Source organism: Henckelia pumila, chromosome 3 (assembly GCF_033568475.1).
Source record: "Henckelia pumila isolate YLH828 chromosome 3, ASM3356847v2, whole genome shotgun sequence".
In the NCBI taxonomy this organism is placed as follows: domain Eukaryota; kingdom Viridiplantae; phylum Streptophyta; class Magnoliopsida; order Lamiales; family Gesneriaceae; genus Henckelia; species Henckelia pumila.
The window spans coordinates 195,003,233-195,064,180 of NC_133122.1; the positions used below are offsets into that span (position 1 = coordinate 195,003,233).

The 60,948-nt window shown below is 34.6% G+C and overlaps 7 protein-coding genes and 4 non-coding genes across 16 annotated transcripts; 8 read left to right on the top strand and 3 right to left on the bottom strand.

The window, feature by feature from the left end:
• The first annotated feature begins 16,131 nt into the window (after positions 1 to 16,131).
• LOC140886760 (metal tolerance protein 9) lies at positions 16,132 to 19,697 on the top strand. Its single transcript, XM_073293565.1, has 6 exons — positions 16,132 to 16,410; positions 16,942 to 17,051; positions 17,769 to 18,014; positions 18,480 to 18,560; positions 18,703 to 18,933; positions 19,147 to 19,697. Exons 1-6 carry the CDS (start codon positions 16,230 to 16,232, stop codon positions 19,489 to 19,491), a joined length of 1,194 nt encoding a protein of 397 aa, XP_073149666.1. The 5' UTR covers positions 16,132 to 16,229; the 3' UTR covers positions 19,492 to 19,697.
• A 1,972-nt stretch (positions 19,698 to 21,669) lies between these two features.
• On the top strand, positions 21,670 to 21,760 carry LOC140893689 (small nucleolar RNA snoR117). The gene has a single exon (XR_012153281.1). It is a non-coding gene; the product is annotated as a small nucleolar RNA snoR117 (small nucleolar RNA).
• A 49-nt stretch (positions 21,761 to 21,809) lies between these two features.
• LOC140893688 (small nucleolar RNA snoR116) lies at positions 21,810 to 21,897 on the top strand. The gene has a single exon (XR_012153280.1). It is a non-coding gene; the product is annotated as a small nucleolar RNA snoR116 (small nucleolar RNA).
• Positions 21,898 to 22,718: 821 nt separating this feature from the next.
• On the top strand, positions 22,719 to 22,828 carry LOC140893677 (small nucleolar RNA snoR69Y). Its single transcript, XR_012153270.1, has one exon. It is a non-coding gene; the product is annotated as a small nucleolar RNA snoR69Y (small nucleolar RNA).
• Positions 22,829 to 22,912: 84 nt separating this feature from the next.
• On the top strand, positions 22,913 to 22,996 carry LOC140893684 (small nucleolar RNA snoR53Y). Its single transcript, XR_012153275.1, has one exon. It is a non-coding gene; the product is annotated as a small nucleolar RNA snoR53Y (small nucleolar RNA).
• Positions 22,997 to 24,892: 1,896 nt separating this feature from the next.
• LOC140890938 (inosine-5'-monophosphate dehydrogenase 2-like) lies at positions 24,893 to 27,643 on the top strand. The gene is made up of 4 exons (XM_073299115.1): positions 24,893 to 26,002; positions 26,374 to 26,553; positions 26,898 to 27,155; positions 27,324 to 27,643. The coding sequence occupies exons 1-4, from the start codon at positions 24,995 to 24,997 to the stop codon at positions 27,393 to 27,395; spliced, it is 1,518 nt and encodes a 505-aa protein (XP_073155216.1). The 5' UTR covers positions 24,893 to 24,994; the 3' UTR covers positions 27,396 to 27,643.
• Positions 27,644 to 27,823: 180 nt separating this feature from the next.
• LOC140890462 (ent-kaurene synthase TSP4, chloroplastic) lies at positions 27,824 to 33,160 on the bottom strand. Its single transcript, XM_073298258.1, has 14 exons — positions 32,880 to 33,160; positions 32,580 to 32,632; positions 32,215 to 32,497; positions 31,958 to 32,138; positions 31,385 to 31,602; positions 31,189 to 31,309; positions 30,940 to 31,037; positions 30,601 to 30,827; positions 30,424 to 30,536; positions 30,190 to 30,288; positions 29,743 to 29,958; positions 29,525 to 29,666; positions 28,741 to 28,986; positions 27,824 to 28,365 (listed from the first exon to the last, which is right to left on the bottom strand). The coding sequence occupies exons 1-14, from the start codon at positions 32,962 to 32,964 to the stop codon at positions 28,057 to 28,059; spliced, it is 2,391 nt and encodes a 796-aa protein (XP_073154359.1). The 5' UTR covers positions 32,965 to 33,160; the 3' UTR covers positions 27,824 to 28,056.
• Positions 33,161 to 36,266: 3,106 nt separating this feature from the next.
• On the top strand, positions 36,267 to 40,012 carry LOC140891164 (uncharacterized). 2 transcript variants are annotated; one of them, XM_073299505.1, is made up of 8 exons: positions 36,267 to 36,574; positions 37,208 to 37,433; positions 37,523 to 37,657; positions 38,163 to 38,385; positions 38,495 to 38,681; positions 38,894 to 39,078; positions 39,372 to 39,509; positions 39,665 to 40,011. In XM_073299505.1, exons 1-8 carry the CDS (start codon positions 36,460 to 36,462, stop codon positions 39,791 to 39,793), a joined length of 1,338 nt encoding a protein of 445 aa, XP_073155606.1. In that variant the 5' UTR covers positions 36,267 to 36,459; the 3' UTR covers positions 39,794 to 40,011. The 2 variants fall into 2 exon arrangements, with proteins under 2 accessions (XP_073155606.1, XP_073155607.1); XM_073299506.1 differs by lacking the exon at positions 36,267 to 36,574 and having other exon boundaries at positions 37,212 to 37,428; positions 39,665 to 40,012.
• A 364-nt stretch (positions 40,013 to 40,376) lies between these two features.
• LOC140893593 (ALA-interacting subunit 3-like) lies at positions 40,377 to 44,352 on the bottom strand. 3 transcript variants are annotated; one of them, XM_073302677.1, is made up of 9 exons: positions 43,982 to 44,352; positions 42,611 to 42,669; positions 42,452 to 42,535; positions 42,117 to 42,191; positions 41,914 to 42,027; positions 41,772 to 41,842; positions 41,330 to 41,627; positions 40,846 to 41,135; positions 40,377 to 40,622 (listed from the first exon to the last, which is right to left on the bottom strand). In XM_073302677.1, exons 1-9 carry the CDS (start codon positions 44,067 to 44,069, stop codon positions 40,568 to 40,570), a joined length of 1,134 nt encoding a protein of 377 aa, XP_073158778.1. In that variant the 5' UTR covers positions 44,070 to 44,352; the 3' UTR covers positions 40,377 to 40,567. The 3 variants fall into 3 exon arrangements, with proteins under 3 accessions (XP_073158778.1, XP_073158781.1, XP_073158779.1); XM_073302680.1 differs by having other exon boundaries at positions 42,611 to 42,701; XM_073302678.1 differs by lacking the exon at positions 42,452 to 42,535.
• Positions 44,353 to 50,596: 6,244 nt separating this feature from the next.
• On the top strand, positions 50,597 to 52,735 carry LOC140890791 (myb family transcription factor IPN2-like). 2 transcript variants are annotated; one of them, XM_073298843.1, is made up of 6 exons: positions 50,597 to 50,944; positions 51,093 to 51,169; positions 51,276 to 51,333; positions 51,438 to 51,507; positions 51,639 to 51,681; positions 51,816 to 52,735. In XM_073298843.1, exons 1-6 carry the CDS (start codon positions 50,773 to 50,775, stop codon positions 52,500 to 52,502), a joined length of 1,107 nt encoding a protein of 368 aa, XP_073154944.1. In that variant the 5' UTR covers positions 50,597 to 50,772; the 3' UTR covers positions 52,503 to 52,735. The 2 variants fall into 2 exon arrangements, with proteins under 2 accessions (XP_073154944.1, XP_073154942.1); XM_073298841.1 differs by having other exon boundaries at positions 50,598 to 50,944; positions 51,798 to 52,724.
• Positions 52,736 to 56,411: 3,676 nt separating this feature from the next.
• On the bottom strand, positions 56,412 to 60,711 carry LOC140887084 (E3 ubiquitin-protein ligase RGLG4-like). Of its 2 annotated transcripts, none has more exons than XM_073294112.1 (11): positions 60,263 to 60,711; positions 59,508 to 59,592; positions 59,292 to 59,432; positions 59,074 to 59,187; positions 58,821 to 58,918; positions 58,144 to 58,223; positions 57,777 to 57,882; positions 57,505 to 57,632; positions 57,087 to 57,213; positions 56,909 to 56,965; positions 56,412 to 56,823 (listed from the first exon to the last, which is right to left on the bottom strand). In XM_073294112.1, the coding sequence occupies exons 1-11, from the start codon at positions 60,395 to 60,397 to the stop codon at positions 56,740 to 56,742; spliced, it is 1,155 nt and encodes a 384-aa protein (XP_073150213.1). In that variant the 5' UTR covers positions 60,398 to 60,711; the 3' UTR covers positions 56,412 to 56,739. The 2 variants fall into 2 exon arrangements, with proteins under 2 accessions (XP_073150213.1, XP_073150214.1); XM_073294113.1 differs by lacking the exon at positions 60,263 to 60,711 and adding an exon at positions 59,758 to 60,228.
• Positions 60,712 to 60,948: the final 237 nt, after the last annotated feature.

Consider the following 60,948-nt stretch of genomic DNA (forward strand, 5'->3'; position numbering starts at 1 on the left):
GCAAGGAAAAGATTGAAATATATATTTCAAAACATAGAGTGCTACTTTCAAATTTTAATTTTTATGTAGTGGTTGGAGTTTCATTTGTCGGTTTTGATTGGTTTAGACATTTTGATAATTTCAAGAATTTTAATTATGTTGGTATTGTTCGAATAATTTTATTAATAAAGTTTAATAGCTGATTTATAATTTTTTTAGTCCATGTATTTTTTATTTTTGGTATTACATAATCTCTATAAAAATATAAACATCTATGTTAAATTAATGCAACTTCAAATAAACAATTAATGATATACAAAAATTTAAATATTGGGTACTTAAACAATAATTATTTATCACAAGATAGTCATAATGATGGAAAATATCACAAGTCTTGGATTTAATCCCATAATATTTGATTTCTTAATATAGAACATATTAATTAAAGATTCAAAACATCTATAATAAAACTGATTTCTTAGTTTAATTTAAAACTCTACTTAAATACTTTAGTTTTAATCAAATACATGCAAATATGACACCTTATATAACAAATTAAAAATATATATTATAAAATTCATGCAATAATTACAACAAAGTATGATCAATCACATCAAATTTTCGAACATATTTTTTTTCTTAATATACAGTATCAACTAAAGATTCAAAACATCAATTAATATAATTTCTTTAATTTAATTTAAAATTCAACTTTTATATTCGATTTATTATGAGATATTCCAATTCCAATTAAAAACATGCAAGTTGAAAATTGATACGAATATTATAATAATTTATTACATGTCAATCAACTTAACCAATCAACTTTTTGAATATTTTTCGTAGTTAAATTTTCAAAATTAAAACCATTCAAAAAAGAAAAATTACATAAGTTAGGGATTCAATCCCATGAATGTAAACACATCTACGTAAAGTTTATGCTTTTACATATTTAATCAAACCACTCCTCTCATATTCTTCTTGGAAAAAAATTTACCACCATATCACAATTTCGAAGAACTCACGGCTCAATCTCAAATCCAAACTCACATATTTTCATAACCAATCATCACATAATCTCAAATATAAAGTGAAACGACCCTAACTCTATAATTAATAAATAAATATGCGGAAATTTTTTTTATATATATACATACTAAATAAAATATGTACATATATGCACAAAATAAAAAGATTTAAAATAAATAAATAAATAAATAAACAATTAAATACTTAAATAAAAATGCATTCTTTAAAATAAAATAAACATCTGAGTCAAACATTTAATTAAAAATACTGCATAAATAAAATGATTAAAATTTGCATGCACTGACAATATTCAATAAAATATTCAAAACCCACAACCACTGAAAAAAATAATATAAAATATATAACGTGCTGACATAATAAAAAACATGCATGTGACTCAGACATCTATCACGGTCACGGGGTCACTGCATGCCTGCTCATACATCCTCGCCTCCGGTGGGTACAACCTCATCCTCAACGTACTCACCTGCACCATACCAGTGTAGTGAGCCTAGAGGCCCAACATGCTAACATAACAAGGGTTTAAAATAATTTAAATCAATTTAATACTAATACATACATATACATGAATGAGCATGCTTAAAAATATCATGACATAAACATAACTTAAATTAACTCAAATATCCTATAAATACATAATACATAAACATTGTTGAGCAATTAATTTTCTAACATCGCATGGTTGTATCCGTAGTGTAACCTTAAATCATACATTAAATACTGATCAGCGTGGAAACCAACGTACGTGGCGGTGACGAATTACCTCTTAAATTGGCAGTAAACTGCCCTTCAATAGTTCACATATGGGGACGAATCCCCCTTAAATTGTCACACTACTTCAACTTCCAACATAAAATATTTTATTATTGCTTAACCTTAAACATTTAATTATACATAAAATTATTTCATGAATGCATGTACTTAATTAAAATGTGTGTCCTTCATATATATTTAATTTAAATTTCTTACTAACATATAAATATTAAAATAACTTCAATGCATAAAAATAATTAAATATATAATCAGGACACATGCAATTTTCTCATGGATGGTCCTGGACTGCTGGCCCTAACACTCAAGCCCAATTACTTAAATCTGGCCCATTAACATACTTAAGCCCAATAAAATTGTTCTAAGCCCAATTAAAATAATTTAAAGCCCATAAAATATTATAGACCCAATAACAACTTAAACTGGCCCAATGGGCCCAAAAACCCAAAGACTGGCCCAATAACTTTTATGGGCTCAAAAGCCCATAAAATTAATGGACTAACTTAATTAAAATTTTAAAAGCCCAAATAAAATTATTTGGGAGTCCAAATAATTTTATTTCAAATTAATAGACCCAAAAACCCATTAATTCATAAAATATTTTGAAAATAAAAAGACTCGAACCCGGCCCACCAAACCCGGACCCGAACCACCTGACCCGATCCTGCTACTGCCCAGACCCGACCCAGACTCCTACCCGACCCAGAACCCGCCCCAAGACCAAAACCCGCACCCTCTCCTCTCTCAAACCCTCTCGGCTGCGTGCAGCAGCCCTTCAAGGGCTGCTGCCGCACCAGTCCGGCCACCACTGGCCGGACCGCCGCCGGCAGGACCTTCCCAAGGTCCTGCCAGTCCTAACCTGGCCATGGGTCGGCTGGTTCTCGGCCCTGCATGCCCCAGCCGACCCCTCTTCCCTCCAACCCTAAACTGCACCTCTAGGGAACCCGACCTGAACAGCAGGCCTCCTGGACTCGTTTGGCTCGAACCACTCGAGCCATTCGAGTCTAGGTCACACACACACACCCACTGGACCCTCGACCAGCAGCTAGTCTACCATGGAAGAAGAAAAAACGTGAGCATGACTTACTAATCCAACCAAAACCGTACGCCTTCATCAAACTCAAACATTTTTCTGAAAAAAAAACTAAAAGTTTTCGATGCACAACACTACACACACTATCATAACTGACATGGCAAGAAAAATCGAAAGGAAACATGCCTTTCACCGATGAATTCAAAGAACAAATTGCGTAGAACGTTTCCCGGGACGACGAACGATGAACACCCCTTCAAAATCGAGCTATGGAGTTCTCGAGGATTGCTAGATGAAGAAGATGAAGATGGAGGAGATGGAGTGACGGCTGAATAAGGTGAGTGATCGGGTGGTTTGGGTAGATTAGGTTTTGGGGTTTTAAATTTTTAATTAAAATAGGTTTTAGGATAATTAAATATTAATAATGATTTTAATACTAAAATATATAACTTAAAAGCTCCAACTAATACTTAAAAAAAATCTGATACTAAAATAAAAATCCCGAAATATTAAATTAAGGGAATTTTAAAAATACTAAAAAGTCAATATTTTGGCTAATTTTGAATAAAATGGACTCCTAAAATTATATAAAATTAAATACTAAAAATTTTGAGATAATAAAACTCAAAATAATATTTTAGGGCTCTAAAAAGGCTCATAAAATAATTTGGGTGGAAAGTTGTCATCTCGTCCGTCCACGGTCCCGTCAACGCGATAAAATAATTAAAATACTAAAAATCATAAAAATCACTAATTATGGGTTAAATGCTTAAAAATAATTTAAATCATGCACAAATAATTCACATAATTATTTAACCCATAAATCTAAAATTTAAATAATTAAATATCCTAATTATGCATGCGGATTTACGTATTGAAAATACCGGGTGTTACAATTCTCCCCCCCTTAAATTGAATTTCGTCCTCGAAATTAAAGTACTTACCCGAACAACTCCGGGTAGCGAGTCCTCATATCTGCCTCGGTCTCCCAAGTAGCTTCCTCCTCCGAGTGATTCAGCCACTGGACTCTGACCATCGGTATGACCCGCGTCCTAAGCCTCCGCTCCTCCCTTGCCAAGATCCGCACTGGCCTCTCCTCATACACTAGATCTGGTGGCAACTGTAAGGGCTCGAAATCCAACACATGCGACGGGTTGGAGACATATCTCCGAAGCATGGATACATGGAAAACGTTGTGCACTGCCGCTAGCCCCGGTGGTAGAGCTAAACGGTAGGCCAACGTGCCAACTCTCTCCAAGATCTCTAATGGCCCTATATACCTCGGATTAAGCTTGCCTCTCCGGCCAAAACGCACTACTCCCTTCATCTGTGACACCTTCAGGAATACGTGATCACCTACAGCGAACTCCAAATCTCGTCGTCTGGCATCTGCGTAACTCTTCTGCCGACTCTGAGCTGTCCTCATCCGATCTCGAATCTGAGTCACTATATCAGCTGTCAGCTGCACAATCTCAGGACCCAGCAAAATCCGCTCACCAACCTCATCCCAATGCACAGGAGATCTACATCTCCTCCCATACAATGCTGCATAAGGAGCCATACCTATAGACGACTGAAAGCTGTTGTTATAGGTAAACTCCACTAATGGCAGTCTAGTCTCCCAAGAGCCCCGAAAATCAATGACACAAGATCTCAGAAGATCCTCGAGAACCTGGATCACTCTCTCAAACTGACCATCTGTCTGGGGATGAAATGCTGTACTGAACAAAAGCCTCGTCCCCAAAGCTGTGTGCAGACTCTTCCAAAACGCAGATGTGAATCTCGGATCTCTGTCTGACACAATAGACACTGGTATGCCATGCAGTCTAACAATCTCTCTGATGTAAAGCTCTGCATACTGTGTCAAAGTATAAGTAGTCCTCACCGGCAAGAAATGAGCTGACTTGATGAGTCTATCCACAATCACCCAAATCGTTGTGCAACCTCTGGCACTCCTCGGTAAGCCAACCACAAAGTCCATCGTAATATTCTCCCATTTCCATTCCGGAATAGGAAGAGGTCTAAGAAGTCCTGCTGAACGCTGATGCTCTGCCTTGACTTGCTGACAAGTCAAGCACTCTGATACCACTCTCTCGATGTCACTCTTCATCCCGGGCCACCAATACAATAGCTGCAAGTTTTTGTACATCTTCGTACTTCCGGGATGAATAGAGTACGGAGATGTGTGAGCCTCTGCTAAAATCTCAGCTCTCAACTGATCGACGTTCGGTACCCACATCCTACCACGGTACTGAACGATACCATCCTCCACTGTATACAAGAGATTACCTCTAGTCTCATCTCTCTGTCTCCATCGCTGCAACTCCTCATCAGTAGACTGTCCCTCTCTAATCCGATCTCGCAGAACTGGCTGCACCGTCAACACTGACAAGCTCGGTGCATGGCCACTCGGATAACACTCCAAGCCAAATCTCTGAATCTCGCTCTGTAGTGGTAACTATACGGTCAAACATGATACCACTGACGACTTCCGACTCAAAGCATCGGCCACTACATTAGCTTTACCCGGATGGTAGCTAATGTCACAATCATAGTCCTTCACCAACTCCAACCATCTGCGCTGTCTCATGTTCAACTCCTTCTGTGTGAAGAAGTACTTGAGACTCTTGTGGTCTGTGAAAATCTTGCACTTCTCACCATACAGATAGTGCCTCCAGATTTTCAAAGCGAAGACCACTGCTGCCAACTCCAAGTCATGCGTCGGGTAGTTCTGCTCATGAATCTTCTGCTGCCTGGACGCATACGCAATAACCTTACCACACTGCATAAGCACTGCGCCTAAACCTTGTTTAGATGCGTCGGTGTACACCACTAACTCCTCGTGTGGTACTGTCATCGCTAACACTGGTGCAGTAGTGAGTGCTTCCTTCAGCTGATCGAAGCTCCTCTGACAGTCTGAACTCCAGATAAACTTCGCATTCTTCTTGGTCAAGGAAGTCAAGGGTACTGCAATAGAGGAAAAACCCTTGATGAACTTCCTATAATATCCTGCCAAACCCAAGAAACTGCGAATCTCTGAAGCATTCTTCGGAATACCCCAATTCTGCACTGCCTCAACCTTAGACTGATCAACTACAATCCCATCTCTCGAAATAATGTGGCCAAGAAATGCCACCTGCTCAAGCCAAAACTCACACTTGCTGAACTTGGCATACAACCGATGCTCCCTCAAAGTCTGCAAGGCTGTCCGAAGATGCTGTCTATGCTCCTCGATGCTCCTAGAATAGATCAAAATATCATCAATAAAGACTATGATGAACTGATCTAAATACGGCTGAAAGACTCGGTTCATGAGATCCATGAAAACCGCTGGAGCATTGGTCATCCCAAAAGGCATCACTAAGAACTCGTAATGCCCATATCGTGTCCTGAAAGCAGTCTTGGACACATCTGCATCTCTAACACGCAACTGATGATAACCAGATCGCAGGTCGATCTTGGAGAACACCGAAGCTCCCTGCAACTGGTCAAATAAATCCTCTATCCTCGGCAATGGATACTTGTTCTTCACTGTGACCCTGTTGAGCTCTCGGTAATCGATGCACAGTCTCATACTGCCATCCTTCTTCTTCACAAATAACACCGGAGCCCCCCACGGAGAAAAGCTAGGACGAACAAAGCCTTTCTCTAACAACTCCTGAATCTGCTCCTTCAACTCTTTCATCTCGGTAGGAGCAAGTCTGTACGGTGCCTTATAGATAGGTACGGTGTCTGGCACTAAGTCGATGCCGAACTCCACATCTCTCACCGGTGGAATTCCTGCAACATCCTCCGGAAAGACATCCGAAAAGTCACGAACCACCTCTATCTCCGATAATGGTCTTCTAGATGGCTCTGAAGTCGTGACGATACTCGCTAGAAACCCCTGGCAACCCCGTCTCAACAACTTCCTCGCCTGAATATGAGATATCACCTGAAGCATATCACTGCTCTGAGATGCATGAAAAGTGAACGGGTCGCCTACTGTAGGTCTCACTGACACTGATCTCCGACGAAAATCAATCGAAGCTCCATTGACTGTCAACCAGTCCATGCCCAAAATCAAATCGAATCCACTCAAAGGCAAAACCACCACATCTGCTCGAATGGAGTGTCCCTGCAGCTCTAACTCCAGTCCTCGAATAACCTTCGAGGTAGAAATAATCTGCCCTGACGGCATAGTAACATCATACCCACTGTCACTACTCTCAGGTGTGATGCCTACCCGCCTGATAAACTCCAGGGAGATAAACGAATGCGTAGCCCCTGAATCTAGCAACGCAAACGTGGAGTTGCCTCCAACTAGAATTCTCCCTGCACGCATAAAATTCCCAACAGTTTCATACCACTACTAAATTTTTCCAACGAGTCACTACAAATTCTTAATTCTAATCACAAGTAAAACATGCTTCCTATTCTAACATGCAGTTAAATAACCCAAATAACAACAAATTCCAAATTAAAGACGAAATTTTTAACCAAAGGAAAATTATTAAAATGCTAGGGATAAGATATACCGGTGATCAAGGAGGTGTCTGGATCTACCTCCTCGGCCTGCATCACAAACACCCTACCAGCGGTGTTCTTCTTCCTTGGGCAGTTAGCTATCTGATGCCCTGGCTCCCTACAGTGGTAGCAAACTCCTGCTCCCAATAGACAAGGTCCCGAATGCATCTTCTGGCACTTCGGGCAAGTAGGATAAGCTATGGCATTAGGGGCCCCGCCCCTCTGCTGCTGCGGCCTCTGCTGCTGTGGCCTCTGCTGTGGATTCGGGCCCTTAGCCGGCCCTGTATACTGCTTCTTCGCAGGAGGCTGCGAAGATGGTCGCTGATACCCAGCCTGAAACTGCCTCTTCCCCTGCTGCTCTCTCTGAATCTCTCTTCGACCCTCCTCTGAACGCAAGACTCTACTGACTGCAGACTCATAAGTAAGGATGTCTGCCATGCGAACATCATGCTTGATATCCGCCTTCAAACCCTCCACAAACTGCCTCAACTTCTCTGTTGGACTATCAGAAATCAGAGGCACAAAGTGACAGCCCCTCTCGAACTGTCTCACATACTCGACCACTGTCTTGTCCCCCTGACGGAGACTCATAAACTCTCGGATCATGCGACTGTGCACATCCTCAGTGAAGTACTTGGCGTAGAAGATACGCCTAAACTCTGCCCAGGTCAGTGTAGGAAGGTGAACTCCCCGGGCTGCACCCTCCCACCAGAGCGCTGCATCACCCCTCAGCATGTACGTCGCACAGTTCACCCGGTCGATGTCTGTGATCCCCATATAAGCAAAGATGGACTCCAGAGAGCGAATCCATCCCTCCGCCACCAAAGGATCGGTGGTACCCACAAACTCCTTGGGTCCCTTCTTCTGGAACCTCTCAGCAACGTCCTCCTCATAGGACAACCTGGGACGAGTAGCCTGCTGCTCTAACAGAGCAGTAATCCCTGCCATCATATTTGCATTGGCCTGCTCCAATGCTGCAATAGGGTTCTGCGGAGGTGGAGGTGGAGGTGGAGGTCCCCCACGTCTGTTAACTGGTCTCGGAGCCATTCTGCATCACCACATATTTCTTTACGTAAATCGCCATGCATAACTAAGTTGTTTCAAATTAATGCTAACTTAAATTCTAAAAATTAAATCATGCTATAAACACTTAAAACTTACAGACCGGTAGCGTGGATTTCTGAGCTCGCATAGCAGTTATGACCCCTCCAAGGACTGTGCTTTGATACCAACTGAAACGACCCTAACTCTATAATTAATAAATAAATATGCGGAATTTTTTTTTATATATATACATACTAAATAAAATATGTACATATATGCACAAAATAAAAAGATTTAAAATAAATAAATAAATAAATAAACAATTAAATACTTAAATAAAAATGCATTCTTTAAAATAAAATAAACATCTGAGTCAAACATTTAATTAAAAATACTGCATAAATAAAATGATTAAAATTTGCATGCACTGACAATATTCAATAAAATATTCAAAACCCACAACCACTGAAAAAAATAATATAAAATATATAACGTGCTGACATAATCAAAAACATGCATGTGACTCAGACATCTATCACGGTCACGGGATCACTGCATGCCTGCTCATACATCCTCGCCTCCGGTGGGTACAACCTCATCCTCAACGTACTCACCTGCACCATACCAGTGTAGTGAGCCTAGAGGCCCAACATGCTAACATAACAAGAGTTTAAAATAATTTAAATCAATTTAATACTAATACATACATATACATGAATGAGCATGCTTAAAAATATCATGACATAAACATAACTTAAATTAACTCAAATATCCTATAAATACATAATACATAAACATTGTTGAGCAATTAATTTTCTAACATCGCATGGTTGTATCCGTAGTGTAACCTTAAATCATACATTAAATACTGATCAGCGTGGAAACCAACGTACGTGGCGGTGACGAATTACCTCTTAAATTGGCAGTAAACTGCCCTTCAATAGTTCACATATGGGGACGAATCCCCCTTAAATTGTCACACTACTTCAACTTCCAACATAAAATATTTTATTATTGCTCAACCTTAAACATTTAATTATGCATAAAATTATTTCATGAATGCATGTACTTAATTAAAATGTGTGTCCTTCATATATATTTAATTTAAATTTCTTACTAACATATAAATATTAAAATAACTTCAATGCATAAAAATAATTAAATATATAATCAGGACACATGCAATTTTCTCATGGATGGTCCTGGACTGCTGGCCCTAACACTCAAGCCCAATTACTTAAATCTGGCCCATTAACATACTTAAACCCAATAAAATTGTTCTAAGCCCAATTAAAATAATTTAAAGCCCATAAAACATTATAGGCCCAATAACAACTTAAACTGGCCCAATGGGCCCAAAAACCCAAAGACTGGCCCAATAACTTTTATGGGCTCAAAAGCCCATAAAATTAATGGACTAACTTAATTAAAATTTTAAAAGCCCAAATAAAATTATTTGGGAGTCCAAATAATTTTATTTCAAATTAATAGACTCAAACCCATTAATTCATAAAATATTTTAAAAATAAAAAGACTCGAACCCGGCCCACCAAACCCGGACCCGAACCACCTGACCCGATCCTGCTACTGCCCAGACCCGACCCAGACTCCTACCCGACCCAGAACCCGCCCCAAGACCAAAACCCGCACCCTCTCCTCTCTCAAACCCTCTCGGCTGCGTGCAGCAGCCCTTCAAGGGCTGCTGCCGCACCAGTCCGGCCACCACTGGCTGGACCGCCACCGGCAAGACCTTCCCAAGGTCCTGTCGGTCCTAACCTGGCCATGGGTCGGCTGGTTCCCGGCCCTGCATGCCCCAGCCGACCCCTCTTCCCTCCAACCCTAAACTGCACCTCTAGGGAACCCGACCTGAACAGCAGGCCTCCTGGACTCGTTTGGCTCGAACCACTCGAGCCATTTGAGTCCAGGTCACACACACACACCCACTGGACCCTCGACCAGCAGCTAGTCTACCATGGAAGAAGAAAAAACGTGAGCATGACTTACTAATCCAACCAAAACCGTACGCCTTCATCAAACTCAAACATTTTTCTGAAAAAAAACTAAAAGTTTTCGATGCACAACACTACACACACTATCATAACTGACATGGCAAGAAAAATCGAAAGGAAACATGCCTTTCACCGATGAATTCAAAGAACGAATTGCGTAGAACGTTTCCCGGGACGACAAACGATGAACACCCCTTCAAAATCGAGCTATGGAGTTCTCGAGGATTGCTAGATGAAGAAGATGAAGATGGAGGAGATGGAGTGACGACTGAATAAGGTGAGTGATCGGGTGGTTTGGGTAGATTAGGTTTTGGGGTTTTAAATTTTTAATTAAAATAGGTTTTAGGATAATTAAATATTAATAATGATTTTAATACTAAAATATATAACTTAAAAGCTCCAACTAATACTTAAAAAAAATCTGATACAAAAATAAAAATCCCGAAATATTAAATTAAGGGAATTTTAAAAATACTAAAAAGTCAATATTTTGGCTAATTTTGAATAAAATGGACTCCTAAAATTATATAAAATTAAATACTAAAAATTTTGAGATAATAAAACTCAAAATAATATTTTAGGGCTCTAAAAAGGCTCATAAAATAATTTGGGTGGAAAGTTGTCATCTCGTCCGTCCACGGTCCCGTCAACGCGATAAAATAATTAAAATACTAAAAATCATAAAAATCATTAATTATGGGTTAAATGCTTAAAAATAATTTAAACCATGTACAAATAATTCACATAATTATTTAACACATAAATCTAAAATGTAAATAATTAAATATCCTAATTATGCATGCAGATTTACGTATTGAAAATACCGGGTGTTACATAAAGCATATTTAAGGAAGTATTTCAAAATGTAAGATAATTTGTTTGTTTTTTAATTTTATGATATATAATCCATATTTCAATTATTCGTTCAAATGTTCATTTTTTAAAATCATTTTTAGAATTAATTGTATAAAATAACATCACGTGCATCGCACGACATATTTTTGTTTAAAGATTTTTTTGTTTCTTTTTAATAGTACTTTTTTAACGTTATTCTTATTACTTATTATAAAATTAAATTTATTTACAATTTAACTTTATAGTCAAATTTTCATTTAATCTAATTTAATTATAATATACACACGATATAATCCTTGCATCGCATGGGTGAAATACTAGTATATATAATAACTGAGTTTTTGCCAAATATAATAAAATCTCGCCAAAACTAATTAGCTAAAAAAGGAAAACAGACACAACTTATTTATATTTGTGTTTTAAATGCAACGAAATTTTCCATTCTTTCCATACATTATATATATATATTTTATATATATTATATATATATATATATATATATATATATAATTTATAAAGATAACTCATATAATTTACGAAAATTACATATTTTTTAGCATTTTGCTAAAAAATTTCACTTTAAAATGTAGATAAATAAATAATACAAATATAATAATAAATAAATTATAATTTTAAAATTTTCTTAATTACTCTACACAAATTCAATAATTTTAGGAATTCTTACATATTAAATAATGCTTTAATATATAAATTTTTAATAATTAATATATTTATTTTATAATACAACTAAATTAGAAGATTTAATAATTATTACATATAAAATGCACCGTAAAGAAAAGAATCACTTAATTTCTTTTTAATATTTAAAATGTCTTTAATTTCGGAGGTTGATTTTTTTTAAATAAAATACAAAGATTATATTTAATAATATGAAAGATGGACAATGAATGGAAATTGAATATTATTAACAGAAAATTTTTTAGTTTGCAATAATTATCATATTTATGAAGGTTCAAATTTTTAAAGAATATATTAAAATGATTTTCCATAATCATTGCATATATAGAGCTGCAAATATTCAATTTGCCATAATAGAATACAAAATAATCTATATATAATATTAAAGATTTCGAAAAAAGATAAAAAAATTATTTAAAAAAAGATGTATAGAGAGCTCCAAAGATTCATTTTGAATTATTATTAACCATATTTATAACAAACTATTTTATTCTAGATATAATAAAATTTATAGATTTATAAAAACCGTATAAATATTTACAGATATTTATCTAAAATAACAATAGATTTATTTATGTAATATCCATAATAAAAAGGAACAAAATAACTAATGATATTCCAATCGGTAATTAAACAATAAAATAAAAAATAATAACAAAAATAGAATACATTTCCAATTTTGATTAGATACCAATTATTATTGTATAAATAAGCATATATTTAAATGCTAAATTTTGAAGAGTTTAACTTCTTCAAATTTTAAGTAAAATTATCAATCAATATACATAATCACCGGTCAATACATTTTTAGTTTGCAATATTTATCATATTTATGAAAGTTCAAATTTTAAAAGAGTATATTAAAACGATTTTCCATGATCATTACATATATAAAATTGTAAATATTCAATTTGCTATAATATAATACATGATATATATATATATATATAATAATAATAATAATAATAATAATAATAATAATAATAATAATAATAATAAAGATTTTGAACAAAGATAAATAGAATATTATTTACAGAAAACATACATATACAAAACTTCAAATATTCAGTTTGAATTATTATTAATCATATTTATAACAAGCTATTTTATTCTAGATATACGAAAATTTATAGATTTATAAACATGTATAAACCGTATAAATATTTACCTATATTTATCTACAATAAAAATAGATTTATTTATGTAATCTCCACAATAAAAAAGAAACAAAATAACTAATAATATTTAAACCAGTAATTAAAACAATAAAATAAAAAATAATAACAAAAATAGATACATTTCTAATTTTGATTAGATCTCAATTATTATTGTATAAATAAGCATAAATAATATTAAAGATTTCTAAAAAAGATAAGTAAAATATTATTTACAGAAAACATACATATACAAAGCTTCAAATATTCATTTTGAATTATTATTAACCATATTTATAACAAACTATTTTATTCTAAATATACCAAAATTTATAGATTTATAAACATGTATAAACCGTATAAATATTTACATATATTTATCTACAATAGAAATAAATTTATTTATGTAATCTCCATAATAAAAAAATGGAACAAAATAACTAATAATATTTCAACCTGTAACTAAAACAATAAAATCAAAAATAATAACAAAAATAGATACATTTCCAATTTTGATTAGATCCCAATTATTATTTTAAAAATAAACATATATTTAACATCTAAATTGTGAAGAATTTAACTTCTTCAAATTGTCACGCAGAATCTCGAATCAGTATACATAATCACTGTTCAATACATACAAAATGACACATTGTTTCAAGTTATTTGTGATATTAATCTTTCAGACTGGCATTGGGCGCTGAAGTTAAGATTAATACACTATTACAATCTACCTCCATACCAAAGCAAGGAAAAACAAAAAATGGAATGTATATTCCAAGATATTGAGGTACATGAACTTTATGAGATTTATATTTAATTTCTATTAAAATTTCAGTTGTTGTGCTTTAATTTTACTAACCTTTTGATATTTATTTTTATCTTCAACCTCACTTAGCTTTTTTTTTTTCCCTCTCAACTTCATGGATTACGCATACATGCAACTATAAAAAATAATGTCATTGACAAATTGAGGCCAATACTCAAAGAAGGTCGTCTTTATGCTATTAAAAATATGATAGTTGTGCAAAATAAAATGAAAATCAAAACCACATCTAACATTTACAAAATTAATCTAATCTATAAGACCAATGTTAGCGAAATAGAAGATCACAAATTTTCATCAAAGATGTTTGAATTCAAGAACTTCAAAGATTTGACGACAACAGAAGTCATCGATGAATCTGAAATTTTTGGTACGTTTATTCTTGAAGTGTATTTTAATGATCTTAAAATTTATTATTATATTTTAATGTGTTAATTTTTTTTTTCTAGATGTGATTGGGACAATGATTTCAAGAGACAAACCTAACAAATCAATGGCCGTCCTACAAAGCTAATTGATTTTGTCATTAAAGATTTAGAGTAAAAAAAATTTTAAATTAATATTTAATTTATGTGGTGATTATAAAGTTTAATTACGATATCTTCCAAGTCTATCAATAAATTTTTAGGCACAACAAATTGTCATGCACTTTGTGGAAAAATTTTGTGGACGAAATGATGACATTTTTAATACAATTGGCGATGAACCAGTGGGTGGTTCTTTAGATGTTTCGTGCAAGAACAAATTGCCATGTATGACTTTTTTTGAAAATTATTCACTGTAAAATTAAATTTGTTTACATTTTACTTTTATAGTCAAAATTTTAATTTAATCCAATTTAATTATATTATACACAAAATATAACCCGTACATCGTACGGGTGAAATACTAGTTTTATATAAAATATAGTTAACAAATAATTTATCGTGTAATTTCATGTAGATTAATCGTCAAACATGCGCTTAATTCCACCAAAACTATGTGGAAATCGTTTTTCTTTGATGCAAAAAGCTCATATGTGTCGTAATCTTGTTAGTTTGGCTGAGTTGCAATTATTATCATCTAAGTTGAACTATAGTTTTCAATTTCTTATATTATAAGTTGATTGATCACCATAATCTCCGATAACATCACGGTTAATACAAGTGGAAATCCTTTTTCTTTTATGCAACTTTCTAATTAAGTGAGTGGACGACCATCTGGTCTCCCACACGTAATTATTTTTCTATTACTTTACATATATAATATACTAGTATTTAGGTGCACCCAAAACATTATGTTATTTTATTTCAGCAAAATTATGTTTCAATTATGTTAAATAAAATAAACTAATCGGGTAATATAGTAAATAGAGAAATTAAGTGAAAAAACGACAAAAAAAGAAATGTAAAAATAACTAAATAAAAAAAATGCCACATCAACATACCAAAGATATAGCTTTAACAGAGAATTAGTAGTGAATTGCACGTATTGCGTGTTTATATAGTTCGTTTTTGCGTACATATACAGTCCATTTTTTTATTAAATAATTATAGAAAATAAAAATATTAAATCATTGTAAAAAAAAAAATAAAAAACAAAGAGGCAACACCAACGTACCAATTTGATATGACCTTACACCTAATATAATAGAATAGATAAATATATATATAATTTTTGTCAAATATTTTTGAAAAAATGTTTTTAAAGTAAGTTTTGAAAACACAATTGAGAAGATTTTTTTTAATGTTTGATTTTAACCAATAGCTGATTAATTAATCAAAAAAATTATTATAAAACTATCTCACGTGTCAATTTTGTAATACCGATATTCAATTCGACCCGACTTATGAAATAATATTTTTTTATATTAAAAATATTTTTTTGCGTCGTAAGTATGGATTATAACGAAGGTTTAGACCTACTCTTAGTTATTTTTTTCACATATAATAAAAATAAACAAGAACAAAAGTTTAGAATTTAGAAAATGAGAAATTGAAACCGCGCGAGCAGCCGAAGAATATGCCGTTTTAATTATGGCGTATAATATTATCAAAAAAAGGAAATTTTATGGTGTGTGTATAAATTATAATAATAATAAAAAAATAGAATTATAACATGGCGAAATTGGGTGGACCCCATTGGGATCCATTCCATCCAATAATTGATCACCACATGAAAATCTCACACGGCATAATTCTTCACTCGTGTCCCGCCCACGCTTATTTCAAGGCTAAAAGTTGTTGAAGGTTCCGGGGAGGTTTACAACTCCCTCACCACATAACCCCCCCGCGCAACCATTCATACATTTATCACTTTCAAATATGGCGAGCGCTACTGGCGGCGGCGGCGGCGAGAGTTGCAAGGCTGAGTTGCTCGGCTCGTCGGAGATCGACGGCCAGCAGTCGTCGTGGAGGCTCGACATTAACGAATTTCGGTTGCCGGAGCGCTGTTCCGATCACCGTCACCAGTCGTTCAGTCTCCGGCGTCTGCTCCGCGGTAAAAGTATGTTTTCCAGGATTTTGTGTTGACGTGTGAACGTGCGTTGATGTACTCATGAGCTCTATAATCCGTTGTTTATGCCGTGGATAAGCGTAACAGAGAGGATATTTCATGTTCTGTGTAGAGTGGATGTTTCAGAGTGAGAATCATTTGTACGGATCTTAATCTTTATGAGCGAATTTCCTCTCTTATGTATGCGCGTGCGTGTGTGGAGGAGAAACACAGGCTAGCACTCCTGGACTAATTTGTTAGGATGCTGTAGCCTGGATGTTTGATTTTTTTTATTTTCGATATTCCAAGCTTTTTAGTTTTTATAGCATCACCTTTTTCAGAACTTTCCATAGTTTGCATTATTTCCTAGATTTAAAATTGGGTGTCTTGTTTGATTCCTTCCTTATGGGTTATCGCTTCTACTTACACTGTTCCCCTCCATGTTTACAATGGTGATTTCACAATTGAAATTTATCTGGTTTTTTTTTTTTTGGAACGAAAACAACGTTGATATTTGATGTCTTCGTTTTTCTTTTTCCCAAGAGAGAGGAAAAGTTGCCGAATATTATAAGAAGCAGGAGAGACTCCTAGAAGGATTCACTGAAATGGAGACGATGCATGAAATAGGTGGTTTACCTGATGCTCCGACAGAGGTTAGTTTTGGAGTCTGGTATGATTCTACATTTCATTTGTAAAGAAACACCGTCAATTATCTCGAGGAAAACTATGATACTTGAGGAAAGGTGTAATCTTGATGTCATGATTTTGAAGCCCAGGCATACTCTGGTAAAGAGAAAGCAGAGGAAAAGAAAGATAGCGAACAAGAGCTTACCAACAAAACTAGCAGATTATATAGTTACTTATTAATAGTAAATGCATTGTAAATTTGTAACATTGTCAGTTAGCTACATGCACTGAGATCTAGTCACGACTAACAACAGTTGTACAAGTGAGGGTATAAGAAGAGGAGAATACCCGGAAAATAAGCCAAACAATAGTAATATTTAATTCTGCAGAAATTCCCGATATCTTCTCTCTTCGACACTCCAACACATTAATTACAAAGCTCATTATCCCGCTTCTTAAAATGTATGGCAATAGTGGAAACACTAAGTACACTTTGGCTAGTCCCTTTCTTATCAATCAATGTAAGTAAAGAATACATCATATAAGCTGGCCTGGGGAGAGAATCTTAGTTGGTCGCAGCAGTCAGCACAACGTTTGACGTGCATCTTGGAGGCAGAGAAGTGTCGAATCATGATTTTGTTTTTATTTTTTATGTAGCATATAGTCTTCTAATGGTGATTAACTACTTTATAATAGATAAAACATACTTGCATCTTTATCTTTTATTCTCCAATTTCTACCAGGATGAAATCAGAGCACTGGCCAGGAGTGAAAGGATGGCTATTCATATCTCCAACATAGCCAATTTATTCCTTTTTCTAGCAAAAGTATATGCTTCAGTTGAGAGCAGATCATTGGCTGTCATCGCCTCAACCATGGATTCTTTCCTAGATCTGTTATCAGGGCTGATTCTGTGGTTTACTTCTCATGCCATGAAAAATCCAAACCAGTATTCCTACCCAATAGGAAAGAAGCGGATGCAACCAGTGGTAAGCCATCACATGGTGTTATTTATAAAAATAAGACAACGGAGCGTATTACGATCCGATTATAAAGATGAGTGATTTTTTTATAGTATTTCCACTTTATTATAGACTTCCAAAAGACAAATCGATGATATGCATACATCTATAGCATGCCATCACACTCCTTATTTTTACTTATTTTATACTTATATTGGCTTGTTGGGAAAACTTATCTACATGTCAATTTTGCATGCGCCGGATGAACTAGGAAAGTGGTTCATTATTGTTTTGGATGAGAATTCACTTTTAGTTACCATATTTCTGATATAAAATTGATGATTATTTTTGGGTTGGTTGTCTCGAGAACTGGTAAAAGAATAGGTTGAAGTTTTTACCCTTTTTTCTGGTCAAGGTGTCCATACTAGTAATACTTTGTGAGGAAGTGCTTTAGCTCAATTTTTCTGAGCTGAACAAGTATATTGTTTGCAGGGAATTATTGTTTTTGCATCCGTAATGGCAACTCTTGGATTGCAAATTATACTGGAATCTGTCCGGCAACTCGTTGCTAAGGTATTTACTTTTGATTTTACTCATTTCTCAGACAGCTTGATCAATTATGCAGCTATCTACAGAAGCATGTAAATATTCAACTGTCAAGTTCCCATTTATGTTGTTGTTTTCCTCTAACAATTTACTTTTCCCGTTTTTGCAGACTGGTCCAAAGATGGACCATAAGAAGGAGATGTGGATGATAGGGATCATGATTTCTGTAACTATTGTGAAGTTTTTTCTTATGCTTTATTGCCGCAGATTCAAGAATGAAATCGTTAGAGCCTACGCGCAAGATCATTTCTTTGATGTCATCACCAACTCAGTCGGACTGGTAACTGCTGTTTTGGCAGTCCGATTCTTCTGGTGGATTGACCCCACTGGTGCCATAATTGTGAGTCTGTCACTTGTAATTCGAGAAATGGAAAGAGTTCCAAATGTCATGTTTTTTAAACAACGGATGTCTCAATTGACTTTGAGAAAATTGTCGACATAATAGGTTTCTTTCATATGATGTTCAATGCAGTTTATAGTGTCCGTTGGATTAAGTGATCCTAAAATGCCCGACATATTCATTTTTGTGAAGACATTTCTTTCTATAATGCAGATAGCAATTTATACAATCAACACATGGGCGAAAACTGTCGTGGAAAACGTTTGGTCTTTGATTGGAAGAACAGCTCCGCCAGATTTTCTTGCAAAACTAACATATCTCATATGGAACCATCACAAAGAGATCAAGCACATTGATACTGTGAGAGCTTACACCTTTGGTTGCCATTACTTTGTGGAGGTCGACATTGTGTTGCCAGAAGACATGCTGTTGAGTCAAGCCCACAATATCGGTGAAACATTGCAAGAAAAGCTCGAGCAACTTCCCGAGGTTGAAAGAGCTTTTGTTCATATAGACTTTGAGTTCACTCATAGACCAGAGCACAAGAGCAAGGTATGATATTGGCAATAACAGCCGGACATTCCTGTTAACCAGAAATCGGTTTGATGCTCCAGGGTCGGTTTGCTTGGGTAACAATAAGGGCACACTGTTTTAAGTAGCTTTTCTGATCATAACTAACTTAATCTGCTGTTTCTTCTGTGTCTTCGTGGCCTTTAGATATATTATCTTCAAATGATGCATTTGCAGTCAAATTACCTATGTTACTGACGGGAACTTTGGTACTATAGGGGTAGTACCCCACAGTAGAATTGCCACCCATCTTTTTCATGCATGTGGGACTCATGTGAAAAAGTGTCAATCCCGACTAGGGATGTTATCGAGCCGAGCCGAGCCGAGCTCGAGTAGACTACTCGAGCTCGAGCTCGACTCATATTTTACTATTTGAGCTCGAGCTCGATCGAGTAGTTAAATATGTGCTCGAGCTCGAGCTCGTTTGTAGTTTGAGTGCTCGAGCTCGAGCTTAAAAATTATATATATATATAAATTAAAAATATATGAATAAATAAATAAATATAAGATTATATATATTATAAATTATAAAATAAATAAATATATAAATAAAATAAATAAATATTATAAAGAAATAAATATAATATTATATTATATATATTATATTTATATATATTTTTATTTATATATTTTTTTTATATATGTGGCTTATCGAGTAGCTCGCGAGCACATAGTTTCAAAGCTCGATTTGAGCTCGATTATATGCTCGAGTTACTCGAGCTCGGTCAAATCAAGCTCGAGTCGAGCTTTGACCGAGCTACTCACGAGTTGCTCCTGAGTAGCTTGACTCGTTTACACCCCTAATCCCGATCTTGAATCCTCTAGAGGGTTTTGTACATGCTGCCCATGGGATAATACCCAATGGTCAACGTGGCTCTCTATGATTGGCCCAAATCGGTGGGCCACATAAAAGCTATCCCATGGGCAACGTGGCCCTCCATGATTGACCCAAATCGGTGTGCCTCACATGCTTTTATGTGGGACCAATTGATTTGGGCCAATCAAAACCCACCATGCTACATATCGGGTAGTGCCCCATGTGTAGCATCGAAACTTCCCTAGGTAGAGGTGTGATGTCCCTCCGTAGGATCGAATCATCCGTTACTGACGTTTGATATGAAATTTAAAATTTTTTCTTTGAAGATGACTCAAATTTTTCCTGGATATATGATTTGGTTCATACAATGTAAGTGGTAATTCACTAATTATTTAATTTATTTCCACTCCACAATTCATTCACGGTTTTTTTTTTTTTTTTTTACATCAATTCATTCACGGTTAAAGTGTAGTTTACATCATTTCAAAAAAAAAAAAAAGGAAAATGAAGTTAGTTCTCGCATTACATTTATTTTATTTCCAAGGGATTATACTTTATAAACTTTTTTATAGGTAATAAATTTGTAGATTTAATTTTACTCCGAACACTTTTATAAACAAATTTACCATTGAAACTGATGTGATGCAGATAAGATTGTTCCCTACAAAAAAAACACCATATTTCTAGCATCCAAATGAGATAAAATCTTGGAAGACAAAAGTGGAAGTAAACAATAACTGAGATTAAAGGAGAATCACAACAAATAAACATTATCAGATAAAGAAAACGGTGATATAATTGAATTAACACGCATATGATAAGTCGTTATATATAATAGCGATAGCAATATTAATCAGAATTCATATCAGCCAAATAATAATTTTAACTTTCTTTTTTCATTAAATGCTTAATTTTATGTTTTTTCTCTCTACTTTGAATTGATTAACACAACTTGTGAACTAAACCAAATTGGTAAAAAAAATATCGAATTACCAGAGTAAAATAAATGCGAGTAACATTAATCAAGCGATTTTTCATTCATATTTAATAAACTAAATAAAGATTAGAAAAGAAAAAAAAAGACAAAAATCATACTTCAAAATTTAGGTGAAAACGAACAACTTTAGAAAATTTCTGCACGTGGGTTTCGCTGCATCAGTCCAACAAGGCTAGCCACAGGCCCACAGCCCACATACTCGTGGGGGCACACCTGTAAATTACTCCACACAGAAAATATTAGGGTTTCGCCGTGTGTATATATTGCCTCCATTGCAACCTTCTTCCCACCATCCTTCTCTCAATCTCATACACACGCACGCACAATTTTCACTTCTCTATACGAGATCGGAGGCCATTGATGCAGAATAATTGTCCGTACCATCTGAAGATCTTTTCAAAAGATTCCTCTGATGTGTCTTCTAAATCTAGTTTCTGAGGTCTCCATCTCCAATTTTCTCAGTTTTTTGTGTTGATTGTGATACAGTAAAAGAGGCGGTGATGCCGAAAATTATACCATCAAACTATGAAAGCTCTTGAATTGGGCTTGTTGATGCTATCAATCATTATTATCTGAGCCTTTGATTTGCTTTGTGTTTCTTTTGTGATTCGATTTCGTTTTGGTTTGTGAGATACAGGCAACAAATTAGAGTCACTGATGCACTCGATTCGTATATGGTGTTTTCAGCGCTTTACGTTGCCGATAAGAATGTTTTTTGTGCTGAGATTCTGGCAGTGGCTTCGTTTAGGTGGAGCCGCTGCATTCAGATGCACCTACATTTAATCCTCGTCGACTTGAGGTTATTATATTCTCTTTTTTCCGATCGATTTCTGGAATCTAATCAGAAGTTCATCGGAGAACTTCGTGGTGCACTTTCGATCTTTTTTCAAAGTTTCGATTTTTTCGAGCTCCAAAATTTGAGAACATTGGGTTAGAATCGTTGTTGATAGTAGCGCAGGAACACATATTTGCAAAGGTTAATAATTAATTTATTCTTCTCAGTGAAAATTTTTGTTTTTATATTATTTAATTCGTTTTCAAGATGTGATCTTTGTTGGTAAAAAAGCGATTTCCTGACAAATTTATTTTAAAAACAATTTTTTGTATCCTTTGAATTTTAATTTTTCTAAATCCAAAAATTGAGTCTCAAGTTTCTATTTCGTTTTTTTAAAAAAATTGAGATGGAATTTCAGCTCAACAATTCTAAAGGTCTAGTATAACAAAACCCTTCCCCTTTATTAACATGACACTTTACCCATCTTTTGGGATTATGTTTCAACCCTTACTGGCAATACGCCTTTTGTTTCCACATTCCGATGCCCAATTTTATCGATCGCAGCCTCCCCTCCCTCCCCTGGATTCTACTTTTCTTTAATTTCCCATTTTGAGAATCCGGAAAAGGGTGTTTGCGGTGATGACATATGATTTGAATCCCAGCTCATTACGAGACCTTCTTTGTGTAAGGTCTGGGAATACACTCTTTTCTCACGTCTTTATCTGAGCTTCACACCTTTTCTCGATCTATTTGTTTTTTGTTATTATTTTTTTGGGGTGAATTTTATCACAAGAAATATGCAATTGATGTGTGTTATTGTGTTCCTGGTGATGTTTTGACTACAGTCAACCATGCTAATTCTGAACTTTCTCAATGATTGAAAATCAGAATCTCTGAAGGAACACTCTTCAAAACTTGCTGTATTTGCTGTAAATAGTTTTTCAATAGTTTTGTGGTATAAACTCAAAAGAATATGCCACTGAGCCCCAAATCATTTTTAAAGACTTAGCCAATGTTCACAAATCTCAATTTAATGGAGTGTGTTGCAGGTGTTATTTTAAAAATGATATTATTTGGAATCTTGCTCTTAAACTTCTGGAAAATATGAGGTACAAGATGGTTCTGCAGAAACATGACTTTTGATTGTGTTGCGGCTCAACATTTGCATGGTATCAGGCGTCAAGGCTAGGCAACAAAAGAAGACTCAAAATTTGTAGATGTAAAAATCCTAGAAACAAGAACTACTACCTCAAAAACCAAAAATAAATTTTTTTTGTTGATATATTTCTATGTTAATTTTAATTATTCTTTTAATTCTATCAATATATTTGAATTTAAGTTAAAAAAATCCATTTCACGTTTCAAATCTAGTGATCAACGAATTTGTATTCCCTATTAACTGAATCGAATGCTATGATTTGTAGAAAGCCCTTTAATTGGAAATTGTACTCAAATCCCTCACCCAACAAAATTCTGACGTGATGCCCGTATTTCATCGTGAAATAATTCTGTCAAACCTCATTATGCATCAAATCGGTTATTTTGCTAAAAAAACATATGCATTTTTACTATAGATTCTGTGCCGAACAGGTGATGTCATATTATAATTACCTACTCAGGTTTCTTTACATTTCGTATGAAAAAATAACAATTAAATGACTTGAAATCATATCTTTTTAGTGATAACTCGAAAAATATGAGGATAATATATTATTATACTCACTCCATTTCCATTATACATGCTTCTGCATTTTTAGGTTGTCTCAAATTGTTCAGTTTCTATATTTAATAATATTTTTTTCTTAATTTTTTCATTTTAACTAAATCTTAGAAAACATATAACTATTTTTTGAAGAAATAAAATAAGAATATGATATTAAATTTCTTGTAAATTCATTTTTCCAACTTATTTTTTAATCTATCTTAAAAACAAAATTTTGGGATGGATGGATTTTTATAAATTTATTTTTCTTTCTTTCCACATTTTTTATTCATATAATATATATATATATATTTATATATATTTATATTATATATAAAGCAAGAGTACCTTAGTGGTCTCTTAGTATGCTTATTCTTTTTTTTTTAAACAAAAAAAACAAAAAAAAACCCACAAAATTATCAAATTGCACAAAAAAAAATTAAATCAAATACTTGATAAAAGTAAATTTATATTATATACACACAAAACATAATATTTATATAAAACGTTACGTGTGTGCGGTGTATAGGGATGCAAACGAATCGAACCTGTTCGTGAGTTTTTCAAGCAGACTCGATAAATATTTAATTCGTATTCGAACTTATCGAACTCGAGCCGAATTCGAAAATGTTCGAACTTTTTTTTAGCCGAGCTCGAGCCAAATTTATTTTTGTTCGATAGTTCGCGAATAGTTCGCGAACCTTAATATTTAATTAACATAATATAATTACATAACAAATATATATACATTTCAAACATTTTCGAATATTTCGAACCTTAATATCCGAGAAATAATTTACGAATATGTTAGAATATTTTGAGCCGAACTCGAACTCAAATTTCATTTCGAGTTGAGTTCGAGCCAAAATATTTAAAATTATCGAACTTCGAATCGAGTTCAAACTCAAATATATTTATATTAAACCAAATTCAAACCTTAAAATTTTACCATTATTCAATTTCATTCGTTTACACAAGCGGTCCGGTTGTATAGATTATGATTCAATGACATTAGATTCTTGGAATATCGGAATCAGCATGTCATCATAGTTTGTATATTTCCCTCCAATATATGTATTGTCTGCTTCCGCCAAATTTGTTATGGTAATGGTACCCTAGTTCTTCTTTATTTATAAGATATAAGATATAATAATAATTATTATCATTAAACATTTCCTCTCTATCGTTACTCGGCGGCGGATGGACGGAACTCAAGTACTCGACGACGGATTCCCGGCGGCGAGGCTTTTCAGCCAGGGCTACTCCTACACATACGACGATGTCATCTTCCTACCGCACTTCATCGACTTCCCCACCGATGCAGTTTCTCTCTCCACCAAGCTCAGCCGCCACGTGGCTCTCGCCACCCCCTGCGTCGCCTCTCCGATGGACACAGTGACCGAGTCATCCATGGCTGCTGCCATGGCTTCTCTTGGAGCCATCGGTTTTATCCATTCCAACAACGCCGCTTCCCACCAAGCATCCCTGGTTCGCCTCGCGAAATCGCACAAAATCCCATTCAATCATGATCTTGTCTTTAAATCGCCGCAAGATTCGGTTCTATCGTCGGAGGAGTTTCTTTCTGCTCCTTGCATCTTCGTGACGGAGTCGGGGGCTCAGAATTCGAAATTGTTAGGAACGGTTCAGAAGTGTGACTGGGATAAATTAGCTGATAAGGAAACAAGGATTTCGGATTACATGAGAAAATTTTCGGTCTCACTTCCAGCTAATTACAGTTTTGAGGATGTTGCTGGATATTTAGCAAAAAATGAGCTTGAATTTGTACCGTTGGTGAGAGGTGATGGAAAAAAGGGAGAAGAAATCGTTAATTTAGTCACCAGTGATGACATCGAGAGGATCAGGGGATTTCCAAAGTTGGGTTTGCCTTCTCTGGGGTCTGATGGAGAGTTTCTTGTTGGTGCTTCAATTGGGACTAGGGAATCGGATAAAGAGAGATTGGAGCATTTAATGAAGGCGGGAGTGGATGTGGTGGTGCTTGATAGTTCTCAAGGGAATTCGATTTATCAAATTGAGATGATAAAGTATGCCAAGAAGATGTACCCCGAGTTGGATTTGATTGGTGGCAATGTGGTGACTACTTACCAAGCGCAAAACTTGATCCAGGCTGGTGTGGATGGCCTGAGAGTTGGGATGGGATCTGGTTCAATTTGTACCACTCAAGAAGTATGCGCTGTTGGTCGTGGACAGGTAATGATACGCATGTGAATTGTGCGCATTGGATATGGTAGTCCTGTTTGAATAAGCTGATACTGCTGGTTGCCAATGCCAATCTGACCCTTTCGTGATATTAATAAGTAATAACACTGAAAGAAACAATTTTTATGTCATAACACTGCTTTTAGAAACCAACATTGGATATGCTGATAAATTAATACGGATTAGCATTGCTAATAAAGCAAATCAGCTGAAAAATATATAATGAATAGAAATTGGCCTCGAACCAACAGTGTAGCATGTAAATTTTAACTGAATTGTGATTTATCTTAGTCGTGGAGTTGGAAAAAATTCAGTGTTTTACTGTTCTTGAGATGTGAACTGGAGTGTAAATATTTTTTCAGGCTACAGCTGTCTACAAGGTTGCATCACTTGCTGCCCAGAATGACGTGCCTGTGATAGCTGATGGCGGCATCTCAAATTCTGGGCATATTGTTAAAGCTTTGACCCTTGGAGCATCTACCGTGATGATGGGGAGCTTTCTGGCCGGGAGCAATGAAGCTCCTGGAACTTATGAGTATCAGGTTGTCATGAACCTTCACATTAATTTTATTTTTTCTTGTTCCTGTAAGTGAACTTTTCTGTGCTCGATTTCTCGTTTGCTTTTTCAATGTTATCTGTCTATCGAAGGTATATCAGGAAATAATGATATCGATACAGGAACAATGTGTGCATAATCGTCTACATGCTCTGCTTACACGAGCTATAACTGTTGGTTTTTCAGGAGTTTACCTTCTTTATGTGGAGCTATCTTGTCATATTTTGTAAATGTGATTCTTTTTTTGCTCTGATTTTGATTGCTCATAGAACATTTGGTTAGCACAAATTCTACGTATATTTGTTAACAATGCAGCATTTTACAAGACAGGGTGGACGTCGAGTCAAAAAGTATCGAGGCATGGGATCCCTAGAAGCAATGACAAAGGGAAGCGATGCGCGATACCTGGGTGATAAAGCTAAGTTGAAGATTGCTCAAGGAGTTGTTGGTGCTGTGGCAGATAAAGGTTCTATATTGAAGTTCATACCCTATACCATGCAGGCGGTGAAGCAGGGTTTCCAGGATCTTGGTGCTTCCTCCCTGCAATCTGCGCATGACCTGCTCAGATCTGGCGTGCTGAGGCTAGAGGTTTGTTTAATCCTTTGAATTGATTTTAATTGTGTCCTGATTCTTATGTCGCAAACTTTGGCCAATTGAGGATTTTCATATGTATGATAAATCCTTTCGTATCATAATGTGTATAACTCCTGGTTCTTGAACCTTGTTAAACTTAATGTTTTGTTTCTACTTGTTCAGGTAAGGACTGGAGCCGCACAAGTTGAAGGTGGAATTCATGGATTGGTCTCTTATGAAAAGAAATCATTCTAAAACGATATTGTTATTTCTGGTTCCATTGAAGCTGTTGGCTAGCGCGCACTGCAGAAATTGACTCTGGCATTGGCATAATCTAACGACGACAAGGCATCTCAGTTGCATTTTGAAACCGGTAGAAAAACCAGTCTACTAGGCGATGGTGGTGTGTTGTTGTCCAGATGCGGTGATCTAGTTTACCTTTGTTTTATTGTCCTGTTTCTTCCAAAATAATATGTTTTTTTGGCTATATTTATTATTAAATCCTTCGACATCGCATTTTCATTTATCTTATGGATCCATGGGCAGATTTGTTTTTCGTATCTAGTCCAAACTCGCATAAATTGAATTGTAAACCAGATATCAATTTGTGCATATTCCTTCGTAAAATTTAACCATTCACTCGACTTTATATTGCATTTGACGTGCAATTAAAGAAGGGAACAAACGCAACCTTGTAATTCATTTAAAGTCAGCAGGGAAAGAAAATGGTCTCTTGACAAAGCCATAGAATACCAAAGAAAACCCAAAATAATTTTTACATACACCAATCCCTGAAATAAACCGAAGATCTAGAGAATGAAATGTATATTTCACATGCCTGTCATCTGATTTGGCCAATATTGAACATACATAACTTTCCAATCAAGAGAACAATTTTTAGCAATTGAATTCATATCTAACGTTCACTCGGTATGATAGGTTCATGCATGATCGAGTTCACAACCTTCATCAAGTCTTGTGAGGTGAATCCGTCGTCTTTGATGTAAAAGAGGTGCAGAACCGTGCTCATGTGCCAGAATAAATTCTTACAAGCTCGCGGAAGAGCACCTTCCTTTCTCTCAAGAACTAATCTCAGAAGTTCTTTCCTAGAGCTGTTGATCAATTTTTTCATTTCTGCAGTAGAATCTTCTCTGGTTACGATGTTACCACCACCATCACATATGTACAATGACAAGGCATTTAATTTACCCTCCTTAGATTCTCTCTGTCCAAGAAACACGAAAGAGTTGGCAGCTTCAGTTAGAAATAACTAGGTTTAGAAGCTTGCGATTATGGGAGCTGAGGCGAATAATAGTTTTATACTACATCGTCCTCACATGTCAGCACAAAATGGAGGAATATAGGCTGGAATTATTTTTCTAAGCATATAACCGAATGGTGAACAAGAATCGGATAGCATTGGTTGAGAAATAAGCAACTAAGAGCACAAGAGTTTGTCCACAAAAAGTTTGAATTTTAAACGTCTCTCTGAGATTTGACTAAAATCACTTGGTTCAGATAACTCGAACTTGGGAGATAAGCTGATACTAGTTTTATAATATGATCTAATAAGTTTACCGAAAAGCACAACATGGCTTACCTCATAACTGTGGATGTCATTGAGAAGGCGTCCGCATGTACTCATCAGTTTGAATAGATTGTGGTACTCGGAATGATGAACCATCTCCTCGGAAAGCTTAGGCCCGACAAGATAAAGAGCTGGCAGGACAATTGGCCCGAGAGCAAATGATATATAGGCATTGCTCATGTATTCACTCATCGATGGCACGTAGTTGTCCATAGTCCATTCAGTTTCTTTCAACATGCTTTTAAGCAAATCTAGCCACTGCAAACGCAAATCAAGGAATCATCTATTGCTGTGGCAAAGATACTAGCTTTTAAACCACCCTCTTAGCTCCAAATGCAGCTTGCATCTGAAACAAGTGATTGATGGAATGCTAGTGAGAGGCAAAAGAGCCAAATCAAGCCGAATGTCACTCGTACTCTCATTGAAGTTCAAATAATGATAAATTCTAGGTTCCAGTCAGGCACTAAAGCTCAACTAGTTTAGTTCAAACTTAATTATCCAATTATAGTGAGCAATGATTCCAATTATAGCTCGAGCTCCTAATCTATTTTGAGTTTAAATATACATGTGTACGATATAGACGAACCTAATAAAACTGCCAAACACAATCATTTAGCATTGAAATTGACTTCAAACATATTCAAACAAGTTCAAATTCGGCTCGAATTCAATAATTTTCACATTAAATCGAATAAAATTCAGCGGTAAGAAAAAGCACATGGAGCATTAGCCTTGAATGAAATGGTAAATGGCGGAACATTGACATTCAAACAAAGAACAAAGGAGGTAATCTCACAATGCCAATTACATGGTGCATCACATTACGTTCTTGTCGAATGAATGTTTTTTCCACGATCTCACAGATAGTGCTCTTTAGTGCAGAAAATATTATCCGAACATTCTCAGAACAGCTTCCTGTGTTAACATTTACATCCCATCTGCAATAAGGGTGAAAATAGCTGATAAAAATATGCACGCAAAACAGCAAGAAAAAACAGATATAAGGGTTCATACTTTTCAACTAACTGAATTAACAATTTCAATTCCTCTATAGAACCTCCAACATCAAAAAAGTCGTCAATTACTGTGGTAAGAACACCATTTTTGGCCCATGATATTCTCGCATCTGATAGTTCAGGATGGAAAAAGGATGCTGCAGCAGAAAAATAACAGTAAGCAGATTTACTCCTCGCAAACTTCAGCTCGTCCAATCCGCTCTCTACAACCCATCTACAGACATGCAATTTAATACTTCAAAATTCAATGTTGGAAGAGATGGGTAAAGTTTTAAGATATAATTTGATTACTTGCTATATGATCGATCATCTTACGATAATTAAGCGCAAAGAAATGAATCTTTTGAAAGAATATTTAAAGTGAAAAGACAAAAGTTCCAAGCCTCAGGCTCCATTTGATTTTTACCAAAGAAACCAATCACATGTGTTATTTTATGATACATACCTCTCGATCTCTTTAAGTTCTTCGAGATGTATTTCTTGACATTTATTGAAGTCTGATACTGACAATGAAAGGAAATCCATGTTGCCAAAATTAGGTGAGCTGAAATTGAAAAGGACTTCATTAGTTAGATATATACTATGTAGATATTACAATGATGGGCCGAGCAATAAATATATACAACAATAGATAGGGAGGGAGGGAGAAAAACTAATAAAACATGGAAATAACTTTTACCTGTATGAAGTTTTCAGCATTCTTAAATTGTCCACATTATAATGCTCAATATTTTTTCGGTTTTCCATTCTTGGTAAGATTGCATAGTACGGATATTGCATGACATGGTTCACCTGAAAGGACTTGATGTAAGCAACTATGTTACACGTGCTCAACAAGTACAAAGAGAAAGATTACCTCTTCGTCAATATTTCTGCCGAGTTTGCTTGAATGAATTGAACCATTGGTCACTTTGTGCCCCAGGAAATGTTTAAGCCTCAAATTTTGTGTCTCAAGAGCTGACTCAGTAGTATACATTGTCATCTCTGATGCCTTATATGCTTCGAGAGCGGTGTGCACATCTCTTATATGTCCACAAAGGGGATTGGAAAGGCTATCTTCTTCAAGAATTTTGATCACTGGATCTGCAAGTCATACAGAATTACAGATACTATTAAGGGTATTTCGATTTCTTAACTATTTCCTTCCTCTTAGAAAGATGGAAAAGAGATGAAATAGTTTATCATCTTAGTTAACCTGAAGTTACATCATATCCATTCATTCTCAATATCCGAAAAGCTATAGCACAAGTAGAAGCATCCATGAATATCTCTTCCTCTCCTTGTAGCCAGCATCTTTTACAGGCTCAAGTCAAGAGAAAATAACTTTGTAAAGGTAAAATAATCTAGAATGCTTTAGATAATTGCAACATAAAACTGATAGTTGTAAAAGCCTTATTACAAAACACTCAAGAAGTGACACAAATGAATTTAAACTATAACTTACCTGTATATTTCATCCAACACACTTTGAATTTCATTCCTGAAATGCCGGCTAATCCCCAATCTTTCAAGATCATCAATTGTGGATAACTGTGCATACATACTCATAGGGTAAAGTGCGGGAACTGAGAAGAAGAAGATGGAGGTTGTAAGTTTCCATAACACAAAAAATTAGCATATATAAAATGCAATGAGCTTACCAGCATTCCCATTCTTTTTCAAGGCTGATTGAAGGTAATCAAGACAGCCAGGATTCTGATGGCTCATATAAGCAGCGGCTGTTGTCGAGGGGGAGTTGAAAAGGGAGCCGTTTCTTCTTTGATATTTCATGACAGATTCCCAGTTCTGTAAATTTCGTATTCCTTCAGAAAAATAGGCCAGATAAGCTTCCATCTCCACTGAGTAACTTTGGTAGCATCTAAATAGGAGGGAGATTATATCAACATGAATAAGTAGCCAAATTCGAACCAAAGTTCTTATATTTAACAACTCAATGCTGTTGCAATTGCTTAAAGTGCACAAAATAACCAAGGGATTGAAAAATCCATTGTTCATTCTACAATAATGATTTTTCCAGCCTCTCGCATTGTAGTCCATTCATCTACATTCCAAGTCAATAAGATTGTAGTCCATTCATCTACATTCCAAGTCAATAAGATCGCAGAACGCACAGCTTAGGAATAGTATAATGCAATTTTTCTGAATTTAAAAAAGAAGTCGTGGTGGACACATTTTCTCAGGGAAACAAGTGAAGAATCCTGGAAAGACTTTACCTTTCCAGCTTCAAATCCCTGGTTTGAAACAAATTTTTCAATGTCTTTGGTTCTAGATTGAGGTTCAAAGACAAGTCTTCAGCATATTGAAGCATTCCAGGGAATATAATATCAAATCCAAGGGGAGAAATCTGAATTTCCTCCATAGCTGAAGTAAAATTTGACTCAATAAAATGGACACCTGCAATAACCATTTGCTATTGATGCGTCAAACTTATTTGTATGCGAAAACTAAATAATCATAAAAGGAATCACACCTTTGTTAATCTGTTGTTCACCGACTCCCCATCTTTTGAGCGCAAGAACACATGCTAACGTAGAGGAAAGGACGTCTTTTTGTAACAAATGATGATGATGTGGATGAGCCCATGAGCCGTCATCACACTGATTTTCCATCAACCAATTTACACAATCTGGGAAACAAGGTTCCATCGGCGAATGCGGTGAAGGGACCATAGCAACCCATGCAGTATCATAAGTTGAAGCAGAAATCTTGGGCTTGAGAAGCAACACTGTTATTCTTTCTTTGGCCTCCTCAAACTACAATAAATATCAATTAATTCATCCTCAAACATGAAAAGAAAGAATTTCAGGAACCAAAGATGGATAAAAGTATTGATACCATGGAAGCTGTTTTTAGACACTTTACTGTTTTAACTCCAATGTCCAAAGATGCTGCTTTAAACAAACAAAATGCAAAGGTAAAAGATAATGAAAGCACACTTGAAAAAAATCCTTTTATACCACATTCAATAAAAGAAAAGACAAAATCTTGTAATCAAGAAAAGGTGACGGCATTCTTAAACCCTTTCCCACAATTTCCCCGTATTTTCCAGAATTCATAATCTAAAAAATAAAAAAAAATAAACCCAGTAAAGTTTCAATCCAAAGCCAAACTCATTAAAAAAAATGAAAACTTTACCTGAAATTTGAGGTGGTCCCGGGTTTTTCATACGAAGGTTCTTCTGCCGATACGAAAACAAATAATTGGAATACCGGAGAGACATGGCTTTGAGAATGCTTATGCTCAAATCTTCCACAGTGCTTCACTCCAGTGAATGAAAATCAAGAACACGAATATATTGAATCGAATCCAATAATATAAATAAAAATAAATAAAAATACTGCACTTGAGACAAAGATTGGAAAATCGACCATTGAAGGAATCAAGTAAACCAGATACGCATTCGCATTTGCTGAGTAGAAAATATATATATATATATATAACGCCCGCTTTGTGCTTTGTATATTGTGTTGTATTGTTACATTTAAATTTTACGGTATTGCGTAATTTATTGCAAGCCGCCATTAATCTTTTCGATATAAATTAGATGAAAATTTTTAAAATAACATTAAATATATCGTACATCGATATCGGTTTCATAAATAAATAATCTTAACGATAATTGCATATATTACCCCTAAGAAATTTCGAAATTTCGAAATTGCTAAAAATTTCATGTAAAAAAAGAATGATTTATTAGTTTTCTGTGTTTTTTAATATCGAGTACATATTTTCCCATGTTTTCAAATTTGAGCACATAACATCTTGTCCGTATGTTTTTTCAGGGATATTTACGCTCAAAATTTCAAAATACAAAGGGTTAATAACAACAGGTTTTTGAGCAATCTCATGATTTCACATGTGTAATATATACAATTATCCCTAATCTTAAAGACATGTCAAATATGTCGTACATTTATATTATATCAACATTAATGTTCAATTTTGTTATTATATCGTAAAATTTTGTATAAATTTTGATAAATAGATTTTTTATATTTAACTTTACATTTTTGTAAAGTAACAATTGATATACGAATTTCGACTTACATGTAATTACATCACTTCGTGGTAAAACAAGTTGGCTAGTTGTGAGTTAAATTTACAAAGACGAATCTGTAGGAGTGGTCGGGAAAAAAAATTGGGGTTGGTCATATTGCTTTCTCTCTTAGGTATCTGTCGCTCGTGCATATCCCTCGATTTAACTTTCCGCATGAGTCAATGGACATATCCCTCGATTTAACTTCCCGCATGAGTCAATGGACCTCTGACTCATGTGGGATGGAATCATTTTCGAGGTCAACTCTTTTTCAAAAAAAAAAAGGGAAAAAAATTGGGAAGAGAGGTGGATGACGGCTAGGTTTGGCTAGGGTTAGTGTTAGTGGTATAGCTCTTGAACTCTAGATACCATGTAAAGATGTAACAAGAGAATAAATAATTTTCGAATATCATAAAACAATGATACACTATGTCAAAAATATTAGTTTTTATGTTAAAAGTATTATTTTATAATACATTTATTTGACATAAAAATATTAGTTTTTTTGGTTAATGATATTATTAATTTTTATGTCAAAAGTATTATGTTTTTGGACAAAAAGTACCACTTTTTATGTTAAAAGCACTAGTTTTTATGTCAAAAATATTTTTTGAAACGTATGTTTATTTGACTTGAAAAATATTATATTTCGAGTCAAAAGTATTACTGTTTATACTAAAATATTATTTTGTGTCAAGAGTATTACTTTGAAATATATGTTTATTTGACAAAAAAATATTATTTTTTTGGTCAATAATATCGAGTATTAAGATCATTTGAACCTTTTATTTAAAAATGTTTTATGAAAGTATTGTTTCATTTTTTTTATAAAACGTTTTAAATTTTTTTTTAAGAATAAAATGTATTTGGACAACAATTATATAAAAACATTTTAACATTTCCAAAGTAACATGTTTTGATTTATATCATTGTCTTCTATTCTAAAACCATCTAAAAAAAAATCTCAATTGTTTTTAAAAACTATATTTGTAGAAAACTTTCAAAAAAACTATTTTTCAAAAACGTTTTACGAAAATCTTGTCCAAACAATACTTTAAGTTTTTTCCACTTATAAAACAGTACAAAAGTTTTTTAAGTATTTGTTCAAACAAAACCTTAGTTTTTATGAAACACGTTTACATTTTTGGTCAAAAATATTATTTTATGTCAAAATATTACTTTTAATGCATGTTTATTTGATATAAGAATTATTACTTTTTGGGTCAACAAATATTTAATTTTTATGTCACAAGTGTTACTTTTATCGTATGCTTATTTGACATAAAAAAATATTATTTTTTAGTAAAAAATATTTGTTTTTATGATGAAAGTATTAGTTTTTATACCAAAAATATTACTTTGTAATATATGCTTATTTGATATTAAAAAAATAAATTTTTTTTGTCAGTAGTATTATATTAGTTGTTTTGTCAAAAATATTACCTTTACAATAAAAAATATTACTTAATATGACAAGATTATTATATTTTATGTCAAATATATTATTTTTACCGTATGCTTATTTGACATAAAAAACAATATTTTTGGGTAAAAAATATTAGTTTTTATGCTAAAAATTAGGACCTGTCCATTCAAACCGGCCCGACCGATCTGAATTGATGGCGGGTTAGGAATATCCCAGCCCAACCCAACCCTCCATGGGTTGCGGGTTGGGCGGGCCAACTCGTCAAAAAATAAAAAAATTCAAAATTAATTAAAAAATCATACATAAACAATTATAAATGATATACATATTTTAAAACTCATTAAAAATAAATAAATCATTATAAATAGTATAAACTTTTAAAATTAATCAATTAAACATAAATTATAATAAATTATATAAATCATTTAGAACTTATAATTATATATAAAATATTTCAAACAATAAAATTGTTTAAAACTTATCAATCATAATAAAATATTTATTATAATATAAATTAAAAAAATTTTAAAAAAATAAAAATTAAATTATTATTTTAATGTCAAAAATATTATTTCTAACACATGTTTATTTGACATAAAAAATATTAATTTTTATGCTAAAAATATTAATTTTTAGGTTAAAAATATTACTTTTATTTTATGTTTATTTTGACATCAAAAATATTATTTTTTATGTCAAAAGTATTAGTTTTTATGCTAACAAAATTATACCTCCATTTTAAAAAAAAAAAAAAAAATACATTGAAAATAATTATATAATTTGAAATGCAACGTTTAATTCAATATATAAATATAGTGTACAAATAACGACTTTAAAATAAAAAGTAATGTTAGATGTACACTTTAGTGTACACATTAGTTTAAATCTTTGTAATATTCTTTGACCAAAGAGATATTTAATTCTTATCATAAACAGAATTGTAGTTTTGTATTCAATGAACACAATTATAAGTTATAAGTTGGGTAAACCAATGTGTACATAAATCTAGCATTTTTCTAAACTAAACTACATGAAGGGCCGAAGATGAGGTTTTAAATTTGTGAAACGAGCCTTAGCGCTCCACTTTGGACATAAACGAGAAGAAACGAGGTCCCATCAGTCCGCTGTAGTATATCGAAATAAAATTGGAAAATTCTGAAGATAACCATACTATCACCATGAGACGAAGTGAATGAACAGAATTACGTGCAAATTATGTGTTATTTCTTCATAGTTGATTGAGAAAGAAGAAAATGGTGCTTGGATGTCGGTTCTTGATGTCAAGGACTCTATCTTTTGCGGCGGCGGCGCCAACCGGCACGGGCACGGGAGCCACCCTTCAAGAAATCGCTGCCAACTACCCTAAAGGTATGTGGATTCTTTTTGTTTCAGAAGGGATTATTGGGTTTATTTTTAACTCACTTGCTTAAAATGTTGGCAAGAAAGACGATGGCTTGGGTGCTGTGCTTTGCATCTTTAAGATTTATTTCAGCTAAATATCTTTCTTCAAGATTTTGAGACTTCCGGATGCAGTACTTATTTAGAAGATGCTACATTTTTACACAGATGATGTACACGCTCAGTTGGATTCCGTCTGTTTTTATTACCGAAAGAATTCACCATCGATGTGGTGTTTAAATTTATCATTTCGGTTAAGTTTTATTCCATGCCTTGCGATTTTTTGAAAGCTTGGTTACCTTGTTTTAAAGGACTGAAGCTGGTAGCCGGTAGGGGGGTCAAAGTTATTTTCTTTTGTATCGCATTATAGCTATCCAACTTTTCATAATCCAGCTTTGAAAAAGGAGCATCTCTTCAAACCCGGATAACTGAGATTTTTGTTCTATTCTTTATGTGTGTATACAATTTAATTGACTTCGGGTTTCCGATTTTTATCATGATCCATTAGGTGCAGGCATGAGGTTTATCATGTAATGGTTAGTGATTTACCGATCATGTTTCCCTTTCCCATATGATAAGTTCATTGATGGAATTGGTCTGTAGGCATTGCAAAGGTTGTGCTGAAAAAGGGAAAGACTCAACTATTCAAAGATGGCAGCCCTATGGTGTACAGTGGTGCCGTTGATAGGATAGTTGGCAGACCACCCCCCAAAACTGGCGACGTTGTGCTGGTGGCTGATGGGACAGAAAAGCCAATTGGCTGGGGCTTATACAACTCGGTTTCCATGTTCTGTGTTCGGCTCATGCAACTGGAGGATGAAACAGCATAGTATCTGTCCAATCATTTATGTATTTTGCTTCGTTTTCCAAATGTAATTTTTCGGTTGCTTCATCGGTCAATTATTTGATTTGGTGCAGTGATCCATCTTGTGCGTTGAATGTGGATAGATTGCTTGAGACAAGAATCAGTGCTGCTATTACCTTGAGGGAGCTGCTCGGGCTTCCTTCTGCTGATACAAATGCATATCGTCTAGTCAACAGTGAAGGAGATCGGTAGTAATCCCCTACATAATACGTCAAGCTTTTAATATATTTGGGATTAACGCACTAGAAATCTGACTGCTTTTGATATTTCACTGTCCTCTCATACATGCTGTGATACCATGCCAAGTGTGAACTGTTAATAAAACTATTTATGCATATTTTCTACTGGAAAACAAAAGGTGGTGCAATTTTTCATCCGTTTCGTAGTCATCAAAGACTTTAACATAGTCCATGTCATATGGTATGTTGGTATGCCTTCTGAAATATCATGGTTTGCAATCTTTATTTCCTTTATCATGAATTCAAGTTCTTGTCTGGCATACTTGTTTTTTAAAAGTAGATCTGATATTTGAAGGGCCTTCATAATTTATTTACATTATTAAATGCGTTGGTTTATTCCTGTGAGAGAGTATCTCATCAGGAAAATCATATCCCTCCTCCTCATCGAGCTGCTACAATCTTATTTGTATGATCAATTTTGAAAAAGTAGTATACTTACTATATTCTGATGCAGGTTGTCAGGTCTTATTGTTGATGTTTTTGGAGATGAAGCAGTGATTGCTTCCTCTGCTGCATGGGTTGAAAAGTACAAGCAACAAATAAAACATCACATCAGCCAAATAAAAAATATCAATCATATTACCTGGAGACCGTCAATCGAGGTCTTGAAGGAGGAGGGATATGATTTTCCCGATTCAGGAGTTACAGATTCATCAGATCCTCCCAGAACAGTAAAGGTGAAATAGTGCCTGAATCACATTATATTTTTTGTCATTAATTTTTTGTTGCATATAATGAACCTCATCAGATATCAGCCTAGATATATGTTTTTTTTGCCTCAGCCAGGTTGTGGAGAATGGGATTTCTTATTTAGTCTCATTGGAAGGGCAGAAAACTGGCTTCTATGCTGACCAGCGTGAGAACCGGCAATACATAATGTCCATTTCAGACGGCCAGAAAGTGCTAGACATCTGCTGCTATACTGGAGGTTTTGCTCTAAATGCAGCGTGTGGTGGTGCTTTAGGCGTAACTGGTAAATTCATATTGTTTTCCTAAAAAAGAACAATTTATCTATATGTCAGCAACAGTTTTTACGTAAATTTAGTCAAAATAATTTTCAGGATTCCCAAGCCAAGAAATCTCCATTTGAGCATTCCAAACAGACATGGTCATGACTCTATGTCATTACTTTATAAGTAGCTTTTCCTCCATAACTAAGATTTGATCATCTACTTTGGCTTGAAGGTGTGGATTCATCTTCCCCTGCGCTGGAAATTGCCAAGGAGAACATTGTTCTCAATAACCTTGATCCAAGTAAAATATCCTTTTTGAGGCAAGATGCTACAAATTTTATGAAAGGAGCAATCTCCAAAGGTGATTCATGGGATATAGTTATATTGGATCCACCGAAATTAGCTCCTCGAAGAAAGGTATTTTAACATGCTTCATTTGATGGATTTATCAGTCAACCACATGTAGTGCTGACAGATATGCACTCTTTTGAATCTATGATGATGTCTTCTCAACCCTTGAGAACATGCATTTGTGGGCCATCCGATTAGTTTATAGCATTTATGATTTACCCTGTTGGCTTTCTAGAACTATGTCCTGGCTTGAAAAACACACCCTTTGGAGCATTTGGAATTTTGCAAAATCTTCTTTTTTTCCCCCCAAGTGTTGGTTTTCAAAATTTCACTTCTCTGGTGAATATTTGTATTTGTAGGTATTGCAAAGCGCAACTGGGATGTATAGAAATCTGAATTGCCTAGCAATGCAGATAACAAGAAGGGGTGGATTGTTAATGACCTGCTCGTGTTCTGGAGCATTGACCCAAAGTGGGACGTTCTTAAGAATTCTACAGGCAAGTTACATGCCGACGAATGTAGCAAGCATGTCGCACTGAACATCTTTAAGCTACCTTTTTGAAGTTCACTTCCATTACATGGCTAGGTAAATTTCTGTTACAAGAGCAACTCACAAGGTGACGTGCTTTTCTGTTTGTTTTTTGCCGATCAGGGTGCTGCATGTATGGCTGGGCGAAAGATCACAATTATACGTCAAGCTGGTGCAGCCTGTGATCACCCGATCGATCCTTCCTATCCGGAGGGGGCATATCTCACCACTGTATTGCTTAGAGTGCTGTGAAATTGCTTGGCGGAGGAGCACAGGCATGAGGGATTCATGTGGCATCATCAATGATAGTCCAAGTTTTGTATGTGAACGTTTTATGATTTTTTTATTTCAGTTCTATTGCTCCAAGTACACGAATTTAGGGTGATCAACTTTGTTTTAGTATTGTATACATTAACATAAGATTATGGTAATAGCATTAAGTTTTTATTTTGTTTTTCCTGCACATCGATAAGCAAGAATATTGGTTGAAGTGGTTATTTCATGCGAACTGATATCCCCATGCGTGTGAAATATCAATAATTGGAACTCTTGCATATTTATTTTTGAGAATTAGAAACATCGGACAAAAAAATTCTTTAAAAAAACACATTAAATTAAATGTTAATAATAAGTAAAAAGAAAATTGAATGATTTACAAAGGACTGGAATTGGGGTACATAGGACACTTGCAATCACACAAAGGAAATAAAATACAACTTCATCATAATTATGGGTTCAACCTGGAATGTTACCAGTTGGCAGTTGCTGTTGGGATGTGTATGCGGTGTTTTTCGTCCCAAAGAGACACAGATGGAACGAGTCTCACACTTTTGGGTCAAAAAAAGATGAAATATACATTTCAATACATTTTCATGTATGATCTGGTTGTTACAAATACAATCTCAAGTTTTTTAGAATAGGACACATAGCAAGTCATATAAGATACCAGTAGTTACAGATTATATTAGATAAGCCAGAGATGGGCTTGAATCGAGTGAACTAAAACAACCGAGCTCGTAAGCTATTTTAGCGACCCCCTTGATTCCTATTCCATGACAAATAAGATGGATCTCCAAGTTGCCTGAGACACAAAACAAGTTAAAAGATTCAAGTCACATGAGTTCTGAATCAGCGCAAATATAGTTCAAACTTATATATATATATATTTATATATATATAGTAATTACCATCCAGAATCGAAATCTCACGGGGGGGTGATCAAAATAAATTAGAAAAAGGATTTCTACGTCATTGTAAAAAATTGGAATATACAACAGAAGATGGGGTGAGGAAAAATACTGCACCTTGGCTTGATCAGATAAATTAGAGTAAAAAGCATGGCCAAGACGAAGCACAATCCACCCACTGTCAGATATGCGATACCAATAAAATCATTCTTCCCTCCGAGCCAGCTGGTGGTAGAGAGAACAAGTTTCTTTTTGCCATTGAAGCTGTAAGTATTGTAGTTGTTTTGTATGGTCACGTTAATGGAGTCACCTTTTCGGAGATTCACTTCTATTTTTCCATAAAGTTTTCTAAATGTTGGAAGAGCTGCAGTGCGCATCCAAACAATAAGGTCCTCATGCTTGCTTAACTGTTACAGGAACATAATATTGACAAGACAGATTTTTAGCCTCTTGAGAAGTCATATTTTGTTGACAAAAAATAAAAAAATTCACATCATAAACTGGAAGAACGAGACTTTGGACAATGAATATGGAAATTGTCGTACTTGCCAGATCAAAACGAGTCAAACGATAAGTTATAAATATAGGATTAGTGGCTCACTGGTATTGATGTATCAAGTGTTGCTCCACCCTTTAGAGTGCCATTCTGAAAATTTTTAGGGAAAACATTTTTTCCAAATTTGTGATCCCTATCGCTCTTCCACGAGATGTCCCTCTTGTTAATGCTCAAAGGCTGGCTGTTGCGAGCAAAGCCATAAGTATCATTAAAAAGACTCCAGGCTATAAGACCACAAGGAACGATGGGCATATTGTTTGCACTGTGCTCGGGTTTACAGGTATCTGTATCATTTTCACTTCCTGGATTTCTCAATTGCTGATCACTTCGACTCTTCACGTACCTATTACACAGAAAGAAACTTCATTTAAGAAATGGAAATTATTTATGAAACCAATAACCGATTCTCAAGCTATGACCAAGAAGAATAAACAATAGAACATCATAATTTCTACCAAAAACTGGGGGAAAGCAAACTACATCACACCTTCGATGATTCTGGTAGAAATTGTCCAGCTGATAATAAACATAAATTGGCGGGTTCATATCCTTTGGAACCTGATGTTATTTGATCCATCGTCAATTTCATATTTTCTTTTCAGAAGAGAATTTTACAACTGGGAACTCACACTTAGAATCCTATAGCAGGTTTTGTCTTGAGGGCTTTGAATAAACGCAATCTTGTCACCCTGGCCATTGTTTGGAATGCAGACAGTCTCATATCTTTCAATAATTTCCACAACCTAGTAACAGATACAAATTTAAAATTACCAAAAAAATAACGAGAAAGGGTGGCAGATATAAGGATGCATGAGATCAAGTGAGTACATACATTTTGAGAAGCCAAAAGAGAGACAACTCCAATGGGAACAAAGACAGCACTAACAAGCAAGAATGTCAATATAACCTGCACCCAAAACACATGTGAAGGAGCTTAGCCACCATTCAATTAATTTCTCCAATTAAACTATAAGTCCTAATATGGGGTCATGAACCATTATTCGGTAAAAAAGGATTTAACATGATAAATGAGACAGGATCACAAGTTTCAAAACCATGATTTGCAAAAACCCACATATCATTAAGTTCGTTTTGGTTAGCTTTGTTGGCTAATGCCCCAGCAATGTGCAAATATAACTCTAGGGTATTAACTCCAAACATATATACCATATATGTTTCTCGGACTAACTGACATGTCAGAGGCGTGCTGAAGCATACAACTATCATTAGGCTGTCTCCCATAAGCTGAAGCTTTTGCGAAAAGTAGTTTCAACATCTCTAAACGTTCAAGCATTACAGCAGTGCACAAAAACATAAACGAATTACCCATTTAGGAGTAAGAATAGGCTTGCATGCTGGAAGTTCCTGTTGTGTAAACCTTGAATCTGGATACCATAATTGAAAAGGACAAAAAAGTCTGCATCATAGATCTGAATTCTCAGCTGAGTAATTTAAACTTTCAAAAAAATTCAAAGCCAGCAAATTCCCAAAAAAAGAATTACCAAGATATGAGTCTATACTATATATCCTATTGATGTCAAAACTATCTATATTCACATCATTGTCATCAGACGACCAAAGCATCTTACCGATGACGACAACAACCTTCCAGTTTTATGTTTAACAGATTTGGAATTCACTTTTAACTACCTGCCATCTTGGCAAAATTGCAGCATTTAGACCCATTTCCAAGTCAAAGTATGATAAATATAAAAAAAACATCCATAAACAACATGTTAGGATTGGATTTGCAGTTCACTTTGGCAAATAACAAGAGTGTGGAATAATTGTGAATTCAGTTGGGAAACAACTGTCCGTGCTAAAAACGCAATCAAAGTCGAAACAATAGCACTTGAACTTCTATGTGATTTATAACTTTAGTGTTGCGCAGTGACCAGTATCCGTTTGTTTTTTTTAAATAAAATTATGCCGGATTTCATAATTTCTATCAAAACCATTGCCACTTTTTCGATTGATATGAATTGATGGCTGCTGCTACTACGGGGAATTTCAATTTACATGAATTGATGACCGGTGAAACTATGGGAAAGGTGATTATTAATGAGCATCGAAACATATTGTTTGATTGGTAGCAGTTGCATGGCTTAAAAGATTTGTACAATCACCACAAATTATAAAATTCAATAATGCACTAATCACTCGATCCTACAAATATCTTCTTACATTTAGATTCAATCCTTCAGAGCCAGACATCAGTTGTATAAATCACTTCTATATGTAGATAAAAATCCTTCTGAGTGTAGCGCATTTGCAGCTCCATACTTTAGAATAAATATCCCAACTAAAATACTCCACAGAAGTTTGTTCACACTTGCCACTACTCACATCACATAAGCAGTAGCTTCACACCAGAACTCCTCACGGCATATTGCTTTATTAAATGGTAATAATCTCCTCCAAATGAAAGGACATACATTCATTAATGTGAGTGACTTCCACAGAGTTAACTTACTTCCACTCAATACCCGCGGCCTTAGCATAAATTCTTCTCTAAACAAAATAAGGGAGAAAAAACAATATGATTCACAGGCTTACAAGACCCAAATACCAACGGATTCTTCTCAGAGAGTTTTCTTAGAATTAAGCTAAAGATGGGATCTCCAACAGCGTCACACACATTTGAAGCATGAATTCGAACGACATTTTAAAACGCAGAGATAAGGTACAGGAAAATACACTTGGGTCGCTTAGAGTTCCTCCTAGGCGCAGTCGAATCGGCCGATCCAGGTCCTCCGGCACTCGATGAAGGAGTGCTCGCGTTCATCACTTCCCTAATTCAATACCTATTGTACCTCCTCCCCGTCAAACCGCGAACTCGTATGCCCCCAAATGAAGTAAAAAAATAACAATAACAATAAAAGCAAATCAAATCATATTGTGAGATAAAATAGAAAGAACGACGAATCTTGGAACTCGATGAATTCGAATCAGGGCTCGCTTCCTCGTTAAATCTTGGAATGGAATCCACACAGTAACCCCTGATGGTTTATCTTGTCTCCTTTCTGTGAGCTTGAAGAAGGTGCAACGAAGTAGCGTTCGGGCGCGGCTCATTTCCGAAATTATTCGGACTATTATGTAATATGGGCTGATCGTAAATATGGGCCCAAATTAAGAGGACGAGTCGAAAACTGTGGACTGCAAAGGTTTTTCAAGTCAAGCCCAATCTACACCAAGCCCGATAAAATGGATGCTAAAGCATGGGGCCGAAACAAATATCAATCAAAATTATATAAGTTGAACACAATTTCAAATTAATCAAATGTACATAAATATATAGAAAATTCAAACCTAGAGAAACCAATTAATAAAAACTAATTTACTTCCCCAAAAATTCTATGCATCCGTTCCGTTCATTTTTATGAAAAAACAAAAAAGAGAAGATATAACTTGATCAAAAAAGGCGGTATTTATATAATTTAGAGATGACAAATGGAATAGGTTTACGCATCTTGGTTGATTCATGTAGTTTTGGATGATATTTTTAATCAATAGATTATGCTTTTTTTTAAAAAAAAAATGAAAATAGGTTCTGTTATAATCCTCAATCCACCACGACCACGTCCGTCCTGTTCAAGGCAGATTTGGTATGTTATATATAGGTATCGAGCCGCTTTGCGTGAGATACGAAACTTTGAATCGGTCTCTTCACTGCATGTATGGATCGAGTCAATCATCACAAATATAGATTCGTGAGACCCTTGCACAAAAGACTTAATATATATATGGAAATATATTAAACTATATCATTTAAAAAGCTTTTTTTAAAAAAAATTTGTTGTTTATGTGTGGGCTATTATTTAACAATCGATCTATTTATCTATTATATTCTACACATAAGAATAGTTTATGTAAAACATCTAATGAGACAATAGTTATTGTTATTATTTTCATGATGTAGAAATCTGTAGCCGCAATTTTTCAATGCGCACTGAGTAAATTTTGAAGCTAAGTGCTAACGCAATACTTGCAAACTAGACTAGTCAAGTAAACCGTACTGAGCAAGCTCTGTGCAAGAGACTCCCCGGTAAGGTGTTGATAGGGGGTAATCACACTCTTGACCAATTGTCAATAGTTTATTTACTTTACCAACTCGGACACTCCTTGAAGGCGATGAGATGAATCGATTTTGTGATATGAATGTTTGATTTGACATAACTCATTCAAAGTATTATTTTTTGAATATGTTTATTGTGAGATGGACTAACGGATACTTACCCGTGAGACATTCTAACATATATTTATCTGTGACACGGGTCAATCATACCATATCTACTATAAAAGTAATATTGTTTTCACGGATGAATCAAATAAGAGATTCATCTCACACAATTAACCCGTGAGAGCGTTTCACAATAGTTTTTGTATTTTTTTAGTCAAAAACATTACTTTTTTACCAAACATATGAAACGTGTTAACTCGCCTCATGGATATCACTACAAATTGAAAGGGTTGACTCATCGTATGAATATAAATTCGTGAAACCGTCGTACAAGAAACCTACTCATTTAGTATGTATTAACCGTGCGATAAGAAAATTTCTATTTAAAAATTAAAATATGGAAGAGAATATTGTGAATATAGTTGTTTACCTACCTACATGGGATTTAATTTACCTTTGCTACTAGACCAGGGATTAAATTATTGGCGGCACTAAACGTATTTAATAGACAAGAAATATTTGATTTTTTACCCAACTTATTTACCAACAAATGAAAATGAGGAACGATTTTAACCTCAGAAATTGGGGGGAATCCTTTTTGTTTTTAACGCTTTCAATAAGCACTTCACGTTTTCGAACTTTTGAGATAAAAAAAAGAAAGCCTTGAAAATCGAATGGTCCTACCCGAATCGGATTCCCATTGCCACTGAGTCGACTCGTCTGAATTTTTTAAGCATATGAAATTTTTCATGAAAATTAATTTGTAAACTAGAAAAATAATTATATATATATAAGTTAATACATACAGTATGATAACATGGACAAAATACAAAAAAATATTGTGAAATCGTTTTGCAAGTTATTATCTATCCGACCCATGCATGAAAAAAATATTATCTTTTAAAATCAAAATATTATTTTTTACTTTATATACATGGATCGAGTCGATCATCTCATAAATAAATATCGATAAAATCGTGTCACGATAAACTTATCAAATGAATAATATGGTCCTACTTATATATCTTCACGTAAATGGAATATATTCATATTTAGGAATAAATTCAAGAAAGCATATATCAAGATGCTTAAAATCTAAGCAAGCTAGCATACCTATATCAAACCACCCCCTCCTCTTTTCACTAATTTACAATATAATGAGCCACTAAAAGTTAAACTTCAACTTTTAATTCTTTATCATGCTTTCATAATGTGACAGCTAATTTAATTTGGGAATAATTTATTATATGCTTTAAAGAGTAATCAATCTTAATGATTTGAAAAAAAAAATCATAATTAATATATTCCTTAAGTAATTTGTAATTAAGAAGAATGTTACAAATTTATAAACATATATTTTTTTTATAAGGATTTTTGCAGTAGCAAATTGCGAACTTAATCAAGTATTAATTATCTGACACGAGTTTTAATGGCGCAAACATATGATTAACATGATAACACGAGGAGGTTAGTAAATGATTAATAAGAAATTTCAACGTTTGAGAAAAGAATATATTCCTTGATTATGAAGGAAGGAAGAATTTATTCCTTTTGGAGCCAAATCAAAAGCATACTGTATTGTACTTATCTGCAAATTCACGTTTTAGAGTCGAATTTTGAAATTTTAATGAGTTCCAGTTTAGTGTATATCAACAATTAATTTTACTTTATTCAATGATATCATGGAGTTTAAACAAATAAATTTTTTAATACATCAATTCCAACCTATTTAATTTAGACAAAAATTCATATGAGATGGTCTCAAGGGTCATTTTTTTTAGACGAGTCTTTTATATGAGTTATCTATTAAAAAATATTACATTTTATGCCAAAAGTATTACTTATTATTATAAATATGGATAGGATTGACCCATCTCACAAATAAAACCGTCTCACAAAAGTGTTACTTCGTAAACAATATATATAACTTTTGTACTATACCTAATCACCCGCATGGATCGATGACAAAACTACGTTTCTTAAATGTATGTTTTTTATTATTAAAAACAAATCACAATGTTTATATTTTTTTATGAATATCTGTAGCACGAATAAGGGCGTAAACAATTTTTTTTTATTTAAAAAAAACAAATTTATGTGTGACTATATATTAATCATATTCTTTACAACTTCTAAGTATTAACATGTCACATAAATTTATGTATTATAAAATCTCATAAAGGAAATAATGTTATAGATAGGTATAATTAATAAACGAGTAATACTCCTGTGAGACGGTCTCATCCATGAGACGAGTCAACTCTACCCATATATAATAATAAGTAATACTTTTGACATAAAATACAATAATTTTTAATGAATAACTCATATAAGAGACTCGTCTCCAAAAATGACCATTGAGACCGTCTCATAGGAGTTTTTGTCATAAACATTGCGACACTATTTGAATTTGTTTTATCCAAAAGCTCTTGTTCATTGAGAGTGCTAATGTGAGCATGTGACATTGCACATGTGAGCTCCGCGTTGTCATCATGTGTAGTCAATATTCATATCAGTATCACATAAATGGAGAAAAATCGAAAAAAAAAAACCGACTAAGATTGGAATTTGATAATATGGAAAACCAAAATAGAAAAATATCAAAATCGCCAAATTTCTTTTAATAAAACAATATAATATATATTTTGAAAATGAACTAAGAGCAGGAAGAAGGAGAGGAGATGAAAGACATGGCTAAGAGGATCGGACAATCTTCCATTCCACAAAAGCATTGGAGATATTAAGCTTTAGAACCAAAAAAGAAGCTCCCCCTCCTTCGCTTTATGCGCTTATGCTCTCCTCCCTCTAGCTCTACCTAGCTTTTCTATATAATCGACCATATCTTTTAATTTTATTTAACAATTCCTCGCAGCTAGCCTTATATTTTTATATTAATATCAATTAGTTTTAGTCATTTATATTGTCAAATTATAGTTTTAGTCATTAAACAAAAAAATTTAGGAAACATTAATGACATTTTCGGTCTTTGTGATTTTGTTCATTTATATTGTCAAATTACAATTTTAGTTAATTCGAACGTGACGTTAAACGCGTAGTATCACATCGACACTCCCAACTAAAAATAATTAAAATTGATTAAAAATAATTAAAAATACAAGAGTTGGACTTAAATTCAATAACATAAAGATAAAAAAAAACATAGGATAAAAAATGCAATTTTCTCATGAGATCAATGGTTTTTTTTTTTAAAAAAAAAAGAAGAAAAAACTGTAAATTTGATCATGTATGTTTGTCACTTTGAAATTTTGGTCTTCTATGTTTTCATATTTCAGTTTTAGTCCTGCATGTTCCGATTTTTTGCAATTTCGGTCCTTTTTACTCGAAAATGCTTACGTGACACTATATACGTCAGCATTGAATTGGTGCCACGTCAGCGCCACGTCAATGATTACGTGACACTGTATACGTCAGCATTGAATTGGTGTCACGTCAGCGCCACGTCAGAAAAAAGACTAAAATTGTCAAAAAAAAATAAAGATAGCGGACTAAAACTGAAATTTAAAAATATAAAGGACTGAAATCGCAAAACGACAAATATACAAGACCAAAAAAGCAATTTTCCCAAAAAAGAAAGATCACTATTTAATTTTATCATGCATCCATTAATTTATAAATTGAAATTTGAATCTCAATAATTTGGGCATGAATGATTTCCGAACTCTGGGGACCGAATTTTCCTGACATGAAAACATATTGATATTAGTTGGTCTAAAATTTAAAATTCAATGCAGTGATATATCATAAAAGAAGCTAAAAAGGGGTCGTACCACGAAAGATAATAAAAGAAGCATGCTTTAATTTAATTTAATATGTAAATGCATGAAACTTGAACTGGACATCTAAATCAGTACCACATCTGAAGCTTAAAGTGTGACATCCAATTGCACATTATATATCATGATTACATGCAAAAGCCCCACTCTGCTGCACATTAAATATACCCTAAAAAGCTTCATTCACGGTTTAGTTTATTTGAATGTTTTGGTCATACAATTATATACACTGATGATTTATTCTCCTTTTCATGATCAACAAAAGGTGTACAAATAACACACCACATTGGATGCACGCTATTTCAAGTACTAATAAGATACATATCTATCATATTTCAATAAAATATTTTTTGGGTCGGGAAATTTATTTAATTTTGTCTTTGATGTATTCTTTTGGATCAAGGTAATTAATTTTATTTTTAAAAAAAGTAGTGACCACAATTTCTTGAATGTCTATAATTAACGAAAATATTATACTATCAATTATATAATTAATCATAACAAAATTTATGCGAATTTTAAATTTTACTTACGCCTCTTTAAAATTAGCAGTTGTGTGTACTTTGATATATTCCATATCATGTATTTAACTAATTATTGTGGGAAAAATAACCAATTTACTTATTTAAGTTGTCCAATTTTCTGTTTCTGTCAACTTGTCGACATTATTGGATCTTAGTAATGTAACATTTTTTTGTTTATGGATGGATTATCCTCCTATTTTGTCGAAGTACTTACCTGGCACTGAACATGCACGTAAGCAATTTTCTAGCGTCAAGTTGGCGCGGGTGATTCTATGCTACACCGGGTGAAATACAGTCTTTTTGTGTTTTTTATTGAGATGTTCGCGCGAACATCTTGCTAAAAAAAATTATGTGGACCTCGCCTGTACTTTTTTTGTCATTTAACGTGATATTTTTTGTCATTTAGGGAGATGTTCACGCGAACATCTCAAAAAAATTAGGGAGTGATTCACCCGTTGTAGCATAGAATCACCCAGTTGGCGCTCCTAACAAAATAAGAATGAAAACCAACAATGCAAACTAATAAAGTTACAAGACTAAAACTAAACTTTGACCGGCCAGTAACGAAAATAGAGCACAGAACAACAATTTTCCGGTGTTTATCGACTCATTTTATCTCTGGCAATATACATGGTATCCTTTTAAATTTCCTAAACAATAATAATAAATTGTGTAACGGGTTTGAATTCTTGACTGATAAAGATTGGTTTGTGGGCAGCATACATACAAATTTTCTTTACTTTAGCTTTTTTCTTCTTTAGGTTTAACTTGTGCTTGATGCATTCTATTTGAGAAACCCAACCCTTTTTCTCCCCATTCAAATTAAAACTTCTTCCCATCCTAAATTTCTCTCTCTCTCTATATATATATATCTCCCTTAAATTCTTGAATCTCTTCTTATTCCATTGCAGCAGACAGAGAGAAGAAAGAGAGAGAGAGAGGCCTAGCTGCGTGAGTACTGTTTGTGCGTGTGCGTGCCTTAAAAAGAGAATGTTCCATCAGAAGAAACCCTCGAGTATGATCAACGCTCACGACCGTCCCATGTGTGTTCAAGGCGACTCGGGGCTTGTTCTCACTACAGATCCGAAGCCTCGCCTCCGGTGGACCGTCGAGCTTCATGAACGATTCGTCGACGCTGTCACTCAGCTCGGTGGCCCTGATAGTATGTATACATGGATATATTTCATTGGTATATGTAATAAAAATAGCTAGCTAGGTTTGATGATATGTATTATTTTAGAGTATATATATTATATTAATCATTCTCTTTCTTGATGATTTGTATCTTGTTTTCCTTTTTGTAATTTCAGAGGCAACGCCGAAGACCATCATGAGAGTTATGGGAGTTAAGGGTCTAACTCTTTATCATCTCAAGAGCCATCTTCAGGTAATTAGAGTACTCAAATATTTTTTGTTTCTAATTTAGAAACAAAAATTTTGGTGTAGGGCTATGAGTATATCTAAGTTAATTTCTTGATTTTTCCCCCTACCAGAAATTCAGGCTGGGGAAGCAACCTCACAAGGAGTTCAGTGATCATTCTATAAAAGATGGTGAGAGACTAGGTGGCCACATATTAAATGAACATGTTTTTTTTTAATCCTCTTATATATATATATATATATTCATTATTGTCTTAATTATCTACTTGATTCAGCTTCTTCGATGGAACTTCAACGAAACAATATTGCGTCGTCTTCTGGAATGCTTGGTCGCAGCATGAACGAGTACGTTCGATGTGTTATTGTTATGTTTAATTTGATGTTTTGGAGATTTGTGAAATGAAAAATATATATATACATGGGTACGTACTTTCTTTCACTAGATTTGCCTAAATCAATCATTCATGCGATTATAGGATGCAAATCGAGGTGAACAGAAGACTCCACGAACAATTGGAGGTAAGCTGCAAGAACAAACAAGTACTCATGAAGTATTCTATTTTTTTTAAAAAATGATTTTACTTATATATAATTGCTAAGAGGAACAAATATTATTTGGACACTGATAATTACAGGTGCAAAAACACCTGCAGTTGAGAATTGAGGCTCAAGGGAAATACATGCAAGCCATTCTTGAAAAGGCATGCCAAACTCTAGCCGGCGAGAACATGGCGGCGTCCGCCGCTAGCTTCAACAAGCTGCCGCCCGTCGAAACTTCCACCATGAAAGACTTCTGGCAGCCGGTGAATTTCCCTACTCTTCAAGACCTCAACATATATGGAACCACTGACCATCAACTTCATGAACAACAGCTTCATCATCATCCAAACATGGATAGATCATCTTCCATGGACTCATTCATCCCGAGCGGTGGCAACAACAACAACAACAACGATAACAATTTCTTGACCAAAAAAAGGCCTAATCCTTACGGTAACAGCAATGGGAAGAGCCCTTTAGTTTGGGCTGATGACTTGAGGCTCCAAGAATTGGGCACAGCTAGTGCAGCTGCCTCATGTAATATTAATGATACACAAATTCACGTTGCGCCACAATTGTCTATGGATAAAGCTGGGAGTCATCATGATATCGGTCCGGTGGGAGATGTTTATGAAGCGAAGCCTGATTTATCTGGTGATCAAGCGTTGAGGGAGAAGAAATTCAACGCGGGAAAGCTCGAAAATCGCCCTTCTCCACGACACATGGTGGAGAGAATGAACCACCAGGCCATCAGTGCCGGAGGGGTCACGACACAAGGCCGGAACTCGCCATTCGGGTGATTCGTGAATCCATCCCTCCATCTTACCACAATCACTTGTTAGCCTCAAGTACTCAAATTTAGTGTAATGATATAGCTTAACACCAGAAGGAGTTCATGAAAGTTTGGTTTGCTTAACTATCACTAGTGCATGTAATGAATGCCATCCTCTAATTTGTTACAAGATTTTGTACGTACCATGAATAAATATATATCCATCTCAACCATAATATATTTTTATTGTATATTTTGTGTTAATTCAATGTTTACATATGATTTTTTCTATGTTTATGTGTGTATGCATATATAGAAATTTTGCCCACCAGATTTAAATTCCTGGTTATGGCCGGAGTTTGGTTAATTATATGAGAAATTATGTGTTGTATTAGTATATATATCTTGAAATTAAATTTGAAAGGAGTAGGAGGGTTTTTTTTTTTTTTTTTGGGTTTGTAAAAGAGAAATAATTAAAGCAATATAGAGAGCTAGCATCCTAGCTCGTGGGTCGTTTTCATTCTTTGTAGAGTCATTATGTAATTATGCCGCACTTAATTGAGACAATCTTCTTGGACCAATGCTTTTTTCAGTTAGTTGTTCTTTGTTAGTCCCCATCATTATAAAACAGAAAAGAAAAGCAAGAAGCTAGATATATATACATGCAAGACCACCGTTGACTGTGCACTCAATATTATATAAATTGATAGAAGAGAACTTTAAATAACAAAAATCCTCTTGTAAATTTAATGTATACTTATTTTGTACTTTTTCGAAATATAATTAGAGAATAAGATCTCTAAATGTAATATACAAATGAAAAACTTATAACTAGGACCATGGGGGGAAGCGGACAAAGAGTATCTAACTTTCATGTCCTTTTTTATACTTTACCCTTCCATATATATTCCTTAGGTATCATCTAAGCAATCAGGCGCAATCTCACAACTTTATTTTTTTCAAAAAAAAACTTCCACTTGAATACATATACACACAAAATTCGAAACGACGACGTCTATCCTAGAGTGTGACCGCGTCGATTAATTTCAATTAATTAGGAGTACGTACGATAAGAAAACCATTCATCAATCTTGGTGTAAGAGTAATATATATATATATATTACCTTGTTGCAAACATTTACCAATCAATTATGTGTGTGTGTGTGTGTATATAGATTGCTAAATACAAAAGAAGTCAAGAAATGGGGGAGCTACCGGTATTTTAGGGGTTGTGGTGCGACAATAGAAGACAACCTTTTTTTAGTTTGCAGGGCTCGGTGATGTTAACGTTAAAGGCTTTAAAGCTTAGCTTAATTCTACATTTGCATATTGGATGTGATGATGGGAAAATAAAGGCAAAAGCGTGTTTGGGAACATGGGAATCAAAAATTTTTACGAGAAAACGCACTCCCATGCATGCGTTCAAATATCGATGAAGCTTCTAACTTTACGTGGGCAAGGACCAGTTAAAGCTACCCCAATCAGTCTGCCATCAAAAGCTCTTGAAGATTCACAGTACTGACATAATAATTATAATAAATAATTACATGCAAAAGAACCACAAATCCTCCATTAACATGCAATATCAATGAGTTGTTTTACAGCCTAGCTAGCGCACAATTATATATTCGAATTAATATGGTAACTAATTAAGATATTTTTATCGCTGATTTTGATGATCATGTCCTAATCTTTATTTGGCACGCATTCCCATGCATGCATGTAGGGTTTTATGACGTGAACCCCTACGTGACGCTGATGCTAATGGTCATAGGATACTTTCTCTATATATATATATATATATGCCTCTTTCCTCTTTGATTTCTGATGCATTTTTTTTTTTGTTTATCAATCACTAAATTAAAAAGTTTTTATATATTTTTTTGTTTCATTATGCTTAACTCGTAATCATTTAATCTTCATTTTTTTGTCCCTATTTAGACTAAGTTAGTGTTTGGAAGAGTATTGTTAGCTTATGATTGTACATGCTTTTCATGGGGATTTATGACATAATATTTTATTTTTTTATGTAATTAGCTAAAATATTATATGCATATTATAATAATTTATAAAATTAATTGGGGTCCTCTCTTAAAATGGGGCCCCGGGTGGTCGCCTGGCTCGCCCTCCATGAGGGCCGCCCCTGTGTATACGTATAATAATTATCTATGCTACCAATGGCAGAGCCAGAAATTAACATCTGATCGGGCTAGAAATTTTTTTTGAAAAAAATATATATAAAATAAAATAAATTCCCAAAAAACATATCGTAATCACTCTTAGGGAGAAAAAAATTTCTAACACCTTACATCATAAATTTTTTGGGCTTTTATTATCAATCTATGAGTGGGTATATTAGTGGGTTAATGCATCATTTTATTTGGAATTTTTTTATATATTAGTTTTGGGCTACCCGGGCTAATCCCAAAGTGGCCCAAAAAAGGCCCAATAATATATATAATTTTTTTTAAAAAAAAAAACAGTCGAGGTGACTCATAGTGTAGCTCCGCCCTTGTATGCTACAACGTGATATTTGATCTGTTGATGTATGATTTAAAGTTGATTTGAAAGTGCGATGTTAATTATCCATTAACGTAGTTTTTGGTAAAACAACGTGCGTTCGATTCTACAAAGAGGGTTTTGCAGAGTCAATAATTATTTATGATTAATTCAACAATATTTATCATTTATAGGAATAAAACTATATATACATTATTTTTGGAATCGCATCCAAAAAAACCAAATTAAAGTTGCAATTTTGATATAAACTACGACGAATTAGTTCATGATCAGCCACTTGACTTGCATTTACTCGTGCAATGTTGGATGTTTACTGATGGATTTTGAGCACACAAGTCTAGGTTGGACAAAATGGATAGTGGAGACATATGCTCTAATTGTGGTTAATATATATTAATATCTATATATATATATATATATATAAATTAAATTTCAATATAATATAAATCGTAAAATATCTAGCCCTTTTCCAATCTACGCACAATTTTTTTTCTTCATCTGATTGGGCGGCCGATTGGATTCCATTAATCGCATTTAAATTCAATTACTTTTTTTTATTTCTATTATTCAGGATGGTAAATATATATTTTCACATATTTAAATACGTCATAAAATTTTTAATAAAAAAATACAATTCATGCAACACATAATTAAAATAGAAATTCACACACTTTGGAGCATTTCTTGTTGGGCTTGGTTTGAGAGTCTGTGAGTCAACGATTGGCCCAGCCCAATGGATATGGCCAGTGACAGAGATGAGAGATTCCACGGCGCACTTCTTCTTCCCATATTCGCCACCGTATGCGGCGGCGTTCCGGGAGTGCTTCGCTATTGCGTCATGCGGTTCACCAATTCGAGCAACCCGGAACCCGAAGCCAAGCTTCGACCTATTTTGGTTGTGCACTCTAAATTCAATTTGTCATGTTTCAATGCATCAGTTTGGTGCTTCTACAGTTCTACTGATGTTCTTTGCATTTTTCAGTTCTAGTGATCATTCCACAATGGCATATGACAAGAATATTGTAAATCGAGCCCTCAAAGACGTGTCCAAGTTGATGGAATAGCAGAGGTCTTGACCAGAAAGATCAAGGGTTTCATGTCAACGCTTTCTTGGACTAGCCTCCCCGCTCTGGCAGAAGGCATGCATTAATGTAGAGATGTCAAAATGGGATGACGGGGCGGGCCAGCCCACAACCGTCGCAACCCACTATTAGGCGGGCCAGGGCAGGTTGGCCCATCTTTAAGGTGGGTTGGGAAAACTCCAACCCAACCCAACCCATATATTTTAAGTGGCGGGACGGGCTAATCCGGCGGGCTTAAATGTAAATTGGTGGGTTTTGACGGGCCAAATCGAAAGCAATATTGTAACAGCTGGAGTTTAACCAAAAAAAGGAATATTGTAAATCGAAAGCATTTGCATGCACTTTTCTACGTAAAATAAGACAGTGTGATACAACTAGGTCGAAAGCAAGCATATCATATGTGTATGTGTACAGAGTAAGTAATTTTTTACGTACATTCAGGCTTCAGCCATCTAAGCCTACAAGTCTACAACTAAAACATTCAACCCAACCATATCTCCCAAGATTACTCAGGCAAACGCCCTAATACCTTTGCATAATACATTCAACAAGCATATATCAAAGCATTACTATTTACATAATTTAAAAAACCAACTATGAAAAGGTAGCAACCAAATCTTTTGCAAAGGCACCAGGACCCTCTTCCTGATCAAGGGGTGATGGTCAAGTATATACCCTGATCCGACTTGTGATACGTTGACGACAAATGGGACAATTTGATACTCTTGTGCTACATTCTCTGCAGGTCTGTAATCAAAAACTTTCATTAATAGAAATCTTGAATCTAGTCTAAATTTGCAAATATGAAACATTTGTCCTTTTTGAATCTCACCATGTGTCCGCAACCAAAGGCCAAGTCTTTCTTATTTGTTAAGCAAATTGGACAGGCCTTCAAAATCAAATAAAAACTTGTGTAACTATTAAAAGTATCTGTTAGTAAAGCTTTAAATCAAGAAATACCACTTTCCCAACATCAAGAGGGGGGTTAATTAAGTAAAATGATGACATACCTGATTTTGATCGTTTTGGGCGGCCGCTGAAACGTGGCTTGGTTGTCGAGCCGGAAGCATAGCCTGGCCAGTATTTTCCACCGGTGGTGGCTTAGGATTTATTTTCTTTGATTCACCAGTTATGTGGCTGCAGTGGTAAACCATGTAAGGAGAAGATAGTAAAGATAAACATGTTAGTACATAAGGTAACACTTGTATATAATATTGTACAAGCTTAGTCATGTTTTTATTGTTTGCACCACTTGAACTTGATCGAGCATTGTTCATCGATATATATGAGATCTAATTTTTCTTTTTAAGTGGCAAAAAGTACTTAGAAACAGGATTTTGTTTTATTCGAGGGGATGCGATTTATGCTCCCCTCTTCATGTGTGCCGTTGTGAACTAGCTTTCATCCTTAATTTCGAATGCACTATACCCTAGTAAACGCAGTTCCTGAGCTGCTTTATATTGGATTGGTATCTCCATAAGTGCAGCAAGAGCAAATGCAGCCTCTTTTTCAGTGGAGGATGTCTTCTTGCCCATAATATCAGTAAAATTAACAAACTGCAAAAAGTTCATGGCAGACAAGTGAATATTACTTCTTGAAGGATCGGTGTAAACATAAGTCTAGCAACATTAGAAACATTTCAGATCCTATGCATACCTCACAATGAGAGCTCAATGTGGAACTTACAACTAATAGCTTACCTGAAAATTGTCGAATTGACGATCACGGAGCTTATCATCAAATTTTTTCATGTCATCCCAGGGTCCGTCGCCAACGCCAACAAGAACAATGGAGAGAGGGTGCTTACTGATATAAAAAATGAAAAACAAACAAATGTTCTTGATAGTTTTAAATCTAGCAGGCGTTGAAAATTATAGACACCAGATTTCAATTGAGTCAACATGCAAACAGAGTCAGTTCCTTGCTCAGAGCCATTTATTTTTGTCTAAAAAATGTAAGAATTTGGCAGTACTCTTTTAATTCCTGTGACATGAAACTTGCATCGAAGACATTCCAAATGAATGAGATAAAATATGGGGAATGAGAGAAGTGAGATTGTTTTTGTACCTTGCATCGGTTATAGATTTTATGGTTTTATATTCTTGAGGGCTGGGTTTTTCATCACCTGTATCTACATTTCTTGTGACCTTGATAGACAAAACAATTTCGTTTGATTTGAGTGAGTGAGTTCATCAAAGAATGATTTCAAATTTGAACATGTGTTCCTAAATAAGTATGCAAAAAATAGAAGATGGGAGATGGGGGAACAAAGACTAATGCCATAGATGATTCAGGTTAGCCTACTAGCTTTTTAGGAGGATATGCATATTACTCAATTTGTATATGACATTATTGAAATTGAGTCATCACACTTAGGTAAAACACATTCAAATTCATTATCGATCTCAACGAGAATTAAGTATCGTGTTTTATTCCTTCTAGACTTTTCACAAGGGTTGACACAATTAGGTCCTGAATATAGCTTGCCCTCTAACTTTGATAAGAGCCAAGCAGTGGCCCTAAATAATCCAGTTTTCAAGCTTTGAGCCGACTAATTAAAGATATTCGTTTTGATTTGTTTCATTTGTACCCACAGATCCATTCGAATGGCGCACAGAATATCATGTTTTACCTTCCCAACCACAAGTTTTGGGCATCAATATGTTCTGTCAACTATATTCTCAACATGAAACCAACTATATTCTTGGCATCATATTGAAGAAGAGAGGAAGGTCAAAAAGTACCTGGCCATCTGCTATGATAACTAAAACATGGTATAGTCCCCCACGTTTCTCCACTATGTCTACCGCAGCATCTACTACTGGTCCATAAGATGTCGGCCCTTCAACCCAAATAAGTACCACAAACACAAACAAAAATAGCAAGAACTTGTTAATGAAGGTTTCAACTTTCAAGTCAAAGAAAATTTCAGCACATATCATCAAAGATAAAGACTCGCGGTAACATCGAATTATTAGACAATACAAAGTAGCTAACCTGATAACAGCAGGTGTGGAACTATTCTTCTATAGCATGCCAAAACTTCTTCAAAGCCATGGCAAGGAGAGTTATCGCTGTGGAAGCTAAACACATCACGATCATACGTAGTTACTACAGATAAATGAGGGAGAAAAAAGGGGGTTCGATCATCGGTCTATATACAGGGGTGACAAAAGAAGCCAAACATGATGATGATCTAATTCAAACTCACTGACCATCCCCAAAGCCAAAACAAGGAATCAAATTGTCTTCATCGAATGGAGCTAAAGTCTTGCCGATGATGGATATGGCTTTTTCATATGGATTAGGAATATCGCTGATCGCATGCAGGCTACGGCTGTTGAATGATTTCTTCCCTTCAATGAGAAGATTGATATGTTAGCTTACAATGTGTGAAAATCCAACTTAGTCTTGTATTGATCATCACTCACCTGTCCATTCATTACTCTTTGTAAAATCGATTCCAAGAATCAAATTTGATGATTCGAGACCCGCTTCTCTCAAGGCATTAGTAACCTGCAAAGCCAACCACAGAATTATATTAAGAAATTAAACTCGTGCCAGGCTATCGACAGAGGACTAGATCATACAAATGCACATTAGTTGGTTAACACATTAGTGGCTAGCCATTACTGGCGTATGATAGAAAGTATAAAAAGGATGGAAATACTATAACAGTACCGCATGATAATTATATATAATTGAAGTTTGTACAAAATACATTCTTCTCTCCTTAAACCCCAAATTCTGATCTCTTTATTTCCCCTCCATGTCATGGGAGTCTGGTTGACTCGAACTAGCCTTGCATCATGCATGATATACCATAAAGAGCTCAACAATTTCTTGTGTGGTGCAAGCATGAATCCAAGGCCATGCACTCAAACTATATGTAGCGAAAATTGATAAAAGACTAATTAATGATAACAGTGCTGATCCTATATATGACTTTGATGCATGGTTGTACGGACCAAAATAGTCGAAAATTCAGACAAAGCCAAAAAAAATTGGACAAGTTGATGGATTATCGATACTAGCTAGTTACTAAAACATGAATGCAATTTATCACGTACATTTCCAAGTTCTAATAAAAGATTAATGAATGATACCAGTGCTGATCCTATATATATATATATGACTTTCCCCAACAAATGACAAAAACAAACGAAGGGAGAATTGTGATCAAAACCTCATCAAGGGTTTTGTAGTAATCAGGAATAAATTTATAGCTTAATTGTCCCCCATGCAATCCCCCTCTTCTTGCTCCCCTATCGCCAGTAGTACTCTTCCGATGCTTGCGAAACGCAGACAGCAGATTACCCATATCATCACTCCGATCCTTCTGCGGAACCTGAGTCGATCGTCTATATATATATATAGAAGCCGAGAGAGTAGAAGATCAATTACCAGCGGAAGAAACGGCAACCTTGAGCAAACTGAAACAACGGGGAAGTTTCACTTTTACGTGAAATCTAATCTAATCTAATCAGTAGTGCTTGGCTCTTTAATTAGCAATTCTAAAGCAAAAGCTAGCAATGGAAGTTGAAGAACGAGGAAGGTGCATGGTTTGTTTCTTTTGTGCAAATGACACCACTCACGAGGGAATGTGATTCTTGCCTTTGCGTGTCAAGTAATATCCGTGAAGCTTCGTTACTTTTTGGATAACATATATGTACGTAGCATATGGTTTTTACAAAATATAAATTAAAAGGTATATGATTTCTTTTTTCTTTTTTTTTCACCAAGATTCTTTTATTTTTTTTGTTAATAACGATCACCAGTTCTGATTTGAATTTTGCAATTAAATTAATCCCACATAACTAATACTGTATTATAATAATATCAATCTACTATATCGAAACAGATGCTTTAAAT

Coding starts and splice junctions, on each gene's coding strand:
- LOC140886760 (XM_073293565.1), top strand. CDS start 16,230: ATGGCGAGCGCTACTGGCGGCGGCGGCGGCGAGAGTTGCAAGGCTGAG. Junction 18,015..18,479: donor AGAAGCGGATGCAACCAGTG/GTAAGCCATCAC, acceptor TATTGTTTGCAG/GGAATTATTGTTTTTGCATC. Junction 18,561..18,702: donor TCCGGCAACTCGTTGCTAAG/GTATTTACTTTT, acceptor CCGTTTTTGCAG/ACTGGTCCAAAGATGGACCA.
- LOC140890462 (XM_073298258.1), bottom strand. CDS start 32,964: ATGTCTCTCCGGTATTCCAATTATTTGTTTTCGTATCGGCAGAAGAAC. Junction 32,498..32,579: donor GTCTAAAAACAGCTTCCATG/GTATCAATACTT, acceptor TATTTATTGTAG/TTTGAGGAGGCCAAAGAAAG. Junction 28,987..29,524: donor TGCACCATGTAATTGGCATT/GTGAGATTACCT, acceptor TTGCGTTTGCAG/TGGCTAGATTTGCTTAAAAG.
- LOC140890791 (XM_073298841.1), top strand. CDS start 50,773: ATGTTCCATCAGAAGAAACCCTCGAGTATGATCAACGCTCACGACCGT. Junction 50,945..51,092: donor TCAGCTCGGTGGCCCTGATA/GTATGTATACAT, acceptor TTGTAATTTCAG/AGGCAACGCCGAAGACCATC. Junction 51,508..51,638: donor CTTGGTCGCAGCATGAACGA/GTACGTTCGATG, acceptor ATGCGATTATAG/GATGCAAATCGAGGTGAACA.
- LOC140893593 (XM_073302677.1), bottom strand. CDS start 44,069: ATGAACGCGAGCACTCCTTCATCGAGTGCCGGAGGACCTGGATCGGCC. Junction 42,028..42,116: donor CTCTTTTGGCTTCTCAAAAT/GTATGTACTCAC, acceptor ATCTGTTACTAG/GTTGTGGAAATTATTGAAAG. Junction 41,843..41,913: donor CCTGCTATAGGATTCTAAGT/GTGAGTTCCCAG, acceptor AAATAACATCAG/GTTCCAAAGGATATGAACCC.
- LOC140891164 (XM_073299505.1), top strand. CDS start 36,460: ATGGTGCTTGGATGTCGGTTCTTGATGTCAAGGACTCTATCTTTTGCG. Junction 37,434..37,522: donor CTGGAGGATGAAACAGCATA/GTATCTGTCCAA, acceptor GATTTGGTGCAG/TGATCCATCTTGTGCGTTGA. Junction 38,386..38,494: donor ATCCTCCCAGAACAGTAAAG/GTGAAATAGTGC, acceptor TGCCTCAGCCAG/GTTGTGGAGAATGGGATTTC.
- LOC140890938 (XM_073299115.1), top strand. CDS start 24,995: ATGGACGGAACTCAAGTACTCGACGACGGATTCCCGGCGGCGAGGCTT. Junction 26,003..26,373: donor GCGCTGTTGGTCGTGGACAG/GTAATGATACGC, acceptor ATATTTTTTCAG/GCTACAGCTGTCTACAAGGT. Junction 27,156..27,323: donor CTGGCGTGCTGAGGCTAGAG/GTTTGTTTAATC, acceptor CTACTTGTTCAG/GTAAGGACTGGAGCCGCACA.
- LOC140887084 (XM_073294112.1), bottom strand. CDS start 60,397: ATGGGTAATCTGCTGTCTGCGTTTCGCAAGCATCGGAAGAGTACTACT. Junction 59,433..59,507: donor AAAGAGTAATGAATGGACAG/GTGAGTGATGAT, acceptor TTCTCATTGAAG/GGAAGAAATCATTCAACAGC. Junction 58,919..59,073: donor TCCACACCTGCTGTTATCAG/GTTAGCTACTTT, acceptor TTTGGGTTGAAG/GGCCGACATCTTATGGACCA.